Source organism: Microcebus murinus, chromosome 2 (genome assembly GCF_040939455.1).
Source record: "Microcebus murinus isolate Inina chromosome 2, M.murinus_Inina_mat1.0, whole genome shotgun sequence".
NCBI classification, from domain to species: domain Eukaryota; kingdom Metazoa; phylum Chordata; class Mammalia; order Primates; family Cheirogaleidae; genus Microcebus; species Microcebus murinus.
In genome coordinates this window covers 68086650-68158738 of record NC_134105.1, presented here as the reverse complement: position 1 = coordinate 68158738, position 72089 = coordinate 68086650, and the positions used below count along the sequence as shown (strand labels likewise).

At 37.4% G+C, this 72089-nt stretch overlaps 1 protein-coding gene across 2 annotated transcripts; it reads left to right on the top strand.

The window, feature by feature from the left end:
• Positions 1–18458: 18458 nt before the first annotated feature.
• SYDE2 (synapse defective Rho GTPase homolog 2) lies at positions 18459–54002 on the top strand. 2 transcript variants are annotated; one of them, XM_012747609.3, is made up of 8 exons: positions 18459–19927; positions 26411–27106; positions 30792–31894; positions 36624–36750; positions 44905–45086; positions 46474–46705; positions 51139–51186; positions 51750–51873. In XM_012747609.3, exons 1-7 carry the CDS (start codon positions 18595–18597, stop codon positions 51147–51149), a joined length of 3684 nt encoding a protein of 1227 aa, XP_012603063.2. In that variant the 5' UTR covers positions 18459–18594; the 3' UTR covers positions 51150–51186; positions 51750–51873. The 2 variants fall into 2 exon arrangements, with proteins under 2 accessions (XP_012603063.2, XP_012603061.2); XM_012747607.3 differs by lacking the exon at positions 51139–51186 and having other exon boundaries at positions 51750–54002.
• Positions 54003–72089: the final 18087 nt, after the last annotated feature.

Genomic DNA, 72089 nt, shown 5'->3' with positions numbered 1-72089 from the left:
TATGTTCCAGTAACCTTTCTTTCCTTTCACAATGACAGGCTTATTGGTATCTAGTTTTAATAAATATATCCTCTCTTCAGTGACCAGGGATTTTTAAAAGCAAAAAGTATAGACCCAGCAGAATTTCAGGAACATTCTCTGGTCCCAGAGTAAGATGTGTTAGCATCGAGCTCCGGGTCAGGTCAGCTGTACAGTCCAAGCACTGCAGAATGCTAGGCAGCTCTCTTCCTCCTCAGGCTGGAAGCTTTGCTTTGTTATGGGTTGTGGGTAGGGCACTCATTTGACCCCTGACCTCAACGGACCAATTTTGCCTTTCCAGAAGCAATAAAAACCATGCTGATGTCAAAAATGGGATCTGCAATACCCATCCAATAGGGAAATTGTGAAACAGCCATGCTTTTATAGGACTTTCCAACACCCATTGCTGAAAGAGCTGTGGAAATCCTATGTTAGTCTTGTTTCTATGGCTATTGTGACTTATTTTGCTACAATGATGCAACCCGTAAGCAAACAATGGTTGCTTGTGATCAAGATAAGATTCAAACTTTGCATATGACTTATTTTTAAAGAAGCAAAGAATTGTCATCTATCTTTCCTTAACAAAAATCTTACTCAATGGGCTCTCTGTAATGACTGGATATCAGCATTTTCAAATCAGAGAATTTGTTTTGATGTTTTGGAAAATTCCATTCACTCTCCCGCAGCTTCATTATTGACAAGGGCTATCAGGCTTTCCAAGAGGGTCTTATCTGCAAGCTGCAGCAGTTACTGCTGGAGCTGCCAAACAGGTTCAGTGGGATTACACAGCTGCCTGGGAGCTGGAGGCCAGGCTGGGTGAACTCCCTGCTTTCTCCTTTAAAGGCCTGCAGGCTTTGACCTGTAAATAGGTGCCTACACAGAGACTAATCTGTCACACAAATATGTCTTTGCAAAAGTGGTAATGTCCCTCATTACCTGGCATATATTTCGAGAGGTACTTGTATAAATTGCTATACTTGAAGCTATGCCTGGTATTTCTATAAAACCCTTTTAAGAAATGGTCTAATGGCTCAAATAATTTTATTTATAGCAGCCAATGGGAACAAGGCCTAAAATAACAAACCAACATGTGCACTTCACAATGCCCTTTAAGCTAAACTCAAGCGTTCTGTTCTTAGGAAATTGTGTTTTACTCATTTGAGATGACTTTTCCCCTCTCTGTCATGATTTATGATCTTAATGCTTCCATTAATAAGCAGATTTCAATTTTTAGTTTTTCTTGAGAGAGAACTGTTTTCAATTAGTAAAATTTAAAAAAACTCCCCCAAAATGGAGTGATCTTTGACATTCATGGTTGAAAAGCAAATTTCTAGCCAGGATTAGCTCTGTTCTATTTCTAAAATAGAGACAGATTGGGTAAAAACTGAAAGAGCTATTTAAATGTAAGTTATTATTATAAAGGCCATTTGGCAGGTTGCTTGGGGAAATAAGTAATTAGAAGAGAGATTAAGACTTCCAATTATTAAATAATGTAAATATTCTTAATATCTTCAGCAGTTAGCAACAAAAGTCAGAGTGCTTTTGCTATCAGAGAATGCTATCAGAGTAGCATTCTTTTGAAGTGGGGAAGAGTAACAAATGGTCTTTTGGTTCTGCAGTAGCAAGTTGGAGCTTATTATCATGAATGATATAAACTGTTAAAACATTATCTTCCTTATCATGAATTTTATTAATTAACTTATTAATTTCAGTGTTCTGTAAAGCAAAACAGAAATTATGTATAACAATTATTTAAAACATATTTAGCATTTAATATATATGGCAAGGTTCCCTCTCCTTAAGAGAATATTAATAGGCCTGGCCGGTGGCTCACGCCTGTATTCCTAGCACTCTGGGAAGCAAAGGCGGGAGGATTGCTCAAGGTCAGGAGTTCGAAACCATCCTGAGCAAGAGCAAAACCCATCTCTACTATAAATAGAAATAAAGAAATTAATTGGCCAACTAATATAGAGAGAAAAAATTAGCCAGGCATGGTAGTGCGTGCCTGTAGTCCCAGCTACTCAGGAGGCTGAGGCAGCAGGATTGCTTGAGCCCAGGAGTTTGAGGTTGCTGTGAGCTAGGCTGATGCCAGGGCACTCACTCTAGCCTGGGCAACAAAGTGAGACTCTGTCTCAAAAAAAAAAAAAAAAAAAAAAGAGAACATGAATAGAACTGGCTCTGTTGTGGTAGACAATGGTTAAATATCCAATATTAAACAATGATTTATGTACCCCTCTTTTTTTTTAAAGACAGTCTTTTTGAAGATATTATTTAGTAGCATTTATTCAAATTAGAAGAACCTTACAACTTTATTTGCTCCCATGGTTAGCTCTGTGATAGACGGAGGTGGCAAGAATTGCCAAATTTTCAGATTAAAAATATTGCTACAATTTTAACAGTAAGTGAACAACTTTTTTTAAGCAATTTATTTTTTTAACAACCTGAACCAATTGGCACCCTGTTTATCCTATATCAAATAACTACAATGCTTATAAATGATACTATCTTATTGACACCATGGATTGTATGGAGTATCTCAGTTTCAGAAATATTTTTTTTCTCACACACTCAGTCTGATTTATGTGTCTGTGTTAAGATCGCTGCCTTTTGCCTCACTTTTTTTCAATTCATTCATTCATTCATTCCCCAACTACTGACTATGTACCAGGCCCTGAGATCCCAAAGAAAAATATTTGAGCTGACACATGAAGAATAAGTTTGGTTCTACCTGTGCTTGGTCTCTGACCCCATGGAGCTTACATTCTAATAGAGAAGATAGTAAGTAAGCACAATATAGTAATAAAGAAGATAATTACAATTTGTGATATGAATTATGACCAGAAATTCTTAGCTACAGTGACATTTGAGTTAAGACCTGAAGTAGGCGTCCTCAAACTACGGCCCAAAGGCCACATGCAGCCTGCCGAGGACATTTATCCAACGGGCCAGGTGTTTTTGCCGCTGCTGCCTGTCCTGCTTAGCAGCCAATTTGTCCTGGGCCCATGGTGCACATGTGTGGAATGTGCGCCACACTCTCCAACGGCCCTCCAATGCTCTGAGGGACAGTGAACTGGACCCCTGTTTAAAAAGTTTGAGGACCCCTGACCTGAAGGATAAACAAGATCCAGCCATGCATTCTCTGAAAATGGATTCCTGTCCAAAGCACCTGAGCAGGAAATGTTTTGTCAGGTTTGAGAAAAAGAAAGATGATCAGCATGGTTGGAGGGAGAATGGCATGAGGCAAGTGCTGTGGTCTGAATGTTTGTGTCCCCTCCTGCTCCCAGTTTATATGTTGAAATCCTAACTTCCACGGGGATGGTATCAAGAGATGGGACTTTTTCCTAGGCTACACCTGCACAAAAAAAAAAAAAAAAAAAAGAGATGGGACTTTTGAATACGATTAATGCCCTTATAAACAACAAGGCCGAACAAAGATCCCTTGCCCCATGTATGGACATCATGAGATGGCACTATCTATAAACCAGAATGCAGACCTCAAATCTGCTGGCACCTTGATCTTGGACTTCCCAGCCTCCAGACCTGTGAGAAATAAATTTGTGTTGTTTATAAGCCACCCAGTCTATGGTATTTTTTAATAGCAACCAGAACAGACTAAGAAGCTGGAAAGGTAGGCAGAAGCCACTCATGCAGGTCCTTATGGGCTGAGGAAGGGAGATTGGTGTGTATTCTACAAGCAGTAAGACCCTGAAGGGCTTAAGCAGGGGAGGGTCAGGTGAATGTGTAGGGGAGAGCATTCAGGATCAAGTGTGTCACATGCAAAGATGTGCAGAGATAAAAAGTGTGGTAAATTGTTAAAATTCAGGAAAGGGCCCCTCATTTAGAATCTTGTGTGGAAGTAGATAAGATGACTAACTCAAGCAGCTTTCTACACCAAACTTCCGTAGCTAGTCAAAATTAAAATGCCAGCCCCTTAAGTCCAAAGCTTTGGAATATTATACCATGCCAATGAAAGCAAGCCCATATTTTTAAAATGGATTTATCATACTCTGAGGACATATTAAATGAATTAAGTAACTTTGATCCAACTGCTTGTCTTTCAAAGGACACAGAACAGTATCATTCCCTCCTTCCTGTTCTCTGGCCACAAGCAACCAGAAATCACTGGTGATCCTTATTTTTATTGGTTCAGAAATGACTGTCTCTCTAAAGGGTACAGGAAGATTATTTATGGTGAAAATGTCCATTTTCACGTGTCAAAATTACACTAACTGGATGGAATTTTATATTTCTAGGATGTTTAAATGTTTGGAGAGAAATCCATCATGTGGTTCTAAAAAACCTTTCAATAAATTATGAGTTCAATTTCAGCCTTGGCACTTGCTGTTAATTGTCTTGCTAATGTTGATGTATACTATATCTGCTTCACATCTTCCCAAAGGGAAATTTTTGGTGGGTTCTTCCATTGATAGCCTTTCCAGTTGTAACTCATCTTCCTAATTCCTTTTTGCCTTTCTCTCTTGGCCTGTAATTGACCTCGTTCATGCAGTTTCTTTAGCATACCATGCCCTCTGCGTTTCTCCAACAGCAGTTTTGGAATGTTTACACAGAAAATTCGTTTATAGTTTGGCTCATTCTTTTGTTAACATGATGCTATGGAATGAAATCCTTGCTTTCCTTCAGCCTTGACAGGTCTTGGCAGTAACTGCTACTTACTTGGTTGCGGTTTCCATTTGGGGAAAAAGCACCCCTCTTTCATAGACAAGCTCACCTCAGGCATTTCCCTCAATGGGATGTTAAGCCTCTTCTCCCTCTTCCTCTTACCCAGGAATTGACCCCAAATTCTTGTTGAAGCAGATGACTTACTATTCCCAAGCACATCCTGCACTTTCCCACCTCTATGCCTTTGCTCTTGTTGTTCCACTAGCATGGATGCCTTCTTACTCATCTCTGCCGAGCCAACATTTGGGTCCTGCCTCCTTCACCAAGTCTTTCTGGAACCCTTTAATCAGAAGTCTTTGTTTGACTTCTCATTGAGCATTTTTCCTAAGACTATGAAATAACCTGTTCAGATTTTCCAAAGACAGCAGCCAGAACCCAAGATTTAGTAAATAAAAGGTTAAGCCTGTGGCTAGATTGGGGAGAAAAAGAGCCAAGTGTGTGTGGAAGGGGTAGGATATAGAGGGAAAGCTTAAACTTTGGTATCATTTTTTTTAATGTGAATTCTAAAAGTCATCTACCAGTTCTGTGATCCTGGATGAGTTAGTTTTCTTCCCTGAGCCTCAGGTTTCTTATAAGTGAAGTGTGGACAGCAAGTTTTATTTCTCAGAGTTATGAGGATAAATGAGATGATATATGATTTAGTGCTTGGCACAGAGTAGGACCTCCAGAAACATTAGTTCTCCCATTAAGTTCTGTATGGGAAGTAATCAAGGAGGGAAGCCAGCCAGCATCTGTCCAGGGGAATGGAATACTAGGTAGAGTATCAAGTATATGAAGAGCAGGTTTGAGGAAAGCTAAAATCAAGGCAGCCCATAGGAACTAGTTAGAAATTCAAAGCACAGAGGTTAGAAAAGTTGAATATGTGTATCCTTAGCCTTGGTCTCGTGGCTTCCTTTAGCCAGTGGAATGTAGGTAGAAATGACATGGCAGTTCCAAACCTAGGCTTTAGGAGGCAGGCCACAGGTAGCCACTGCTCCTTCAGCCAGGCAGTAGAATGAGGCCTGTGTAGACAAGCAGACCTATAGTCTAATAGCAGAGGTGACCCAACTGATCTGCAGACCTATGAATGAAAAGTAAATATTCATTGTTTTATGCCCTTGAGACTTTGTGCTTATTTGTTATGCAGTATTATTGCAACAATAGCTATCTGATAACCATCTTTCTTATCTGTTAATTTAGTGGCATGAGGAGCCCCAAATTGTCAGGTGGTAGTTTCAGATTACAATTCAATGGAGACATTTTTGTGTCCCTTGATGGACACATTCTTTTCATGGAGACTAAGACCTCGAAACCAACAGAGCTCAAAGTTTCAAGGACAGGAAGCAAAAATTCTGTGAGAGGGTTGTTAGAACAGTGAGAGGAAATTCTCCTCCCCCAATTCTACCCTTTGATTCTAGGACTCCTATATTCTTGCAATTGTATAAACAATATCCCATATTGGTTGCTGATATAAAGCATATGGTACATCTTGTAAGATAGCACATCATCCTTTCACAGGGTGTTGTCTCCCAGTTGGCACCATAACTAAGCCTTTAGTAGGCCATTCCACCATTCTGACAGGTTTCCTGCTTCTGGATGATGGGGTCAGTGTTAAGACTGTGAAATCTGAGCTCATACCCTATGCAATCTATCCTATACATGTCCTTAGCTGTAAAATGAATTCTTTATACAGAATCAAAGTTAAGACAGAAAATAAGGCATTTTGTAAGTCCATGGATGATAGTACTCGCAGATGTGTTGCAGGAAGGAAAGGCAAATTTATATTATTTATATGTTTCTATTCCAAGGAGGACAAATTCCCTCTATGATGGAAGGCATCCAACACAATCAACCTGCCACGAAGGTACTGGACTGTTCTTCACAGGAATGTTGCTGTACTGTAGACTCAGCGTGGACTATAGCAGTGGTCCCCAGACTTTTTGGCACCAGGGGGCTGTTTTCACAGAAGATAATTTTTCCATGGATGGGTGGGTTAGGGGGTGGTTTTGGGATGATTCAAGCACACTACATTTATTGTGCACTTTATTTCTATTATTATTACATTGTAATATATAATGAAGTAATTATACAACTCACCATAGGATGGGCACCCCTGGACTATGTTGATGGGAGATTAGACTCTCAGAAGTTGGTAATCAGATCAGCCTTGTTATGAGGGAAAACATTGCATTTCATTCTACCAAATAATTTCACTGAAGGAGTGAAGAAGGAGCAACAGAAATGGCAAATATCTAGGTAAATATAATAGACTATTCTTTTCCTTTTAACTTCTGCAAAATATAGTTGAAAGCAAAAATTATAACATTGTCTGATGGTGTTTCAAAGTATGTAGATTAAGAGATAAGACAATTATAGTATAAAGGAGAGGAAGCTAAAGGACCTATATATTGGGAGGTTTATATATTCTACTTGAAGTGGTAAAATACTAATTTTAAGTAGGCTGTTTTGTTTTAGCACACAATTGACCTGGTTAGGGTAAGGCTGTAAGTTTCAACTTACCTTCTGTGGGCCGTGGTTCTAATGTTAGCTCAGCTTTTTAAACCTTTGTTTTGCTGTTCAGATCTGTCCCACAAATGGGTCATCTGGTGGTCAGTTTGGGATCTGGGTAGTGATATATATGTTAGTTTAGTTTTCAAAGTCTTTGGTATGTTGATTAGGATTAGACTCATGTATCCATAGCTCAGCACTGAGCCCAAGAGTTCATAAACCATCACCCCAATTTCTATAATCCTTTCCATTTCCCTGGTGCTCCCTGGTCCTCTGTCTACTAAGCTGAGGCTTTGGTTTCCTGGCTCTGCTGCACACATCTCTAATTGTGCTTGCATCCAGAGCCAGGTAGCAGAAGGATAGAGAGAGAGAAAAAGGCAGTGGGGGGTTGCCCCACCCTCTTGGGACCACTGCTCCACCATCCAGAGAGAAAAGTTCCCCTCTCTTAGACTTTTGGCTCCTGTAGGCTCCCACTGTGGTCCCTGCTATCACCCCTGCAAAACTGCTTAGGAGCTGGAACACAAGAGAACAGAGAAAAGAATAAACCCCAGGAATTTCTGCGCTTTCTCTGAGCATTAGGAGTTCCTGTTCAGCTCTGTAAGAGAAAACTTGAGGGCTTCTCCTGGAGCTCTTCCTTTTTGGGCCCAGTGCTCACTTCCAGGCTCAAGATTACTTTGCATTCAGGTCAAGGCATACTGGAAGGAAAAAAAAGGTATACTCACCACCAGTTTGGTGGTCATTTGAACCCTTATCTTCCCCAATCTACTTGCTACTAGTCACTTTTCAGAATCCTCAAATAAGTGCCACATGCATTCTGTCCCTGTTTTACAATTAAGAACGAGAGCACTCAAAACCCAGAATCAGACATACAAAACCCTCGTTTGCTGTTTTGCTTTGTAGTTATTTTATATTGTATTTGTCATGACTGTATTCTGGGGGAAGTATTCAGACCTGTGGGTGTACATTCAGTTTTCCTTAATAAATTTTATCTGAGAAATAATTCTCTTGTTTCTCCCTGCCTGTAGTATGTGAACCAAATATAACTGTGATTCATGTATTAAATACGCATTTACTTAATTTACTCCTGCAGTAAACAGAGACATAAAACTTCTCATACCTTCAGGCAGTCTTGACTTACGCATTGAACTTTGTTAGGCGCTTTGTTCCCTTTGTATTTGAACAATCTTTGGACATGTAATTATGAGGTTGCCGACTGGCGTGCATAGTTAAAAAAAAAAAAAGAAAAAGTTTTGAGATTAGTGAACCTCTTGTGCATTTAAAGAAAAACATTTTTTCCACCAATGAATTTCACAGAGATCTTGGTAGAAATGACATTTCTATTAGGTCATTTGAAATTCTTATTGTAAAATAAGTTTTTAACTTTTTCCTTCCTCAGACATGTTAGATCAAATATACCAGCATGTACCATGCTGATGTTTACAATAAAACATCACACTCTAAGATAATTGTTCTGCATTACCAGAATATTATTTCAGTATTACTAATGATGTTGAAATATTGAAACACATGGTTTCCAAGCAGCAAATATGCTTCATGTGAAGGTGAAAACTGAATTCCTCTTTAATAATTGTGAGTGTAGGGAGGGTTTACATGAGATTTTTCTTTTTGCTTTTCTATATTTGTAAATTATCTATGAGTTTAAAGAAAGCATCACTTTTATCAGATAAAAAGAATACTTTAAAAAAATGATAGGATTTGAACTAGAAGCTTGGGAAACTGGGATTGGGTCCTCCTCGGGCCTAAACAGCCATAATTCAATTGCTTTTTCTTCTAGGTCTCAGCTGCCTCATCTGAATGTGGTTATGATTATCTGTGCTCTACTTATTTACTCCCAAAGTTTTTGGTGAGAATCAGACTAGGAGGTAGAGTAAAAACACTTTATAATTCATAAAATTCTGTGCAAACATGAGGCTCAAGCTGACACTGAGATTATAATGATAAAAAAAATAAGGCAAAGAAGTTTAAGTATTATCAGAGACATTAGCCCTTTGAGTCACGAGGCTAACAGTAGATTATTTAAAATTATGGCATTGATGATTCCATTCTTCTGGAAACAACTTTTGTGTATTATTCGGCAAGCAGCACATATATTTTGTTGACCCACCCAGAATTAGCCTATGTAGAGTTTTTTAAAATGTGAAAATTACTCCCTTCATCAAGGATGAAAAAAAGGAACATGAGACAAGGATGAGGGGATAGTTCTTTGTAGTTCTCCATTCGTTGAGCTGAGAAAGTAGTTATTCCCTTTTACTAAGTCCTGTCTGTTATATCTGGACTTGAACACTCATTGTAAGGTCCTGCCTGGCCCCAGCAGGCATTGAGTTTGGAGTCCTGTTGTAGATGTGTAAGATCAAGTTGTCTTTGCACGAATTCTACCTTAGTTTCTTCCAGAGCAATTTCTGAGTTTTCACAGGGTACTGACCTTCCATTGTTCAATATAGTGTTGCTGATGACTCTGTAGGCATCTATTGTCTCCTAATTAGGAAGCCACTTGTATTTATTTGTTGAATATGTAGAATTGAGAGCTCTATTGAAAAACTAGGATATGGTATGTGAGAGATTTCTGACAGCAATTGCCCAATGAAACATAGCTTTCAAGCTGTTCTTACCTGCATCTCCAGGTGCATCTTAGGAAGCTGTCATACTTCATCTTAAATGAGTCAATGAAGATTGTGATTTTGTTTACTCTGATGACAGAATAGTTGATTCTATTTTTCATCTTGGGTTCACTACTAATATGTGAAACAACTTCATTAACTCTTGGATGTTTAGTAAAATTAGTAAGAAGGTGTATTTTGTGATCAGGGATGTGACTTGAGACTGAGGTCCAGACTTCAAGAGATAGGTAGAGATGTGCAATGTTGGGCCCTGTGGATTCAGAGAATAATACATGATCCAGTATTCATGGAAAGTATAAAAGTGCAGGAAAAAAAATTCTTTGCTAATTATCGCTTTGTCTTGTGATTTACTAGAGGCAGAACTTTTCAGAGCAAAGAAATTGTCCTAACCTCCTGGTGTGATTTTTCATATTTATTCCAAATACACATAAAGGCTTAATTTCTTCAATAATCCTTTGACAACATGTTACTCTAAAAACTCTCCTGTTTCGAAACAATCCACTTGAAATGTGTTTCTTGGGGCCTATCATTTCTACACGGAATGGACATTTCTAGCTTTATATATACCTTATTCTACTTTCTTCAGTGTGCCATAATTGCATCCATGCTCCTCAATCTAAAACAGCAACTGAGATAACATTGAGATTTTTTTCTATAGTAAAAGCATAGAGTTATTAATAGTTATATGTGCTCTTATGAAAATGAGCTTAGGAGCAAAATAACTGATTTTGTATATTAAAAAAGAATCTAGCTTCCTTTTGGACTATCAGAAATAGTTAATACATAACTGCTTACCCATAATCCCTTCTTTATGTACAATGGAATAGTCAGAAGATTATTTTAATGAAGAAAGAAATTATCAGGTAGTTTTGTTTTTTTTAGACAAGGTCTCACTCTGTCGCCTTTGGTAGAGTGCAATAGTATTGTCATCATAGCCCACTGCAGACTCCAATTCCTTGGATCAAGCAATCCTTCTGCCTCAGCCTCATGAGTAGCTGGGACTACGGACATGTGCCACTATGCCCATCCAAGTTTTTCTCTCATCCAAGTACTAACGAGGCCTGACCCTACTTAGCTTCTGAGATCAGGATCATTTGGGGCAGTATGGACTAATTTTTTTTATTTTTAGTAGAGATAGGAGCGGGGCAGGGGGCGTCTCACTTTTGCTCAGGCTGGTCTCAAACTCCTGAGCTCAAGCAGTCCTCCTGCCTCTGCCTACTAGAGTGCTAGGATTACAGGCATGAACCACCACACCCAGCCATCAGGTAGTTTTTGGTTTGTGTTTTTCCCCTTAATTAGTTCTTTGCTATTCTAAAATGTTAGGTAATATGTAGTTCCTTACCCTCTACCTTACAGAAAATCCTCCAGAAAAAGAATACAAAAGGCTAAAGATGTGTTTACTTATCTTTTTCAGTGTAATTATGGTTTTTCTAGGTAGTTTCTGGTTTATACGGGTAATGCTCTTTGGTTTTGTTTACATGAAAGAACTATGAGTTACCAGGAAGAAATGAAAGTAGACTGTTATTTCCAAATACTGAAAAATGCTTTTGTTTTCTTGGTGGGAGGTGAGAGATTGAAGGGTCAGAAAAGTCTTATTTAATTTTGTAAGCTTAGATTTGAATTATTTGGTAGCTGATAGAGAAAAATGAACTTTAAGAAACCACTTGTATTTATTTGTTGAATATACAGTCAGCCCTCCATATCTATGGGTTCTATATCCATGATTTCAACCAACTTTGGATTAAAAATATTCAGAAAAAAATTCCACAAAGTTCCAAAAAGCAAAACTTAAATTTGCTATACATTGAGTACTATATTGAATCCATAGAAACAAATGGATGTGTAGGCATTGTATTAGGTATTTTAAGTAATCTAGAGATTATTGAAAGTATACAGGAGGATGTACATAAGTTATATGCAAATACTACACCATTTTATGTAAAGGACTTGAGCATCTATGGATTTTGGTATCTAAGGTGGGGTAGGGGATTGTGGAACCCATCTCCTGTACATACCAAGGTATGACTATATAGAACTGAAGGCCATATGGAAAAACTAGGATTTGGGATGTGTAAGCATTTCCGACAATGATTGTCCAAGGAAATACCTTTACAAGCTGTTATTTGCATCTCCAACCCTCTCTTAAGTGTTCCCTAAAACATTTTCTTTTTTGTTAAGATTTTCCATGACTATTAGTTGGAATTATAGCTAAAAATCAAAAGGCAAGAAAATAGTCCTCTTTTTAAAATATCAGATATAATTTACATACTATAAAATTCACCATTTTAAAGTCTAGTATTTTTATAAGGTTGTGCAACCATCACCCAAATCTAATTCCAGAACATTTTCGTCACTCTAGAAAGAAACCCTATGCCTTTTAGAAATTACTCATTTCCTCCTTCCCAGAGCTGCTGGTAAACACTAAGCTACTTTCTGTCTCTATGGATTTGCTTATTCTGGCCTCTTTAATTTAGCATAGTGTTTTCAAGGTTCATCTATGTTGACTGTTACCTCCTTCAATCCTCTCAACAACAGACACCCTGTGACACAATGGCAAACCAATTTGACCATAGAGGAAATGGAAAAATATGTTAACTTGCTCTTGGGCACAGAAATCACACTTTCATTCAACAAATCTGTATGGAGCACCTACACCTGCCAGAACTCTTCTACAAGGTTAGGTTATGGCATTTTGGGGGTGGTGATATCACATAAACAAATGAAGAGACATCTAATATAATGTTAAATAGTAATAAGTACAATAAAGAAAAATAAAGCAAAATGATGGATAGGAAGTTTCAGGAATATTACTTTAGATACGGTGGTCTGGGTAGGTATTTCTCTGAGGAGGTAACGTTTGAGGTGAGACCTGAATAGAAGAAGAGAGTAGGTCATGAAGAAATCATTTCAGGCAAATAAACAGCAAATGCAAAGGCCATGAGGCAGGAGTGTTTGGTGAAGAACAAGGAAGATAACAAGAGTGGATGTCAGTGAGGGGAGAGAGATGAGGAGAGAGGCAGTCAAGGTCAGGGGTTTGGCCTCATTTAGGAATGGGGGACATGGTAAGGCATCAGAGTACAGGTAACCCTGGTTGGTAGATCTGGAGAGGGAAGGATGAGGAAGTTCTCTCCTGAGTGCTTTGAGCTTATTTTTAAAAAAATCACAACTAAAATTACAACAGTTCTTCAGTATCATCAAATATCTAGTCAGTGTTCAAATCTTCCTGATTGGCTCATAATTTTTTTTTTTTTTGACAGACATTTGTTCAGATAAAATCCATTCATTGCAGTCAGTTAATATGTTGAAGAAATGGGTCCTTTTTACCTGTAGTTTCCCAAAGGCTGGGTTTTGCTGATTGCATCCCCATGGTGTTATTTAACATGCTCCTTTGTTCTCCGTAATTTCTGAAAATTGGTAATCAGATTTTGTGGTTGATCAGACACTAGTTTCATTTTTGGCAAGAACATTAAAATCGGTAAAAACCGAGGTGGTGGTGTGTACTTGTACTAGGTCATATGTCATGTTGTCTCTCTCTCTCTCTCTCTCTCTCTCTGTGAGGTTAGTAGCCACTGGTGATTTTTACCTAGATCCATTATTAGAACCATTACTTCATTAGGGTGCAAAATGGTGACATTCTATCAATTCGTCTTCATTTATTAGATTGACAACTTTGAAACAGAACAACTCCCCTTCATCAACTGCTTGGTTAGCCTGAGGTCCACATCATTTAGAAAAGGCAGGCTAAACTTTTCCTTTACTTAGCACCTATTCGCTTTTTTTTTTTTTTTTTTTTTTTTTTTGAGACAGAGTCTCGCTTTGTTGTCCAGGCTAGAGTGAGTGCCGTGGCGTCAGCCTAGCTCACAGCAACCTCAATGTCCTGGGCTCAAGGGATCCTTCTGCCTCAGCCTCCCGAGTAGCTGGGACTACAGGCATGAGCCACCATGCCCGGCTAATTTTTTATATATATATCAGTTGGCCAATTAATTTCTTTCTATTTATAGTAGAGACGGGGTCTCGCTCAGGCTGGTTTTGAACTCCTGACCTTGAGCAATCCGCCCGCCTCGGCCTCCCAAGAGCTAGGATTACAGGCGTGAGCCACCGCGCCCGGCCCTATTCGCTTTTGAAAAGGGGCTTATCTGAGAGTTCCTGTGGTTGTAACGGGATGTATATATTTTGCCTTTAAAGTATTTAATTGTAGCTTGTCCTACTATTAAAATTAGACAATGTTTTTAGGATGCAGTTTTGCATTGAGGTTTAATATGAATAGATTTATAGTTAAATAGAAATATAGGATTTAGTTCTAACAGCCTCGAAGGGGACTGCACTGAGCATTCAAATGTTCAACAAGCAGCTTTCCAATGTTCCACTGCATTTCACAAAAGCTCATAAAATATTAAACTCTTTTCTGAAAGGTGATCGACTAAATAATTTATAAAAATGAAGGTTTGAGTGAGTGCAAGGACAATTATGTCAAGTGTCTAGTCTCTTTCTAGTCAAGGAAATGCCACAGGTGTGTAGTGTCTCTGGAATTAGACAGGGATTTGAATTCCCCTTCACTTATTATGGTGAGCTTGAGCAAGTTACTCTATATATCCTAAACATATATTAAGAGAATATGAAATATCAGTGAATACTCTAAGACATTGTGCATTTCTAAGACATTAGAAAATACATGTGCTTTTATTTTTAGCAAGTCTTTTTCTTATTACTTTGGTTGGGCGAGGATGAGGTACGGAATGTTGCAAATTGCCCCATTGTTAATTACGAAACAGTAAAAAACTGCTATATTGAGAACATGCCAGCTTTGATTCTCAGGGCAGTGGTAGTGTTGTCAGCTCTAGGCTGGAGTAGTTTTTACTCAAAACTGATGGAGCTGCACGGCAGACCAGGTAGGTCTCCACCAGAGGATCCCTGTCAGGCAGTTTAGGGAGACAGAACCATGCAAATGTCAGAGCCAAATAAATTTGCCTTTGGTTCTACTAAGACTATGCACAATGGACAACTGAGCACCAGAGAGACAGAAGTGCACTCCAAATTGACTACAAAATAACCATAACACACCCAAACACTTCCCTTCTGTTACTGTTAAACCTAACCCTCTGTCTTAAACTGCCTGCCTTTTTCCTCCTCCCAGACTGAGTCAGTACTACCCCAGTCCTAGTTTGGCTCCCTGCCTTGCTGGAGCTCTATTATCCCACAGTTGTTATATCTTTTGTGACAGTGCCAACACACATAATTGTTAATTCATGGGGCATCAGAATGATTTCCAAGTCACTGAGAAACAAGTACAAACACTGAAAAATGTATTCCCACCCCCTAATTTTCATGGGAATCTGTCAATTAGAAAGATACAGAAATTGTGATAAGTGAAAGAATGGGGTATAAATTATTTAAAGATTTTACAAATTATAGCTTAGGTTCATGTCTTGTCATTATCTTAGTTGTATCATGTATAATGTAAGTTCCACGGGCACTGTCTCCTTAGAATTTCAGTATACATCAGTTTTCTTGATGTGTACTGCGCATACAGAGAAGTGGGGATTTACATTTTTAAGGCCTTTAGTAGTGTCACATGGCCATGACTGCCTTATTAATTTTGTTGTGACCCCAAACATGGTTAAAGTTGTGAAATTTAGGTGATAGAACATTCTCAACTTTAGAGTAGCATTAGGTTCAGTTGTGGTGTGCTGCATCAGACTTAGTTCTGAATAATGCCTAGAACAATGCACAGTATTGTATATTGGTCAACGTGTTTCATAAATCCTGAACAAGTTGACAAGTGGAATTAAAGATGAAATTCAACCTAGACCTCTAAGGTAATTTTTTTTTATTCACATATAAATGTACACACACACATATATATATATAACTTATGGTGTTCTTAGCCACTATGTTAACTACAAAGAGTAAAACGATTTTGCAACAGAGAGTTGGAATGGAAACAATTTCTGAGATAGAGATCAAATTGTGTTTACAGAACCATTATTGGCAGCTTTGCTATCAGTCATTTCCTGTGGGAATATTTCACTGGAAATAATTTTATGCTTTAACTATTCATTAAATAGCCTTGGGTCCATGGAATGAAATATTTTAGAGCTATAAATATTAATATATGTAAATCAGCATAACAGTTCATAGTATTTTCCTAGATAAGAATTAAGATTATTAAACAAACTATGTTTCTTATTCATCATTGAAAGAAATTTAAAACAACACTAACATACTATGGTCTAGTGGAAAGTTAGATAATAGACTGGAAATTAAAGCCATTTTTTCCTCTAAATTACAATTGATATTAATTCAAAAATACTTATGTATAGTATATAAGAGGCAATACTTATACTATGTGGAGAATACATAGGTCAATTATATTAGTAAATAGTCTCTGCCCTGAGGGAGTTTTATGAATTTTCTTGTAAGTGGGATACAGAATATATACAAATTTATTCTATAAAACAATAAATATACTATGAGTGGGTAGGAATAAAGTATTTTAGGAGTTTAAGAGCACTTGAGATACCATCCAGAACTCGCCCGATCTCGTCTGATCTCAGAAGCTAAAAGAACTTGAGGTCATGTCCATCTGGGAGATTAGAAGTGATTTTATAGAGAAGGCAGCTTAGAAGAGTTTTAAAGAATGGGTAAGGGCCGGGTGTGGTGGCTCACGCCTGTAATCCTAGCTCTCTGGGAGGCCAAGGTGGGCGGATTGCTTGAGGTCAGGAGTTCGAAACCAGCCTGAGCAAAAGCGAGACCCCGTCTCTACTATAAATGGAAAGAAATTAATTGGCCAACTAAAAATATATACAAAAAATTAGCCGGGCATAGTGGCGCATGCCTGTAGTCCCAGCTACTCAGGAGGCTGAGGCAGGAGGATCGCTTGAGCCTAGGAGATTGAGGTTGCTGTGAGCTAGGCTGACGCCATGGCACTCACTCTAGCCTGGGCAACAAAGTGAGACTCTGTCTCAAAAAAAAAAAAAAAAAAAAGAATGGGTAAGATTTCTGCAAATACAGAGGCAGGTACAATTATTGCAGGAGAGACTAGGTACTAATAAAAGGCAGTATGGATCAAAGCACATTTAGAGATTGGAGCCTTTTGTGCAAACAACAACAACAAAACAACTGACACAGAAAATATAATATAGTTGGAAATAAGGGAAGTTAAATTATTTTCTTTTATTCAGTAATGCAAGCACTTATTCATCCAACAAATATTTCCTGAGTACTTGAGTACCTACTATATCCAGGTACTTGCTAGGTGTTAGCACATTTAGGCATAACTCAAAGGCCCTTTCTAATATGTAAACACTAAAACATGTAACTTTGAAATCAGGGATAATGGCAAAACTGATTCTTATCAATCACTGATTGATCAATTAATTTGTGGCAACAAGAGGTACTTTAGTTTAAAACTGCTACCTAGAACACAAGATTTAATATTTTGGGGACAGAGTTTGTATTTCCAGATTACATTGTTTCTCAGCTTCAATCCAGTTGCTTTTTAACCCACTGTTTAAATTAATATGAAGCCTGGGTGTGGTGGCTCACGCCTGTAATCCTAGCACTCTGGGAGGCGGAAGCAGGATGGCTCAAGGTCAGAAGTTCGAAACCAGCCTGAGCAAGAGGGAGACCCCCGTCTCTCCTAAAAATAAAAAGAAATTAATTGGCCAACTAAAAATATATAGAAAAAATTAGCCAGGCATGGTGGTGCATGCCTGTAGTCCCAGCTACTTGGGAGGCTGAGGCAGAAGGATTGCTTGAGCCCAGGAGTTTGAGGTTGCTGTGAGCTAGGCTGACACCACAGCACTCTAGCCCAGGCAACAACAGAGTGAGTCTGTCTCAAAATAATAATATGAAGTTTATAACTTTTTTGTATTCAAAACCTGCAAGCGTGTATTTTTATATGGTAGTCTTTGTAGTAGGCCAGGTGATGAGGGACTCTATGATATTCATGGCTCAATTTTACAAATTTTGGTTGATGTAAGGATTAATTTTGTTAGTACACATTCATTGAAAAAAAAAGAAGGAACAATAGACTTAAAAGAGAGACACCGGCAGTGATTTTTTAGATAAAAGCATCCTTCCTTATTGAAGAGGAATTGCTGCAAAGCTCCTTTACACAGCTAGCTCTCCGTGCAATTAAAATGATCGAAACATTTCTGTAACACATGCACTGAGATACACCTGTACTCATGCTTCGTCCGTCAAAACAATCTTTGTTTTCTCTCAAGCTAGGACTCGCTATATCTAAGAGATGCCTCGAGCAGCGGTGGCAACGGGGAGGAGAGTGGTGAAGGTGCTGGGGTGACAGCCTGGAGGGCACTTTCCCTTTCTCCGGCTCCTTAACCAAAATTTCGCAGCCGCTAGCCCAGATTTAATTTTCCCGCTCGTTCTTTTTTTCCCCCCTGCCTCAACTCTCACTGCACCCCTCAGGCTCAATCCCGCTCTAGTCTGTCCACTTCGGCTCACCTGCTGCCCGCCTCCCTCCCCGCGCCCTCCGCCTCTACCCGCGTCGCCCGCCCACCCTGGGAACGCAGCTCTGCGGGCAGCCGGCCGCGAGCCCCGTCGTGGCGCGCCGCTGCGGGGCATGCGCGCTGCGGCGCCACCGCCCTCCCCCACGCCTTCCCGCGGCAGAGTTATGCCAAGTATGTGAGGAGCCGGCGAGGGCCAGCGCCGGTCATGGGGAGCCGCCGCCGCCTGCACGGCTTTCTCTGCAACCCGGCTCCGACCTCTCCGCACGGCGGGGGCGAGCCTAGCCGCTGAGGCAGAGGGGATGGCGGACCCTCTGAGGAGGACGCTGTCTAGGCTCCGGGGAAGGCGGGGTTCCCGCGGCGCCGGGGGGCTCGGGCTCCGGACGGCAGCTGCAGCTACGGTGGCGACTTCTTCGGTGGCTGAGGGAGACGCCTGGGGTGGTCCGGACTCCTCCGGACGCGAGCACAGCGGGGAAGCCCAGCCGAGCCTGACGCAGCCCCCGCCGTCACCTGAGGTGTGGAGCCCCGAGGCGCGGGTCCGCGGAGGGCGCCCGGGGCAGTCGGGGGCGCTCGTGCCGCGGCCGCGCGGCGGGCAGAAGGCCGTCTCTCGGGGCCACGGACCCGTTTGCGCCTCTCCGCACGCCTCGCCGGGCTCCTGGGGCAGCAGAGAGGAGGAGGAGGACTCCGAGGACTACGACGCCGACTACTACGAGAACCTGCCCGGCGGCTCTCCGCCCGCGCCCGAGCCTGAGGGGGCGGAGGCGGAGCGGCGGCCCCCGCCTCTCCCGGCGGCGGGCTCCTCCCCGGGGGCGGAGGGCGGCCGCCTGGAGACAGGCAGGCTGCAGACCCAGTTGCGAGAGGCCTATTATCTGCTGATCCAGGCCATGCACGACCTGCCCCCTGACTCTGGCGCGCGGCGGGGTGGCGGGGGCTTGGCGGATCACGGCTGCCCTGCAGGAGCCCGGGCTCCGGGCCAGCCGCCTTCCCCCAGCGGCGCTGAGGACCGCCTAGCCTGCCCCCGAGCCTGGGAGCGGGGAGGCGGCGACCGCCCTGGGCAGCAGGTGTCCCCGCCCCGGTCGCCTTCGAGGGAGTCGGGGGGAGGCCGGCTGCAGACTCCTCGGATGCGGCTGCCCTGCAGCAGAAGCCTCGAGAGCCTCCGGGTGTGTGCCAAGCCGCCTCCCTTCCAGCGGTGGCCGAGCGACAGCTGGATCAGGTGCGGCGCGCGGCGCGGGGACTGGGACGAGCCCCCGCCACGTGGAGGCAGGATGGACGGCTGGCGCGGGGGCAGTGCCCGGATTGTGGCGCCCGCCGGCCTCCTGCCTCTGGGCTCCGAGGACCCCGGCCGCTCCTCGGGAACCCCTTTCAGGGATCCAGCAGGGTCCTCTGTGTTACGCGGCGGCAAAGGAGACCTCCAGGAGGGGCCCCCCTTCCTCAGGCCGCCTGCGGTGACAGTCAAGAAGTTGCAGAAGTGGATGTACAAAGGACGCCTGCTGTCTCTGGGAATGAAGGGTCGCGCCCGTGGGACGCCCCCCAAACTCACGGGAGCGCAGGCTTCCTCCCCAAATCTGGGCGCTTTGAAAGCGCATGAAAACCGAGTCCTCTCAGTGCCTCCAGACCAAAGAATTACGCTCACAGGTATGATTCTATGCAATCAAAATGCTAACACCGCGAGCCTTAATGTTTACCAACTGGGTTTCTGACTTAAGAGCCAAGAATAAAAGATACGCTTTTACAGACAGGTACGTTACATGTGCCAAAGTAAGTGTCATGTAGAGTGGCAGCTTAAAGCGATTTCAAGGTTACTTAGTATAATGTATTTACTTATTTTGCTTTTTTTTTTAAGACAATGGCATGAAGAATTGGGGTTTTTGTGTTTTCTTCTCTAAAAACCAGTATGCCTCCTCCTTAAGTACAACAGTGAGTAAAGGTTAAGTTCACCTCACATTTTAGAAGGTTTAGGGATGCACGGTGCTACCTTAATTTTTATTCTCTGTAGCTCTAGGCAAATCCATAGACTTTTGTGGAGTTTGTGAATTTGAATTTGAACCAAGATAGATTTTATAGACGTCATAAACTGTCATTTTACTCATTACAACTTTTTTCACTCTTAGGTGCACGCGCACACACACACACACACACACACACACAACCAAAAGCCAAAATAGACCAAACCAAAAAACCTACCATAAGTAAAACTTCTTTTTGTCAGGTATAATTTCACATACTCCTCTCCACCTGCTTCCCCTTCCCCAAGTACTAATCTTTTTATTGTGGAAAATCTAGAACACTGGTATTTTACTCAAAAGAAAAATGTCCTTCATGTGCTTTTGGAAAAAAAAGTGCAGACACTCAAAGTCATTTGTAAACTTAAAGAAACTCTATTTATATTAGAAGTAAATCAGTTTTTTAAAAAAGTATATTCGTCCTTAGTCCTTACAATAGGATTATGCTTCCTTTTTGGTATGTGCATGATTTTTAATTGTCAGGAAGGTTTAGGTTATCAATTCTAGAAATATCTTAATTATGTTGTAAATATCAAAAATTCTTTTCTGAAAGGAGTATAATACCTTCAAAGTGAGCCAAAACATCATGGCTTTTTGAACTACACACTTAAATATAAAGATTTTTTAGTGATCATAAAGACTTAAACGTAAGTAATAATTTTAAAAACATGTAAATGCTGAAATGTAAAAGGTATTTACAGCACTTGGCACTTTCTCTGGTAAGAAGTATAAATCCTGAAGGACTGGATTTATATACACATTAACTTTGTTTAACCAATAAGCACACAACGTTGGGGAGAATTAAAGTTCACAAAACTTCTTATCAAACAATGAGGACAAATCAAATGATTCATTTAAATTGTGTGCCAACTTGAAAAGTTTTTTGGGGGGTTTATAAACCTAATACATACCTGTCAAGTTGTATCCTCAAGTTTAAATACTCCATTTCACTTGAACTAAAGGATAGAATATAAATATTTTGTGAAGAGAGATGTACTTTATTTTACTAAGTTCATATTAACCATATGCATTTCCAGGAGTAAAGTATTTGTAATCCTTTGTTATATTTAATTGCCACAATATCTTTACCTCCCCTGATTTGGGTTCAGTTAACTCTTTGTGTGATAGTTGAATTTCAGCCATAGCACAAACCTGTTTAATAGTCAAAAATTTTTTCCCTTTTGTTGCAAAGGTAAAACATTTACCATTTGATGGCTTTTAATGCCCTCAGAAGTAAACATACAGGAATTTAAAACGTAATAAATGTAGTCCCTCTAAGAATGGGTTTATTTTTCCATAAAGAAACTAATTGAATTGAAGCTGCTAACTTTAAAAGAAATTAAAATGAAACAAATACTAAATGAAAGTGTTTTGGATAATTTTACAAGAAATCTAAGCCAAAGCTTATATTTGGCTTAGAATCTCTGGTTTAAACAACTTTCTCAGATGTTATTTCCTTTCAAATCACTAATTTATCTTTTAGGAAAGATGAAAATAGTTTATGCAATGTTTGCATACCTGGTATAATTTTGGAGAGTTTTTTTTTTTTTTTTTACTGTTTTTCATGAGTTAGTTCTTACTAAGACCATTCTGGATACTTTTGTGGTTCTCATATAATCTTTATTACCTGCCCTCCCACACATACCCCTATTGTGATATGAGAGCTGTCATTTAACAACAGAGGGAACAGAGGGATTAAGTAGTTTGCCCAGGGCTACTCAGCTGGTACCTATAAAATGGATTCAAACTCTTATGTGGATTCAAACTCAGGTCTTCATGATTCCTAAGCCTCTATTTATATAAGGTAAGAGAGACTCTAAAGTTCTTGAGGTTTGATCCAGTTAATTCTGTTAAGTTGCTTAGATTGAGGTGTATGGAATTTCAACAAGGTTTAGAGGGGTGAGTGGCTTACTTCCTCTAAATTGCAAAGAAGGGGGGGAGTCTTAGAACAGGTTTTAAGACATTTTTAAAGTAATCACTGTATCCATTCAAAATTTTTATCTTTAAGTGTTTATTACTTTGAACTGTTACTTGGAGTCTATTAATACTTTTAAGTCATATTTTCTAAAAAGTTATTGGAGCAGTCTAAATAAAGTAGTACATTCCTGGTTGATAAAGATGTTCAATATACTAAAAGGTTTGTATCACATTTTTCTGTACAATATTATTCATGAGGATATTTTCTTTCAAAATAAAATTATACTTAGAATTTATAGTACAGGATAACTATATAATAGGGTAGAGATACCTAATCTACATAGGCATTTTGAAAAGTTTTGAGACTATGACAGATAGAAACCAAAATGATTTTCTATTTTGATTTCTGGCTCCTGTTAAGAACTTTTGATGGTATTATAATGCCAGTAATTTGATGCAGATACAGTATTCACAGATTGGCCAATTTGTTCTTAATTGAGATGATTATTTAAGAAATTTAAAGTCATTACACATAGTAAATATTGTCAAGTTTCTGCAAGCCTTAAGATTAGGAAGGAATCTTAATCTGTTTGCCAACTATACTTCATTATAAATCTATATAAATAAGTTTTAATTAGCATATAGTTCTCAGAAAATCAAAAGCATCAGGTTGATTTATTTCAGCCTTTTATTGTTTTAAAAAATAATTAGCCTACTTTGACCCTGCTTTTTCTGATGCATGATCTCTGAAAGAAAAAATTCAGTCTGTATAACTTGTTAATATTTTGTCTAAAAATTTTAGACATTCCTTTTAAGGTAGTATTAGCTGGTATGATCTTGATTATCTTAAAATGAAGTTGACACTGATTATGATTCCCATCTACGTTTCTTTTCTCAGATATTTGTAGCTCTGATTTCTCATCTGTATGAGCTACATAATTTTTATGAATTTTTCCAGCAAGTTCTTTCTGTACTGGCCTTTTCAAGATTAGTAACAACAGGTATATAGTTTTTGATAGTCTTCTGCCTTTAAATCCCTCTCTGAGAGATTCTGCCATTGTAGCACTAGAAGCAAGTGCAGTTGCTTTTTTATATTTTGGAAAAATGCCATGGAACATTGGAGTTGCTGGTGGCTGGAAAACTTTGAGTATTTCAAATTCAGCAGAAAACAGTGTTGTTGATTTAAAAGTCCTACATTTCTAGATCAATGATTTCCAGGGGATGTCTGGTATTTATTTTTTGAGAATCATGAAGGCTATTTTCTAGACCTTTGCCATTCAAAGTGTAGTTCACTGTTTTGGAGCAGTGCTTTTCAAATTTAATGTGCATGTGAATTCCCTGGAAATCTTGTTCAAATGTGAATTTAATAGGTGTGAGGTGGGACCCGAGATTCTGCATTTTAACAACTTCCCAGTGTAGATGTAGTAAGGTTCTAGAACCCCAAAATTTTAAAAAAGCATTTTGCCTTATTCTGATACTTGATACTTAACGCCTATTAGAGCAAAGCACTTGAGCTCTTTTTGCTTCAGTTTTATATGTATAAATTAATGCTTATTGCTCATATATGTTGACTTTGAGTAGTTCCCTCCACATTGGACTCATTTTGCACCAATAAATATTAGTGATATTTTACAATCTGCAATTCATATTAAGTCTGCAAGAGAGGAGGCCATGTAATATAATGGTTAACAGAATAGAGATTCTGGGTTTCTGGTCAGATTCCACCACTTACCAGGCTTGTGACTTGTATAAGGTACTTAACCTTGTGTAGCCTCAGTCCTCAGGTTGCTATGAGGTTGAAAAAAGATAATCCATTTGGTACTGTGCCGGGTGCTTAGTTAGCTGTTATTATTGAAAGGGAGGCAAGCAGGCTGTGTTAGAGTACTGCTTTGCCCCAGATTATTAGGATTCTGGATAGAGAGTGAAAAGATCAGAGTTGAGGAGTGTTGCCTTGAGGAGCATTGGGAATTGAGCTAGAGTATACCTTTTTAGGGGTACTTATTTATTCTGCTCATCTTTTCTTTTGTGCTTATTTCTCTTGTTCCTCCCCATTACTTTTGTGGAACTGAAAACAGTCTTAAAGTTTTCTTCTCTACTTTCCTGTCTCAAAAGCTAGCACACAGCTTTCTTTCTTAATGGTTCTTATTCTTGCTAGTCGCAAGGGAAGAAAAATAAAAGAGAAAGTGATTCTTTCCTTTTCATTCTACCCCTTTCCACCTTTTAGATTTATCTAGGAAAGATAAAGACTCACACACATACACACACACACAGAAATCTAAGGCTTAAGTTTATTCTAGTCATTTTATCTGGGCTGTCAGGCTTGACTTTGTAAGCAGTGGATGCTTATATATATTTAGATGTAAGATTTTAATAAACAGGGCCGGGCACGGTGGCTCACACCTGTAATCCTAGCACTCTGGGAGGCCGAGGCGGGTGGATTGCTCGAGGTCAGGAGTTCGAAACCAGCCTGAGCAAGAGTGAGACCCTGTCTCTACTATAAATAGAAAGAAATTAATTGGCCAACTAATATATATATAGAAAAAATTAGCCGGGCATGGTGGCACATGCCTGTAGTCCCAGCTGCTCGGGAGGCTGAGGCAGGAGGATCGCTTGAGCCCAGGAGATTGAGGTTGCTGTGAGCTAGGCTGACGCCATGGCACTCACTCTAGCCTGGGCGACAAAGTGAGACTCTGTCTCAAAAAAAAAAAAAGATTTTAATAAACAAAATGTTTAATGTTGTTAAACACATATTTAAATATCTAATATGATGTTCATAAGCATTCTTTTATTTAGTATTTTTAAAGAGAGGTTAAAAGAAGCAACAGTTTGTTTCTGCAGTAGAAATTTTTTCCAACATGAATTTTGGGGGGAAAACCCAAAAAACAACAAAAAAAGAAATTTTAAAAAGACATCTGTTGATACTACACATATTCAGTGAGGGTTCAAATACATACTTTATTAGAAAATTTGCTGATGCTTTTGAGCTGGAGCACTAGTTAAATGTTCAGTAATAGTAAGTCATCTAGATTTATTTTGAAATAATAGTTGAGAAAACAAAATTGGCTTGAGTAGTTCACCACTGCGTGGAATGTTTTTCTGAATGAAAAATTTCTAATTGCTATGTATAGTTACAAGAGAATAAAGAGGTCTCCCACTGGACTTTCTTAAGGGAAAGGACTGTTATTCATTCTTATTTCCCTTCTGCTTAAGTTTATGCCAATAATAATAGCTGTGTTGTGCTCCCTGTAAGGCAGCATATCTGGTTCTAATCTGAATCCTTTTTAAGAGATTTTTATTTTGCCCTAGATATTTAGAACTTAAACCCTACTTAAGGTGCTACTATGCTATATGGTTAGGAAACTAATGTTATGTTGAAATTTTAATGATCAGTAAGGCACATTTTTTTGTTAGGTTATTAAAACAATTTTTGTTTGAAAGGGTAGGAGTATTATTTGTATTTTCTGTAGACTTCTGGTCCTTGTAATAGTTTAAATTTATTCACATTTAATTAAAGCCATACTATATACAAAGAATTCTATATAAGCTTTTTCTAAATTATGTTTTACTTAGGATAAGGCTTTGTTAGCAGTATAGTTTCCTTTTTATTTTATTTATTTATTTATTTATTTTTGGAGACAGAGTCTCACTTTGTTGCCCAGGCTAGAGTGAGTGCCATGGCATCAGCCTAGCTCACAGCAACCTCAATCTCCTGGGCTCAAGCGATCCTACTGCCTCAGCCTCCCGAGTAGCTGGGACTACAGGCATGCGCCACCATGCTCGGCTAATTTTTTCTATATATATTTTTAGTTGGTCAATTAGTTTCTTTGAGACGGGGGTCTTGCTCAGGCTGGTTCGAACTCCCGGCCTTGAGCAATCCACCTGCCTCGGCCTCCCAGAGTGCTAGGATTACAGGCGTGAGCCACCGCGCCTGGCCAGCAGTATAGTTTCTATAAAGACAGTCTCAGAGTTTTTCTTTTAGAATTCTTGGACACTTATACTAGCAGTCTGATTTCTAAATCATGGAAACCATATTTAGATAGAAAATTCAAATTTTTTCTAGTTCAGTTTTAGTCTCTGAATGTAATTAATAATACTTCTCTTTCTTTTTCTTCTTTTTTAAGATTTTAATACCTGAAGTGATATGTCTTTCCTGGTATGCTAGGCTTTATATTCTACCTTCTGTTCTTCTTTGAAACAGATTTATTTGAAAATGTTTATGGGTCTTCAATGAAGAGAAGGGAACTTGAAGATCTAAAGGATAATATTGAATTCAGAGGTCATAAGCCACTTAACAGTATCACTGTTTCAAAGAAACGCAATTGGCTATATCAGAGTACTCTGAGATCTTTTAATCTGGAAGAAGAAAATAAGAAATGCCAAGATAGAAGCCCGTTATCCATCTCACCTGTGTCTCTACCTAAACATCAGCGATCACAGCCTTTCTTCAAATCATCTGAAGAATACTGTACATATATGGTGTGTAATGCTACAAACTCTTCATTATCAAGAAACTGTTCTTTAGACTTTAATGAGGAAAATGATGCAGATGATGAAGGAGAAATATGGTACAACCCCATTCCTGAGGATGATGACCTTGGTTTATCCAGTGCCTTGAGTTTTGGTGAGGTAAACTCTGCTGTTCTGAAGCTTCCTGCTGTTAGTTTGAGCATGTTGCCTGGTAGTGGCCTGATGAAACCAGAGTCCCATACTGAAGACTTGCTGTGCTCTTCTGAACACATAAGTGATATTCAAGCCATGCCATCAAATGTAATGAATCCTATACATTCCATCCATTCCACAGAATTTGTGCAGCAGTACAAGCAAAGGGTAGGACCCAGGACACAAGAAGCTACAATGGTGGAGGATAGTTCCATGTTAAAATCTCCTTTTACAGGTAAAAATGATTATATATTTGCCTTTTCTTTCTTATTTCACTTTTCAATTCTTTGATAGCTCAAACTACAGAAGTCTATTATGTTTATGTACTTTTTCTTACAAAGTGAAGATATTTCATGAAAATAAAAAAAACTCAAAAAGGTTTATAAACATTTTTATATACATGCTGGTTTAATTATTCCTATCACAGATTTGATTTTATAATCTGGTGTGCTTTAGTATGTTGATCCTTTGAGACAGTAATTGCTTTTTTTTTTTTTTTTTTTTGAGACAGAGTCTCACTTTGTTGTCCAGGCTAGAGTGAGTGCCGTGGCGTCAGCCTAGCTCACAGCAACCTCAAACTCCTGGGCTCAAGCGATCCTCCTGCCTCAGCCTCCCGAGTAGCTGGGACTACAGGCATGCGCCACCATGCCCGGCTAATTTTTTATATATATATCAGTTGGCCAATTAATTTCTTTCTATTTATAGTAGAGACGGGGTCTCGCTCTTGCTCAGGCTGGTATTGAACTCCTGACCTTGAGCAATCCGCCCGCCTCGGCCTCCCAAGAGCTAGGATTACAGGCGTGAGCCACAGCGCCCGGCCCAGTAATTGCTTTTCTCTTAGTTGAAAGAATGGAATCATGGGGAGTAGAAGAGAAAGATATCATCTTTAAATCTTATTTTGCTTCATTCATTCATTCATTCGTTCACAGCTGGCCTAGCCTCAGCTGGAAAGTTGTATTTTCAGTGTACCAGTGATCATTAGTTTGTGTTTTTATGCCTAAGTTTCCTTATGAGCTAAGGAAAGGGAGAATAGAAAAAGAAATGAAAAGTAGAAGTAAAGACTTTGCAGATACGGGCTATTATAGTTATGGAACTGAAAAGGGAAATAATTGAAGTTGAACTATATGAAATTGCTGATGTTCAAAAGTTTTTGATCTGCAAAAGAAAGCATTGCATATAGTTCAACTTATGGTTTTATTCTTCCTTGATTGCCTTCAATTTTCTAATGTGTTTCTTTTAGTCTCAGATACACTACCGAGGAAATAGAGCATAGGGCACATTTGGTTGCAAATACCAAATGTAGAATAGGGAGCAATTCTGACTTATATCAAGTTATTTTAATTTATACAAGTTCAAATAATGGAGAATATTTAAAGATTTGGGGTATAGCAGATGCTGTCAGTGCCTTGCCCCACATCCCTTGTGTTTTATTACTTTATTTACCATTTAAATGGGGAAAACCTATTTCCAGCCACCAGTATCTGCATCTCTGCTTGAGGACTCTGAAGTCTTAGGGAATCTCTGTGCAGGGCACCCTTGCACAGAGAAAGAGAGAAAATGAAGTACTATATAAAATAATACTTTGGAATGCAGGTTGTGGTCTGGGCAGAGTGATAGTGAAGGCTGTAGTATCACATGGGTGTGGAATGGTGCGGAGAAGGCAAGAGGGTGTATAAGGATAAGAGCAAAGTTAGAAAGCCAGTGTCTGTTAAGTGACACATATTTTAAGTTACTTTCCTTCAGCTTACTTTTTTATGTTTGTAGCAAATTATAAACCTGGAAAGACATTTAAAAAAAACCAAAACTTAAAAGTGCGGTATGGATGCCATTTATGTTTCCTTTTTTACTGTCATTCTTCTCCAAAACATGTAATTAAAATATAATAAGCACAATCCTAAATTGACCAAGGGAAATATTTAGACAGTTTATTTATATGCCATCTTTTTTTGTTTTATATAGATAGAAAGTTTACCTAAAGTGATATGTTTTTCTTGGCAATATTGGCAGAAAGTTGTTGAGAAGTTGGCAAAAAGAATGATTAAATTTCAAAATAATTTTTTGATTAGAGAACCAGAAAGCTAATTTATAAGTATTTTGAATGTGAACAAAAATTTTAAAAATCATACTAACACAATTACGCCTTATGTTTTGCTTATTAACTTTTCAGTGTATATGTATCTTTTATCTAGTTGTAATCATTAGTGGATTTTTTTGCTATTTTCATTTGATATCTTCATCTTTCATGGTTACATGTGAATATACATTATTGTTTTTCAAACGTTATAGTATAATATTTAATTGGACTGATGTGTGCCCTAATCTATTTGACCTGTTTCCCTAATGTTGGGTGTTAATAAATTGTTTCCAGTGCTATTGCAGTGATCTTCATCATGTTATTTTTTGTTTCGTTAGGCTCAATTACTAGTATCATTACTTGGTCTTTATGGCTGGTAACTATTATTGGGAGTTCCTATATCGTAGTTTCTAAAAGGTTTACCAATTTACACTTGGTTGGTTGATTAATTCATTTATTTACTAAATATTGTATTCCTGCTGTCAGTTACTGTTCTAGGTGGTGAAGGAGCATGCCAGTTTCACTTGACTCTAGCCTCGTTCATAAGTTGTTATTTAAAGATTTTCATTTTGTGCTTTCTTCTTAAAGCTAGTGTACGATTTGATTAGTATAGTTGTAGTTTAATTTTAAGTGATTATGGCATTTGTTAATATTTCAGCTCTTGGATTTTATAAAAACAAAGCATTTTTGTTTTAATACATTCATTCTTGTCTGCAGTAGAAGTTGCTATTATGTACAGTATTTCATTTTAATAATTAGTTAAGGACTTCAGTAGGAATTATTTACTGACAATGTATAAATAGAGTCAGAATGTTAAAGTCAATAATTTCATAAAATCTAGAGCCATTTAATATATAGGATAGCTTTTCTAGGTTAGGGAAAAATAGATTAATGGTTGTAGACTAAACAGTACCCTGATTACTATACAATGTTTAGTAAGCCAGTGGAATTATACTATGATTAGCAGTACAAGGGGATGCTTTGTCCATTTTATTAAATATTCTATTTTTTATTAGCTGCTTACCAGAAAAGCCCAGTAAACATACTTAAAATAGTCCTCTCTCTGTAAAGAAACTGCTTCTTTGTCATTAGGACACATGGAAAGGGTATGGAGGGAGAATATTAATACTTTAAAGAAAGGTTATTTCATCTATCGATTTTTTTTTTTTTGAGACAGAGTCTCGCTTTGTTGTCCAGGCTAGAGTGAGTGCTGTGGCATCAGCCTAGCTCACAGCAACCTCAAACTCCTGGGCTCAAGCAATCCTACTGCCTCAGCCTCCCGAGCAGCTGGGACTACAGGCATGTGCCACCATGCCCGGCTAATATTTTTCTATATATTAGTTGGCCAATTAATTTCTTTCTATTTATAGTAGAGACGGAGTCTCGCTCTTGGTCAGGATGGTTTCGAACTCCTGACCTCGAGCAATCCGCCCGCCTCAGCCTCCCAGAGTGCTAGGATTACAGGCGTGAGCCACCTCGCCTGGCTCCATCTATCGATTTTTTTAAATGAATAAATATTTTTTTCTCATTTTACTTGTGAAATGCCATGTTACATAGATTAGCTTCTGCTGTGATGGTTATTAGATCTTCCTCTATAAGGAATGGTTAAATGAAGTATGAAAAATGAATTTAAATTTTACATAATTGGGATAATATTGTATTCTCCTTCAACACAGTCATGGAGTTTGACCTGAACATCTATCTAAATCTCCCCATTGAGGTGAAATAAGGGAATAATTTCTGTCCATGTGAGAGCTTATTTAGTTGATGGTTTATAAAATAGCAATAAAAGTAGAAATCAAAACATACCACCTTACAATATCTTTTTTTTTCTTGTTTTTTAAAGGTCCTGGGATCCTAGCTTCTACAAGTAGGACTGAATTGGGAGTTACAGAACCATCTTCTCCAAATCCTAGCCCTGTGAAAAAAGGCAGTTCAATTAATTGGTCTTTGCCAGATAAAATAAAATCTCCACGAACTGTGAGGAAACTTTCCATGAAAATGAAAAGATTGCCAGAATTTAGCCGAAAACTGAGTGTTAAGGGAACCCTGAATTACATAAACAGTACAGATAATACTCCTTCTTTGTCTAAATGTAACTATCAAGAAATTCATCATACTGTTATTCTACCTTCTGGGAACACAACCACAGCTGCTAAGAGGAATGTTATAAGTCGATACCATCTTGATACCAGTGTATCTTCTCAGCACAGCTACCAGAAGAAAACCTCTGTGAGTTCTAAGTATTCCTGCAAAGGAGGTTACCTCAGTGATGGAGACTCACCTGAACTTATAACTAAATCTGGCAAACATGGATCTGAAAACAAATTTGGAAAAGGAAAAGAAATAGTTTCTAATAGTTGTAGCAAGAATGAAATAGATATTGATGCTTTTAGACATTATAGCTTTTCTGATCAACCTAAATGTTCACAGTATATATCTGGGCTCATGAGTGTGCATTTCTATGGTGCTGAGGATTTAAAACCACCCCGCATAGATTCAAAAGATGTCTTTTGTGCAATTCAGGTAGATTCAGTAAACAAAGCAAGAACAGCTTTGCTCACCTGTCGGACAACATTTTTAGACATGGATCATACTTTCAACATAGAAATTGAAAATGCACAACATTTGAAACTAGTAGTATTTAGTTGGGAACCCACACCAAGAAAAAATAGAGTTTGTTGTCATGGAACTGTTGTTCTCCCCACATTATTCAGAGTGACAAAGACACATCAGTTGGCTGTCAAACTTGAACCCAGAGGTCTTATTTATGTGAAAGTGACTCTTATGGAACAGTGGGAGAATTCTCTTCATGGGCTAGATATCAATCGAGAACCAGTAATATTTGGAGTTGATATTCGAAGAGTTGTGGAGAAAGAAAATATAGGATTGATGGTGCCACTCCTGATACAGAAATGTATTATGGAAATTGAAAAGAGAGGCTGTCAGGTATTATTATTTCACTAATGTTTCTCTACTACCTCCTTTATTCACTGATTGATTGATTGTAAGTCTTAGGAGAAGGAATTCAAAGTAAGGTAAAAAAAAAATCTAATTTAGACATTTTCCCATTCCTATTCTTTATTTTTATTCTATTACTGTTTAGGGTATAATTCATACCTATGTTGTCAATGATTGAGAGCATGCTAGATGATTCCACAATATAAGTTGTGAAAAAGCATTACATGGGTCTTAGAATTAGAGGTCAGGATTGCTTTCTAATTGCACTTCTAGGAAATGCCAGAGCTGATAACATAGGTAAAGGCTAATTTACTTATGAAATGTTTCTTCATGTTTTGACATTCCTTTGAGAGATAGTTCTAACAGTGAATCATACAGCCTTGCTTCACTCCCAAAATTAACTTGCTGCCCTTATTCCCTACATTCTCTTAGTCCCACTCTTTAGAAGACACAAAATTATCTGTCTCTTTACTTTGAGATAGCATGGAGGATGAGGTCCTGCTAACAGGAACACATCTCATTCTCTTTTAAATATGAAGGCAAAGGCAATCCATTAAAACAAATAAGAAATCTGATGTTATTCGTAATAAGATATGTAAATGTTAATTAATAGACCTTATCTTTCTTTATTTTTGTTAATACTTGTGGACTATAACAATGAGAAATGGCATATCACTGAGGATATTATTCTGAGGTATAAGTATTAATATAGTTTATGCTAGTTTTCATGATACCTATTAAAACTAAAAATCATTATATTCTAAGTTATTTCTGCTTTAGTGCTATCAGAATTTACAACATTGGTTAAAAAGATAAAAGACAATGAGGGTAAATATTACAAAATCTGAAATATGATTTCTTTATTTAATAAACTCACCTTGAACTTAACATGGAAACTATAGAAACAGCACAGGTTAGTGAAGTTTTGCATTAAGATGCAGAAGACCTGGATTCTGGTTTCTCCTCCATTATTATTTAGCTATGTGACCTTGGGCAAGTCACTTAATCTTTGTGGGTCTTATTTGCTTATATCTATAAAAATAGATACAGTAGTTTCCTGAGGCTAAGAGGAAACATCTGAACTTTTGAAACTTCTTCTAACTCAGATGCATGATTCTATCTCTAGATAGAATCTTTTAAAGTCATCTGAACTTTTGGAACTTCTTCTAACTCAGATACATCATTCTATCTCTAGTTTATTTTGGCTATGTAGGAGTGAGGCCTTTACTTTCCAATCCAACTTTTGGTCAATTATTTTTCTTTCTTAAGGTTCTCTGTTTTTTCCTTCACTTTTTTCTTTTTTCAGGCAGTGTGTAGAGAGTTCAGAGATTAGGTAGACTTTAAAGCTAATTATTAAACAGAAACTTTTATAGTTGAATATTAAAATAAGTAACTCAAATGGCACTGTACTTTTATAGTCTATTTTCTGAAATATTTATAAAGAGCAGGTGTATAAAGACTGCTAACACTTAAGTGCCAAAAGAACATTTTTAGTAATGCTTTTTATTTTTATACTTAAAGTTTAGAGAGATTTATTTTAATAAAGATTTCCTGTGAACTAAAAAGTAAGTTTTACTGTTGTGCATTTGTACTTTTTAAAGACCTTTTTTGTTTCATTTCCTTTGCTTCTTCCTTTCCCTACCTACACACACACACACACACACACACACACACACACACACACACGCGCACATATACACACGCACACACACACACATACACATAGAGGCTTATTATGCCTATATTTTACAGGCTGGCATACTACTTAAATTTTGAGTACCAGCCAGGCATAGTGGCTCATGCCTGTAATCCCAGCACTCTGGGAGCTGGAGGCAGGAGGATTGCTTGAGGCCAGGAGTTTGAGAACAGCTGGGGCAACAGAGCAAGACCCTATCTCTACAAAAAAATAGAAAAATTAACCAGGTGTGGTGGTATGCATCTGTAGTTCCAGCTACTCTGGAGACTGAGGCAGGAGGATTGCTTGAGGCCAGGAGTTTGAGGTTGCAGTGAGCTATGATTGTGCTACTGTACTCCAGTCTGGGTGACAGAGTGAGACCCTGTCTTAATTAAAAACAAAAAAAAGAAATTTTAAATATATTTTTATTCACTTAATTATCATTTGTTCACCATGTAAATAGGTTTTTTTTTTTTTTTTTGAGACAGAGTCTCGCTTTGTTGCACAGGCTAGAGTGAGTGCCGTGGCGTCAGCCTAGCTCACAGCAACCTCAAACTCCTGGGCTCAAGCAATCCTTCTGCCTCAGCCTCCCGAGTAGCTGGGACTACAGGCATGTGCCACCACGCCCGGCTAATTTTTTTTTATATATATATATATTAGTTGGCCAATTAATTTCTTTCTATTTATAGTAGAGACGGGGGTCTCGCTCTTGCTCAGGCTGGTTTCGAACTCCTGACCTCGAGCAATCCGCCCGCCTCGGCCTCCCAGAGTGCTAGGATTACAGGCTTGAGCCACCGCGCCCGGCCTGTAAATAGGTTTTGATAGTCATACAAAAATAGTTGGTAGCATGGGTCTTTGTATCTTCCAAAGGCTTTGAATGCTACTACTGCCCATCTCCTGCTTCCTTTGGAAAAATTACTGCAGTAATCACACTCACGGTCCACTCAGGACAGATTCTGTCTCTGATAGAGGCATTGAGTATGTACTTCAAGGGTTTGATTCAAGAAGTCAGCATCTGAAGTTAGGGATATATCCTTACATATCCTTTCCTTGAAATACCTATGTTACATCTTCCTTTATTCATCTTCTTAAAAAATTATATTTGTAGTTTTAGCTTTTTAGGATAAAATGTTCCATTAATTTACTGCCTACTATTTAAGTAGTACTTCCTTTAATTTGTTCTTGGTGCATCTCCTTCTTAAGTTCAAGGGAATACATCCTTATTATGGGATTTTATGACAGTTAAATGTGCCCACACCAAAAGGGCTATAATCAACTTAGTTTTTTTTATTGTGGTAATATTTTTTTGATCCCATTTAATATTTTAGTTTCATTCTCTTGGCCATCTACACTTTTACCATGTCTTTCCTGAGATGATGTAACCAGCATAACATACTGTTCTCAATGTGAATGTATCATGAATGTGGGTAAGAGTAGGAAATTTGAATTTTCTTCTTAGTATAATCTTTGGTTCTTCATATTATGCTGATACTTTTGAATGTAGCAGCATAATACACATTACTGTCTTTTAGAAATAGTTTTAGGTTCTTTACTAGTTTTCAATTAATACTTATATCTTATTATCTCATATATTTTGGATAACATTTCCCTCTGTCCATTGACAGGTTTCCATATTGAGACCTACCTTCTGTAGTATATTCTATCAGTTCTTTAATGAATCAGAAGAAATTAGTGTCATAAGTACACCTGGAAATTTCATTTGTATTCTCCTTCCTCTGGATCATTTATAACAGTTTACAGTGATTCCTAGTTCAAATCCTTGAGGATTGTTTTTACTTTATTTCTGTATTGAAGTAATGTCTTTTTCCATAACTTTTCCTTCAATTCAAGGTGCTTGAGCTTCCTAAACAGTCTTTGATGTGGAAGTGTAGGTTACTACCACTCATTCTTCTTAATTTTTTGGAAGGTTTATTCTTTCAAAGAACTGTAATAGCTTAATCAGGCATGTTTTGTCTTTATAGATACCATGTTGATTTCCTTGCAGTGAATTTATAGGGAATATCTTGATGCTTCATATTTTAGAATGTATATGGACTAACAGTGTTTAAAAACCACATCTTTTCAATGCAGGTTGATGGGATGGTAGTGTCTGCATCTTATATAAATTTTGAACTAGAGGTTTTTAATATATCTTTAATATATTATTTTAAATTTCCTTCATCGCTTTTTTTTTTTTTTTTGAGACAGAGTCTCACTTTGTTGCCCAGGCTAGAGTGAGTGCCCTGGCGTCAGCCTGGCTCACAGCAACCTCAATCTCCGGGGCTCAGCGATCCTACTGCCTCAGCCTGCCGAGTAGCTGGGACTACAGGCATGCGCCACCATGCCTGGCTAATTTTTTGTATATATATTTTTAGTTGGTCAATTAATTTATTTCTATTTTTGGTAGAGACGGGGTCTTGCTCAGGCTGGTTTCGAACTCCGGACCTTGAGCAATCCGCCCGCCTCGGCCTCCCAAAGTGCTAGGATTACAGGCGTGAGCCACCACGCCCGGCCTTCCTTCATCCCTTTTTATAATCAGTTACTTTGACAAGTTAAAAAAAAACCCTAGGCTTGCTTTTATTTCTTCCTAAGAATCTTTTTTTTTTCTTAAAAAGCTTTACATAAGTAGTATACTAGAACCTTATTTCAATCATGTACTAATTTTAAAGATACAGAAACTGAGTTTTAAAGAGATTAAATAACTTGCCCAAATTCACCAAGGAAAGAGTGAAAGAATGGGGCAAAATCATTGTTCAGCCTCTGTGCTATATTACTTCAGTGTCGAACAGAGATGTGAAAGGGTACATTCTTAGAGCATGGAAATATTGATTGAGCATGTAAAAGCTAAGGAGAAGGGATTGTATCTTTGCTTCATAATGATAGCCAACACTACAGAAATCACAGTGTATTGTTTGAATTTAAATGAAAGAATAGGATATTTTTATTAAACTAATCATTGCCAAGTTCATGTGATTTTATACTGTACTATTATATTTTCCCTTTATCAAATTTACCATAATGTGGCCATAATTTTATTTCTAGGTAGTAGGCCTGTATCGATTATGTGGTTCGGCAGCAGTCAAGAAAGAACTTCGAGAGGCTTTTGAGAGGGATAGCAAAGCTGTTGGTCTGTGTGAAAACCAGTACCCAGATATAAATGTAATAACAGGTAATAAATAGATTTTATTTTATGTATTCATTCTGGAAAGACTACATTTGCAAGAAAGAGAATTGAAATACTATTAGTAGCCTAAACTTTATTTGGTTTTATTATGAAGTCTTTTCTTTCATCACAAACACTACTTACTGTGTTATTTTCTGTGGAGCAATATTAAGCTATTGTCCCTTACCCTCAAATAGTCAACAGATGGTGGGGGAAATAAGACCTACTTTAAATTAGCTATAGTAACGAGCAGAAAGGAAAAGGTATTTTCACAGAGGAATAAATAAAATACCATGGCAGTTGAGTTTGACTGGAGCTTAGGGCATTGACTATCTGGTTAGTGAATTTAGATTTATTTACTAGCCAGAGGGGATCCATTAAAAAGATTTTTGAGTAGAGGGATAAAATTATTAGAGATTGTTTTCGGGAATATTAATCTGGCAACTCTGTGATGGATTGATTTCAGAAGAGGCCAGAGGCAAGAAATCAGTTAGAAAGCCTTGGCAGTAGTCTCAGAAAAGAGGTGATAAGAGCTAAGGGAGGCTTGTAGCAGGAGAAATAGGAATGAGTAGAATCAAAAGGATGTGAAGAAAGCGAGGGCCCAAACAAACATGATTTTGAGGTCTAGTTGATTGGGTACAATTAGAATTGAGACTTCAAGGAGAGCCACTGCTCTTGGTGGGGAAATGTTTATGGGTGGGGAAAGATTGTGGGGAAAGATTATGGTTATGGTGGGGAAAGATTATGAATTGGGTTTTGGATATATTGAATTTGAAGTATTGGTAGGAGATCCAAATGGATATATCAAAGTTGAAAGTGCTCATCTGCAGCTAATGAGAGAATGCAATAGAATTTGAGGGGTCTTTTGTTTGCCCAAGTGGTGATTATAATCCAGTATATAGCATTGGAAATGTACTTCTGGTACCGCTGAGAGATGGGGCTGGGGTGCGGGGGATGGCAGTTTGAGGGTTACTGGCATATAGGTGTAATTAAAGCCTTGAGATTGTCCATAAAGTTGAAAAGACAAAAACTTTAAGGATCTCCAAACTTTCAAGGCAGGCAAAGAAAGAAGAAAAACCTGAAGAGATTGAGAAGAAAGGAGTCAAGTTTGGAAAATAAGAGACAACAGAGTTTAAGGAAAGGTATAATGCAGTGTCATTCTGTAGAGAGATTATATAAAATGTGAATAGAAAAAAGGCCTTTAATTTGGCCATTAGGAGATTGTTCATTACCTTATTGATAATCTTCAGGGCTACTGTGTTTGCTTTTGTTGTTATTTTACTTTTTTAGTATCAAAGTTTTCAAGAGGGAAAGTAGAATAAATGATAAAAGCCCTTTGTCACCTGGTTTCCATAATATCAACATATAACCAAACTTATCTCATTCCTACCCCTGCCATTTTATCCTCCCCAGCCCTAGATTATTTTGAAGCAAATCCCAGACATCATATCCTTTCACCTATAGATGTTTCAGTATGTATCTCTAGATCTTCTGTGTATTTTGATAGTTCTCTTCTTCCTACTATCAACTGCCAAGTTTTTTTCTTGTTGTAATGGTGTTTGTTTATCTCTTCTAATTTGCATTCTTATTTTATACACAATTAATTGTCTGGGTGAGAATTTAAAGAAGGTTCACCTTGCACATATTAAAGAGATATTTTTGGTTGAAATCCTTAAAGCTTATTTTTAGGATTGAGGCTTTCTAAATAGTTGAGATTCCCACTCTCTGAATGCTGAATGACTATATTTTCATAGAGTATTAAATATATACTCTATACTCTTGGATAACCAAAGCATTTAATATTAAATACTAAGAGAAAACAAACCAAGGCGCTTTTTCTTTCTTATATATTTTAGCAAATCAGAAATAACAGGTTTGTTTTTTTTAATAGGGGAAGAGGCTTATTTCTACCCAAAAATGGGATGTCTTAAAAAATAGAATGTTCTTTCCTTGTTAATATATCATTTAAAAAATCAACAAAGGAACTATTTTATGAATTCATGAAAGAGAAATTTTATAAATACCAATTTCCAGAAAAGTACATACTATAAGTAAAAGTAGATTTTGTCTTGGGAAAGACTTCTCTTAGAAATAAAAATTATGTTAAACATATATAATTTAAAAAGATGAAATGAAAAGAGGGTCCTTAGTTTTGGAAATTTACAGCATATGCAGAACATACGAACAATTGGTCAATGCATGTTAGATTTATAGCATTCTTTTCTAAAATTGTGAGTTTCTGTAATTTGTAAGTTGAGTATTTCTTGGCTCCATTCCTTGTACTATTCCTTTTCAGTAAAGCTGTTTTTCAGAAGAATTTATAGCTATTTTCTTTCTTGATAAAAAGCCAATGAAGTGATTTAAGATTTGTCCGAGAAATATCATTGGAATTGCATGACACAAAGTCACTGTGGCTCAAAATAAAGGATATTGTTGATTTGGGGACTTGGCTGGTAGTGGTGTTGCCCCATGTGTTTGTTCCACATGAACTCACATTTCTGAGCAAACTTTGAAATATAATTAATAGTTCAGTAGGTCTAAAAAATGAGAAATTAATGAAGTGAGTGATAGAATTTGTTCACAGTTTAATGTGTTTTTTAGTAGTTTGGTTTGTCTGGAACACAGAATGAAATACTCCAGACAAACCAGGTTTTTTTCATCAAGTACAGAATTTAAGGTATGAAGCCTACTCATTTATGGGGCTTATGTACCAACGATAACAAGAGAATTTAGAAAAGTCAAAATACTTATTATTTAGTGATTATTAAAAAAAATTGAGTCTTCTGAGGAGGAAATTTATTTATTTATTTATTTTTATATTTTTATTTTTTAAATTTATATTTTTATCTTTCTTTTTTTTCTGCCAGTGACTGCAAGTGGGATGAGGAGGAAATTCAATTTAAATGTGTTTGCTCACAGTAAAATAGATTTCATGTCAGTGCAACACAATCAGTATCTAGGTTTAGTACTTAAAAATTCATTTGGCCATGCCTTTTTTTGATTTAATCCTACTTTAATTATTTTTATCCTATCTGCCTTCAAAGGAAAATGTGATCAGAAATAAGCGAGAAATTATCTTTTGAACATTAATATTTTTCTGCCTTTTTACATATTAAATATACATTTTTCTATCATACATATTATATTTTCTCTGACCTCTGGCATATTAGCTTCCAAATTACTTCTGTTTTCCTTTAACTAGATTAAACATAGATGCTAAAACTGTAGAAAACACCAAGGAATGTGAAAAGTTAAGATATGGTCATATATTTATCAACCTATATGTCCTGAGGTTGTTTATGAGAGCCATTTGGTCTGAGTAACATGTATAGAGTATAACTAAAGTAAATGATAAGGTCAGAAAGAGTAAGTGAGGTAGAATAGGGTAGGTTAGGTTAATGGATTTTAAAAATTAATTTGTAGTTCTAACTTCAGAAAATGTCAGCAATTCAACATTCAAATCAACCTACTCTAATGTATCTTTTTACTGTGTATGTAAGTTTTACCTGCAAAAGAATGATGTTCATGAGTGCAATTATACATTTTCAGTGTTCTGAATCCAGTGTGTTAATTTTTTGTCATGCTAGATGCCTGTAGAGGATAAGGTCACTTTCCTAGGAGACAGAGTCTCACTTGAAGAATGAGGTTATTTAACATACTAATCTTCATAGTCCTGCAGTTGCTGTAGGAAGAGGATATCCATCTATCCAGTCAGTATATATTGAGTGTTTACAATATGCAAGGTATTTTGCTAAGGCATTTAGACCACAGTGATGCATAAGAGGTCGTGTCCACCTCCAAGAGTATTAGTCTCAAGGGAAAGACAGACTCAGAAACAGCTAATTATAAAATGTAAGAAGGAGCACCTAACTTATCCTGGGAAAATTAGGGTAGACTTCCTGGAAGAGGTGATTTCTCAGCTAACTAATGAAGCGTGAGCTGACTTAGCCAGGCAAAGGTGGAAGGAGGGCAATCTACTGGCAAACACTTGGAGATGAGAAACTACATGAAATAGACTTGCTAAAGAGTAAAGTACCAGGCAGGTGAGATGGTGAGCTATAGCTAGAATGCTTTCTCAGATGGGAACTCAGGACTGACAGGCTTATTTGGGAAAAAGAGGGCTAGAATATGATCATTTTTATATTTTTTCTTTTTTCTGGAAAGTTAATTGGGTAAGTTTCCATGTAGTAGGTGATAGACTAGCATGAGCTGTGAGACATACAGGTAGCTAGGAGGACTGAAAGAATGGTAAGGAGATGGTGATGTGCCTACTCTTTGAAGTGAATGTTTGTAATTCTGTGATTTTTTTTTTTGTATTCCTGTGTATTTGGTTAGAAAAAAAGCTTTAAAAAATTATCCACTTATGTTGTAGTGCTAAAAAATATTTGTTTGGGTTTTTTTCCTCCAAATCAGAACTGGTATTTTTAACCCTAGCACTATATATTCCTGGGGTCATAGCATGATGGTGGTAGTAGGAATCAAAGTAGGAATCATCTCACAGGAAAAGGGGAGTCTGTACATAGTAATGAGTAGAGTCTACTTAATCGCTTACCCCTGCCTATCTGGAAATTAATTAATTTGTTTATTTACTAAATGTTTATTGAACACTTACTATATGCCAGGCATTCTTCTAGGCACCAGGGACAAGTAAAGAAGATGAAGAATGTCTCAATCCTCATGTATGCATTCTAATAGTAAGATATACTAGCTTACCAGTGATAAGTAGGACAATGAGAATGATACTGATAGGTACTAGTGGACAGCTTGGTGACCTCTGTAGGTAGGGTAATCAGAGAAGACAGTCTCTGAGAAGTACCTTTTAAGCTGAGATCTGTATGATATGCAGCCAACCACTGGAAGATCTGGAGGTCAGAGTTCCAGGCAGAGAGAAAGTAATTGCAAAGGCTCTGAAAATGGAAATAAGCTTGGCATATTCAAGGGATAGAAAGAAAGCAAGTATGACTAGGTCATAATGGATGACATAGAGAATGGTGGAAGATGAAGCTGGAAAAGTAGGCAGGGGCCCAGTGATTCGGAGTCTTTTATGTCATCATGAGGATGTGGATTTTATTCTGTACATATTGGGATTCTTAGAAAAAGGAGTTACTTTCTCTAATAAAACCGTGCAAAGTACTGATCTTTGTGCAAAGGATTTCACCATTTTTAACATGGTGGTGTTAGTGATAATTATAGTGATAATGATGCTTGTTTTGGTCCTTACTAAGCCATCTTATACCCAGGCTTTCAAAGCAGTTTTTCCCAAAATGCAAATCTCATCATTTCACCTATGCTTAAAAATTTTCAGTGATTCTCTTTCATCTTTAGAATAAGATCTAAATCTTTCACTATGACATAAGGCTTTTCACCATTTGACCCCTCCACATTTCTTCAGATTCATCTCCTGTCTTCACAAGCTGTTGTTCTCTAGCTATACCAGAGCTATTTACAATTCCGTGGACATATCTTGGTTTTTCATGCAAATGTACGCTCATGCTGCTGAATGGCTGAAATACTCTGCTTTGTCAAAGATTACCTCTCTTGTCCTTGAGAACATATTGCTCAGGTTAGTAGAATCTCCTCTTAAAATACATGATACAGGCTGGCTCATTCTGAATCCTTCTCTCCCTCCCCAGACTGATATCATTAAGTATAAAGGCTCTTATTTAGCTCTATATCTCAGCACCTACTTAAGTGCTGGGCATATAGTAGATGCTCAACCATGCTTATAGAAAGATGAATGCCTGATTGCATCATTTTAAAATCAGTGATTACGGGAAAGTCTTATTCCATAAAACCTCATGGGAATTTTTAATAATAAATAAGTGGTTGCATATCATATTTCTAGAATGTAGGGTAGAGAGAGAAAATACACACACATACATACACACACATGCTATAGAAGAGCAAAGATATTTTGAATTCCAAGGAAGAGAGTGTCATATACATACCAAGATGATTCTTTCTGCTTCTAAACTACTGCATTTAATCCGGTAAAGTTTGTGTTTGCTGTGTGGTTTTAGGATGGTTTTGATATTAGCATTCAGGATAATTGGTTTGTTTCAGAATAGGAGAGAAACCTGGTAATTGTTAATTGTTGTCAAGATGAAAGCAGTAATAAAGCTGCCATTTTTCTCTTTCCCCACAATGTAAATAGTACAATACTTCAGTTACATTGAATAAGCAGTTGCTGGACAGAGATCAAATAATACAAAAGTTGTACATGAATATTTGCAGGTTAAATATTGTGATTGAGAATTAGCAAAATACAGATACTATACTATATACTGAAAAAGCAAGAAACAAAGCAGGATAGGCCTGGCGCGGTGGCTCAGGCTTGTAATCCTAGTACTTTGGGAGACCGAGGCGGGAGGATCATTTGATCTCAGGAGTTTGAGACCAACCTGAGCAAGAACGAGACCCTGTCTCTACTAAAAATAGAAAGAAATTATTTGGACAGATAAAAATATATAGAAAAAATTAGCTGGGCATGTTGGCACATATCTGTAGTCCCAGCTACTCAGGAGGCTGAGGCAGAAGGATTGCTTGAGCCCAGGAGTTTGAGGTTGCTGTGAGCTAGGCTGACACCATGGCACTCTAGCCCAGGCAACAGAGGGAGATTGTGTCTCAAAAAAAAAAAAAACAAAAAAACAAAAAAACCCACCAGGATGTACAGGTTGAGTATCCCTTATCTGAAAAGCTTGGGACGAGAAGGGTTTGGGATTTCAAATTTTTTGGATTTTGGAATATTTGCATTATAATTATTAGTTTAGTATCCCTAATTCAAAAATCCAACATCCAGAATGCTCCAAAATCTAAAACTTTTTGAGAACCAACATGATTCTCAAAGGAAATATTCACTAAAGCATTTCAGATGTTGGATTTTTGGATTAAGGATATTAACCTGTGCATGTTATTTTTTGTGTAATAAAGGGAGACAAATAATATTTATATTTGCATAAAAACCACTAGAAGGATGCATAAGAAACTAATGAACCATGTTACTATTTAATTTTTAAAAATTATCAGATGGGAAGCTTCCTACCTAATCATGTTTAAGTTCCAGCTAAGCTTTTCAAACTAGGTTCTTGGATAAACTGAGAACATGTTCTGAATCAATATTGTATATATTTAGGTTTTTGGTGTCATGAATACCTCTCATTTCCCTTGTGATCACATTCCAGCCTTTAGCTAATATCTTATTTATAGTGACAAGTCTGATGTTTTCTGTTCTTGGCTTTTGGTTTCATTTGTTTGGTTTTAGAAATGATTTTTTCTTTTATATGATAGTGTAGCAATAGAGATTATCCAACTATCTAGTATATCTATTTAAGACACATCTCCAGTATTAAAGAGGAAATATGTTTATATTATTTGCAAGGGCTTTGGACCATTGGTGCTCTTTCACTATCAATTAAAAATCTAAAAATTCAAAATTCATGTAATTGGAATAATTTACAATTAATATAAGTATGCCTTGCTTTCTTAACTTCTATTTATTTTACATACATTTAGAGGAGCTTTTTTTTTTTTTTTTTTTTGAGACAGAGTCTCTTTTTGTTGCCCAGGCTAGAGTGAGTGCCATGGGCTCAAGCAATCCTGCTGCCTCAGTCTCCCAAGTAGCTGGGACTTACAGGCATGCGCCACCATGCCTGGCTAATTTTTTCTATATATATTAGTTGGCCAATTAATTTCTTTCTATTTATAGTAGAGACGGGGTCTCGCTCTTGCTCAGGCTGCTTTTGAACTCTTGATCTCGAGCAATCCGCCCACCTCAGCCTCCTAGAGTGCTAGGATTACAGGCGTGAGCCACCGTGCCCGGCCTAGAGGAGCTTTTTTTATAGGCAGGCAAGATCATTAAGGGTATTTGTATCAAGAATAGCTTATTTTATGTTTAACAAACCTAATATGTATGGTAACTGTATATTATTATGTGTATTTTTAGCATGCCTTCAAAACAAAAGGTCAGTTACACAGGCAACTTAAAAGAATACAAAATGCTAATGTTTTGTTCTGATACTTTCTTTTTACATTGTTGCTTTTATTGTTTTCAAAATATTAAAAGTTGGCTATAATAATAATTAAATTTAAAAAATTCACCATGGTTCTTTATATCATTCTGAAGTTCAGCTACCAACTGTCTGATTTGTTTGTTGTCTAAAGGTGTTCTTAAGGATTATTTAAGAGAACTTCCTTCTCCTCTGATAACAAAACAGCTTTATGAGGCTGTATTAGATGCAATGGCAAAAAGTCCTTTGAAAATGTCATCAAATGGTTGTGAGAATGACCCAAGTGATTCCAAGTTTGCTGTTGACCTGCTAGATTGTCTGCCTGAGATTGAGAAGGTAAGCATAATTGGTATACATTTTTTCTGAAAGCCAGCTAATGATGTATAAACTTAGCTCTATAGCTACAAATAATCTTTTAGGTACTTGACATTTGTGGCATTTATGGATTTAGCTTCTGCCTTTACTGTTTTTAAATAGTATAAATCTAGACATGCTTCTTAATTAGAATAAATCTAGAAAAGTTTCATCTTTTCTGTTTATGATTTTAGCTAGGCATGAATAAATACTCCCTATAAGTTTTTAAAGTATATTATTATTGTATTATTACAATAATATATGTTCATTATAGAAAAACTGGGATATGTAGAAAAGAAGAATGTAAAATTACAATTATCAGTATATAAAGGCAATATAATTAACATTTTAGTGTGTTTCCTTTTAGTATGTTTTAGATGTGGTAACTTTTTGTGTACATGGCTTAGCCTTAAGACTCAAGCAATACCACCATCCCTTGTTTTTTTCCTCCTTACCTTCTTCCCATTTGCTCCCTCCCCCAAATCTAAATCTTGGGACCAGCACCCTCAGGTATTGTTATAGGAGAGAAATAGGAGGATGGCTGTGTCTGCAGAACCAGCCTTAGCTGACTTTAGCTATTATTCCTTAGAACAGAAGGGGAAATAAGAGAAAGACATGGGCTTGTCCAGATGAGGCCAACCTTGCCTCATTTCTTACCATGTGGGGGCAGAAAGTGCAAGAATGAGTGGGTAGAAACTTTAAGCCCAGTAACTTTATTCACTAGTTTACTGTGGTTTCCTGAATGTGCTCTAGTTTCTTTAAGGATTAAAAAAATATATTTTTTTTCAATAAAATTTTCTTTCATTTCCAACTGTATTATTCTTCCCGTTGCTAAGGTTCATCTACTTAAAATATTTATTAGTTAAGACGCAAGTTGGCCTTTCAAAAATGTCTTGTATCTGGATCATTATAGAACCTGACCCTGTTCTGAAAGGGTTAAGCTCCTAGATTTAAGTGTGATAGCCCCTACTTACAAATACAGGACTTATCTGTACTTAAAAATGAACCCTCTTACCCTAATCACCTTTCCCATCACAACCTTTGCTCTTGCCATTTTAGAAGAGAGAAGAGAAGAAATGGTTGATGCATTTTAACTCCAGCTGAAATTTGGAACACATTCATAAGCATTTTATAAAGAATGAATACTTTAACCATTTAATGGATTAAATTAAGTTGTTGGAACATAATTTAGGCCCTGTGCGTTGTTACAAGAAAATATGTTTCAGGTTCCAAATATCCAACTTATAAGCAAACCTTTGTGAAAACCCTTTTAAAAGCGATAGGATGCTCATCTATATTTTCTGCTATAAATTGTGTTCTTGAATTTGTCATGGTATGACTGTATCAAGTGAAATTTAATTTAATTTAGGAAACCCTGAAGATGTTGTTGGATCATTTGAAATTGGTGGCTTCTTACCATGAAGTAAATAAGATGACCTGCCAGAATTTGGCTGTGTGCTTTGGACCAGTATTATTAAGTCAAAGGCAAGAGACTTCCACCCATAACAACAGAGTCTTTACTGATTCAGAAGAACTTGCAAGTGCTTTGGATTTTAAAAAACATATAGAAGTTCTTCATTATTTACTCCAACTCTGGCCAGGTAAATGATTCTATGAAAATATTTTTGTCTTTCAATGATAGGGTATTTGATTTAGCTAATCATTAAATATGTCCATATATGATTGAATAAAATCTTCTCTAGATTTCACTTTTCCAAATAGTTATGAATGAATACCTTAAATTTTTTCATTTAAATTTTCTGCATTTGCTAATAACATTGTAGACATATAGATCAATGTACACATTTAGGTTTGGTCAGATCTGGTTTTGAATCCTGCTTGTGCCACTTATTAGCAGTATGACCTTGGACAAGTTCTTTAACATCTTAGAGCCTCATTATCATTTTTTTTGGTCATATGGATTTAATAATATATTTCTAGACTTTATATGAGGATTAAATAAAAATTATGTATGTAAGGTGCTCAGCACAGCTCTTGACACATGATAGATACTCAGTAAATACTAACTTCTTTACTCTTCTCATTTTTAGTTCAACCAGTATGAAGTAGAATTCATTTTTTTTCTTGAATCAGTTCTTTCTGACACATCTTTGCTGTATTTGTGGTCATTCTTCGAATTATCCCAGCTTGAACTGGCAATTATCCTTGACCTTTCCATCTTTTTTATCTGTTCCTTATTTCAGTCAGCAACCTAAGACTGAACAGTTATTTTCCCAATATATCTCTTACATAGTTTCAGAACTAAAAGAAATATGTATATAATTACATGTTCTATAAAGAATCCTGTATTTAAGTTCCAAAATTTTGTTATCCTATAGTAACCTCCACTGCCCTTGCTCCACACTGCATAAGACCAGGTGTGAAGGTACTTCGGGCCTTAGTATAGAGCACAGTGGTAAAAGTGCTTGGCGCTAGAGTCAAGCTTGGCTTTACTGGGGCACTTGCCAGTAGTGTGGGCTCAGGCAAAGACTAACTTCTTCAAGCCTCAGTTTGCTTCTCTGTAAATAGTACCTACCTCAGGGTTGTTGTGAAGATTGAGATGCATCCAAGGCAGTGAGCAAAGTATTTAGCACAAAGTAAGCCCTCAGTAAACGTTCTCTGTTACTCACTTATTGATACATATGAGAAGGAAGGTCCAAAGTACAAAGAAATGCTTGATTTAGTCTTTTAAAATAAATCTGATTAATTTAAAAAAGTGAATTAAAAAACAAATGTTCAATTTTTAAATTTGGAAAGTTAAAATTTTTACTTTGTTTTAAATACAGGCTTAAAAATTATTCTAATTTATATTTTAACTGAATTAGAATGTATTTTGTTTTTTGAGACAGAATCTCTATTGCCTGGGCTAGAGTGCTGTGGCAGCAGCCTAGCTCACAGCAACCTCAATCTCCTGGGCTCAAGCAAATCCTTCTGCTTGAACCTCTCCTGAGTAGCTGGAACTACAGGCATGTGCCACCATGCCTGGCTAATTTTTTTATATATTTTTAGTTGGCCAATTAATTTCTTTCTATTTTTAGTAAAGACAGGGTCTCGCTCTTGCTCAGGCTGGTCTCAAACTCCCGAACTCAAATGATCCACCTGCCTCAGCCTCACAGAGTGTTAGGATTACAGGCGCGCCCAGCCTAGAATGTATTTTAATTATTTAAAAATCCCGAGTCAGGATTCTCAGGGTAATTGAGATGATTTCAGCATTTGATGCCTAACATAAGGGATCTCTCAGAGTTTTAAGTATGTGTTTCCTTTGTCTAGAACAGCCTTAATTCTAATAAACATCAGGAATTTGGGAGGATTACAATTTCATTGTAATCACAAATGAAAACTTGCTTCCCTGGAGACACCATTAAGTTTACTATCAGTAAACTTAGTTCTTTGTCATTAATTCTGTATCAGAGTTTAATGTCATTTTATCATTTTGTAATAGCTACGTTAGTTTTGGGTTTGGGAGCAGAAACTTAATTTATATCCTGTGTTATAGAAAAAGCAGGTTTAGATTTCATATTCACTATATTTTAATGACAACCTTAATCAACTGTCTCCTAGTGTATAGCACCTTATTCCAAAGGTTCGTGTTGTTGGTCTTAAAAATAACTGCTCCTTTTTCTATAACCTGTTATTTTTCTTTAATTGTAGTACCTTAGACAAAGGACAGACCAGGGCAGAAGGATGAGAGGAAGCAACGGTTAGTTTTGCCCTCTAAATCACCTGCTTTTAGATTCAGGAAAATGCAGGAAGCAAGTTGATGTGTGGCCTGAGAAAATTGATGGTAACATAGAGAATGTGGCAAGGACTGGGCCATAGCATATTAATTCAGTGAATGCTCATCTCCATGCATTCTATAGAACGTTTTGACTTTCCTTGCTGTGCATATCTTATTTTTCCAATTGGAAATTCTTCAACTCCAGAGTTAAAAGGAGTTGCCCCTACCCCTGCTTCCTTTTTACTTTCTAAACTTTTTGTTTTGTTTTTTAATTTTGGGCAAGAAGATAATTTGAGTTGAGATTTCTATTTGAAAAATCATGTCTTCAGATTAATTAGTTAGAACCCTAACATATCAGCACTAGATGGTAAAAAATTATCCTGCCAATAGTTTTTCAGATTATCTTCCACTAAGCTCTTAGGTTCTTTGGAAGTGGCTTTCGGCCAGGTTGGCAGGTGGGGGAGAGCAAAATGGAATCATATTTCAGATAAAAAGAAGATTGTTCTTTTTATCTATCTTATGTATTGAGTTTTTATAAAAGTTTTTCTTTTAAAAATGAGTTTGCTGTTTTAAGAATGCTGAAAATTATTTATAGGCTACCCTGTCACTTTAGAGATGGGGAAATAGATTTAGAGAGAGTATAAAACTCCTAGATCTTTGCTATACTGCATTTTCTATGATGAGTAAATTTGGGGCAAGTTTTTTGGAAATAGTACCAATTGTTCTCTAATTCTTTTTCATTTTTCTTACAAAATTGTAAGTTTTGTGAGGTCAGGGATTATGTTTTTGTTTAACCTTATATTCCCAGGTCTTAGAGTACTCGGCACTAACTAGACATGCAATATATTTCTGTTAAATAAGATATAATTATACTGTAGCTAAAAGGCTAATAAAGTGGTAATTAGAAACAAATCTATTAGTAAGATAAGGAAAAATTAAGTTTCTTAGTAGTTATCATTACATTTTGAAATTTTTTCAGCAACATTATAGACCACATTTTTTATTTTATTCTGTTGAAGGTGGGTAGTCAACAGTGATGAGAAAACCAGGACTTTTCTTTTGAAGTTAAAATTAGCCATTTTCTCTGCATATTTAGTGGAAAACCATTCCAGCATCGGTAGTATTAAAAGCCAGTGATGTTGATTTTCCAGAAATTGAATTTTTAGTCTAAAAGATATTAAAATATCAATTTAGTTGCTTTCTTAAAATATTTTCTAAGATAATATGTAAAAATAATATTTAAATAGAGTCTTAGACAACTTCAAGCTACTGGCAACAAAATGAATCTGGATTTTGCAGGCAAATGTTAGACAATGCAGTCACAATAAGACAAGTTTAAGACACAGAGTCAAAAGATACAGGGATTAGATTAGACTAGATCGCAGGGTTAGCAGAGTACTGTAATTGGTTGGTAAAAACAACAGGCATGACAGTTAAGCACTAAGAAGAGTAGGAATAACAGAATGAGAGGAGAAAAGCAAGATGGTGGCAGTAAGCCGCTAGAGGAGAAAAAAGAATTGCATAATTAAATAGTGGAACAATTCAGATGTCCATTCTGCAATTATATCAGTTTATTGCATGGAATATTCTATATTCTATATTAAGTGACAGTAAAGATCAATTTAAAGTAAATATCTGACCTTTATTTTCTAAGAAATTTTAAATCAAGAACTTGATTTAAAATCAAGCTATCTACAATGATATATAATCTACAATGATATATAATAACCATCATAAAAATGTGATGGTAGAAATGTTAAAAACATACCTATATAATAGTTATCAAATATTCCAGTGAAATCTAAGTGAAAAAATTTATGTGGTCTCTGAAAAATTTTATGAATATCACTGACAGTCTGAAAAACTAGAACCATATACATGTTTGTATAGTTTTTCAGTTGTATTTTGTACAACAGGAAACAAGTGTTCGTTATATGTTGGAGAGTATAAAATTGATGTTATCACTGATTTATGTTCCCTTTATCTTAGTTAAGGGAAATATAAATGGAGAGACACTTATTAACAGGGAATAAACAAGCAGAAAGAGAAAGGTATTATGGATAATCTTTAACAGCTATGTCTCAGCATTTTAAATTAAGTCCATTTTGTATACAGAAGAGCCTAAGATATTTTGTCCAATATACACAAATGAGTAAGCAGCAAAACCTTGGTTTGTAATGAAATAATGTGTGTCTCTGTGATAATCTTCTATATGGCGAGCTCTCAGAAGACCTTAGTCTTAATATGGGGAGTGTTATTTGGGATTGTTAAATACCTAACCAGAATGGGAAAATAAAATATCTGTGCTATTTCCAGGCAATAAATGAAGACTATTAGTAGATAATGCTGTATAATCAAACTCAGGTAACAGTAGCCAAATCTGGTATTCATGCATTTTATAAAAGTGAAATTTGGACTGCTTAGTAAAGTAAATTATGACACTGCTGCTAATAGAATTGCAAAAATGCCCACAAAGGTCAGAACTTTTAGAGTGATCACTTTAAATGCCTTTGCCTCATTTAGATGTTTGCAAATAAAGGAATATTTTATGTTTTGTTTGTATACCAACATGTGTTGCTTGCCTGCTTTTTGCTGTAGCTTTTAATTTAGGAGAAGCTTCCAGCTTAGCTACTGTTTGAATTATAGCTGGATAATAATTAACGTGCACAGAACATTGGAAATTTGTTTTGGGATGTTATGATATAGCATGAATTAGCACCACTGAACATTCTACTAGCTTTTCTATCCCTAATCTCGATTATGTCTGGTGATAGAAAAAATAATTATGGAATGCTTTCTTTGGATAGTATGCATGTTTTTGTTTTAATGCATGTTTGTAGTTGATTATTAAATGGCTTATCTTTAGCTCTGTTTTTTAAGGTCAGTTGGCTTACTGTCACTAAAGCAAAGTTATTGTTCATTTTTAGTGCAACGTTTAACTGTCAAAGAATCAACAGACAATTTGTTTCCAGAGCAGAAGTCTTCTGTGAATTGTTTGAGGCGGAAGAAAGAACGACCTTACATGTTAGATTTGAGTAGTACTGATTCATCTGGAGTGCTTAGGCCAAGACAAACCAGATTAGACAGTCCACTTAGCAATCGTTATGCAGGAGACTGGAGCAGCTGTGGAGAAAACTACTTTTTAAATACAAAAGAAAATTTAAATGATGTGGATTATGATAATGTCCCTTCAGAAGATAGAGAAAATGGAGAAAATTATAGCAAAATGGATGGACCAGAAATAATGATCGAACAGCCAATTCCCACATCCAAAGAGTGCACATTTCAGACATACTTGACAATGCAGACAATTGAATCTACAGTAGATAGAAAAGTCAATCTCAAAGATCTACAAGAAAGTATTGATACTTTGATTGGAAATCTGGAACGTGAGCTCAACAAAAATAAGCTTAATATGAGTATTTGAGATTGAGGGTTTTTATTTGGTTTTTCATAATGCCTTAAAGTTTCAAATCTGTCTTTCTCACTTTCTTTTCTTATACCTCCAACAGTGATGTTTTTATTTTTTTACTCTTGAAAATTTCAGTTAATTTCTAATAGTCTGTGATTTAATTAAAAATACTATTCACTAATACAATTTTGACTTATTAGAAAACTTTTCTGGGGGTAAAGATAACTTGGACTTCTTGGGATATTTTAATAAATCTTGCCAACTCTATGGAAATAACTTTCATATGCATTTAGAAGGTTCAGATAAGTTATTAGCCCCCCAAGGTTTTGGTACTTCATAGGAACTGCTCTGCTGAGACAGATGTTTCTTTAGAGAAATGTCACCACTCAGTCTGATTTGCAGTATGAGTCCTGGTACAATGCAACATCATTTGGTCACACTTCATTTGTAATGTAAATGCTGCTATAAGAAAACCATTTTATAAATAAAAGTAAAATTATACTAATATTAATGTATTCTGTATTAACATTCAGTAATTATTTAAGCTTAAAGAAATTAAATATTTTTATAATACTGAAATTGTATATATTTATAAATGCATATATATGTAAGTATTAGAATCGAGGGAGTGGTGGCCTTTAGAATCACATGTATTTTTAAAGCATATATGTCATGAGGCCAAAATTATTAGCTTACAAATATCTTTTTCAGGAAAAGGACATGTAAGTTACAGGAGTTACATAAAAACACTTGAACAAAAACACTCTAGAAGCATCTGAATAGAAATAATTGACTTTCTTTTTTGATTCACAGAAAGTCACAATATCCCTTGTGAAAAGTCATCTTTGAAATCTTCTAACTCCTTGAGTGATTAAGTGCCCTGATTTCTGCATTGGTGACTTAGATTAAAAAAATCCTTACCTATTTTACGCATTTTTGTATTCTGCTTTAAGTATTTATTTGTAGCAGTACATTTATAACACTGACTTTATAATTACACTGATTTGTTTCTAAGGAAATTATCTTGCCAGCATATTACATGTTATTTTTAAAAATTAACTTATTTTAGCTAAGTATATCTAAAAGGTAGTCATTATGGCAATCATAGCAGTGTTTGAAAATGTAAATTTAGAAGCTTTTTTATTAAATCAAGATGTATTTTTTTAACTTTTATACCTAAAGAATATATAATTTTAAAATTATAAATAAAATTTAAATTACCAACTTTTAAGATATAGCAGCCATTAAAAAAACTGAATTCCTGATGTTTTTTCCCTAAATATTATTTAATCATTTCTATGCAATATACATTGGTAAACAGGAAACCTTTGTTATTTAATTTGAAAATCCATTGTTAAAAAAATAGATAACTATTTTTATATGAAATTTTCTTTTTTTCAGCTTTGTGTAACAATTCAGAAGAATACCAAAAGAACATGTGTATTGAGTAAACAACCAAAAAAAGTACTTTTAAATGTTTTGTAGGAAGACTGCCATAGTTTTCTTCCTTTTATTTGCTATTTATGTATATTGTATGAATTGAATAAGTTCCAGAAATGTAAAACTTTTATTAAAATATTATAACCATGGAGTCATGCTGTTAATTATCATAATGATTTTAAGGATCACTTATTTCAATATTCTTTTTAAACAAAGGTGTTAAAGTATTGGACCATCATGTATTATATATAAATATATGTAATAACGTTTATTTGTCTAGAATTTAATTCTCCAGGGTCTGAAATACTTAAGGGCCATGCTTATATTACTATATTATTATATTATTTTGGATGGGAATAGTTTTAAAGTTAATCTCTGCCATCTTAATTAGAGAATTCTAAACATTGTCTAATCCCTGAGTCATAACTATAAACCTCTCTTGTTGACTGTTGTTCTAGAAGTGTTGAATAAGTTTAAATGACTTTATTTTAAATCGCCTTTTATTTCAAATATTTTTTGAGTTTTTATATCTGCCTGTTTTTGTTTTTTTTTTTTTTTGAGACAGAGTCTCACTCTTTTGCCTGGGCTAGATAGATTGCCATGGCATCGCCTAGCTCATGGCAACCTCAAACTCCTGGGCTCAAGCGATCCTCCTGCCTCAGCCTCCTGAGTGGCTGGGACTACAGGCATGCGCCACCATGCCCAGTTAATTTTTTCCATATATTTTTAGTTGGCCAGCTAATTTCTTTCTATTTTTTTAGTAGAGATGGGGTCTGGCTCTTGTTCAGGTTGGTCTCGAACTCCTGAGCTCAAATGATCCACCCACCTCGGCCTCTCAAAGCCCTAGGATTGTAGGCGTGAGCCACCACGCCCGGCCTATATCTGCTTTTTATAATTTCCTGAGATCTTTCTACACTGTCAGCTGTCATTCCTTTATGAGCCTGCCAGCTCTCATGTCTTTTAGAATTAAAAACAATTTTAATTTTCTAGCAGGTACCTGAATAAAAATTTTATTTAAACAATTCAAATGGATAGAAAATAAAAAGTATTTTTCCCTGCCATCCACATCAGTTTCACTTCTCAGAGGTAACAGCATGTTTATTGCTGTTGTTTCTTAATTTATCATTTAAGAAGAATCTGTTGATTGTTATAAATGATATGCAATTTATCTCACTCCATTCCTTTTTACCATTTTTGTTATATTTTTAGTTCTTCATTTGTTTTCCTTCATAACTTAATTAATAATCTTTATTTTTCTGATCCATTGATTTTTAAACAGTCTCCCTTGACTCCCTACCATTGAGGAAATGACCAACACTGTACTTCCCCTCCCACTCATTATTGCCCTTACCTCCTAAGTTCTGTATACTTCTAGTTTATATAATCAATGTTCATAGATATATATTACTTTGGGGAACTATATTTATGTTTTCCGTTTATATAGTATATTGATTGTAAAATTACAAATCAATAACTAGCAGTCATACTAGATTATACGAAAGTATTCACAGATAAACAAGGTGATTTGTTTCTTTCTACATATCTAATCTTATATACTTATATCTGTGCTGATTTAAGTAGACTGTTCCAAGCAGAAGTCAAATGGATTCTTTTTTCTCATAACCATCAACTTCTCCAAATCATACCATGTGTCACTTGCTTCGTAATTAGGTCATGGGTTTTACAGATTATTATTTTTCTTGGAGTATGTAATTGCTTTTTTTCTTGACAGAAGAAAAATGCTTCCTTTACTGTCTCTCCTTTTAATCATACTATTGAATTACCAAATTTGTTCAGAGTGCTTTTAGCTCCCATCCTGGGATTCCTGAAGTATATTCTTGATTTTATTTATTTTTCTTCTTATATCTTCTTCAATATAACCCTCACATCATTTTATGCTTCCTAATCAACTTTATCAAATTTGGACAATGTAATTTTTAGCTATCATCCTGAGATGTACTTTCTTTGTACTCCTATGTTAGTTCTTTTTTTGGATCCCAGTCTTTCTTGAATTTGTTTTTCTGTTTGCTGAAGTATATAAATAAGATGCCTTTTTATCCCCAGGAACAGTACCTGGGAGATAAACTCTAAGTCCCTGCATATTTGACAAGACCTTTAGTTTTTCCTCACACTTTATTTTTATTGGCTCTGCAACTTGATGTTTAAATCCATTTTTCTTTAGAACTTTGAATGCATTTCACTATTATTTTCAAGCATCCAGTTTTGCAGTAATTTAGGCTAGAAAGAGGATAGTTCAGACCAGGATAGAAAAAAATAGAGATGGTGAGAAATGGTTGGATTCTGGATATACTTTGAAGTAGGAGCTAAAACAATCTACCAGTGGACTAGGAAAGGAGTAGGGCCTGAGCAGGTAGCTGAAGGATGGAGTTGCCATCAAGCAAGAATGAAATGATTCCATATTTTTTGAGTTCCTTGTATTGGATGTGGGTATTATTAATATAGTAGTTATTAAAATGCCCGGTAACAGGCTGTTAACTATTAGTATTAATGCTTCTGTACCTGGTGGTGATGCTCATAGAATCACTGCTAGAATAAGAAAGCAAGAAGAATTCATATATATCTAAGAAAAATCCCACATAATAGCTGTCTTTGGAAAATTTCAGGTTGTGTGGCTTAGTATCTCGGACCCTAAAGAGAAAGGGTTGAATACTGATATGGTTCCTGAAAGGAATTTAGTTTCCAGACCACAGATTGACTTTGACAGTTAGGATTTGATAAATTAAAAACCAATTTTTAGGTACTGGTTATGAAAACATTATGTTTAATAATCACAAGTCCTAATTTGAGTTTTACTGACCTGAGGACTTTGGTACAAAGAGAAATGCTCTTTGCTCTTTTCCCTGACCAGTTTTCATTTCAAATTCAATAAGGCTCATATCTGATAAACATCGAAGTTCCACAGGTCAGAGTTTTGGTTGTATTCTGCCTCAGCCAAAAACTAGCTAACCCCAGCAGACATTGAATTTACTGAAAAAATAATGTATCAGAGGGAAGGCTATTTGGGGGTGCTGAAAATCTTATCTCTTGATCTAAGTGGTGGTTTCACAGGTATTTACATCAAGTTTCATACTTAAGATTTGTGCTCTTTCTATAAATCATGCCTACATTTTTTAAAGTAAATTTTTAAAAAAATGGGCAAGCTGGAGAAATAGACTTGGAAAATTAGCAGAAACTAAGAGAGGCTAGGTTGTCAGAATGACAACGATCAAGGCCATGCCTGGTTATGGTGCTGCTGTTGCTGCCCCTGCCACTAAACAGCCCAAGTACACCACTGGAATTAATTGTAAGACGTCCCTCCTCTGCATCATTGCTGATTCACACAGTTCCTGACAAAAGCATCAGATTGCACCGTAGCTTCCAGGAGTTAGAGAGAAATTGGCTTGCATCCTTTCCCCAAAACTTATAAATTCTTTGACTACAAGGAAGAGAATTTGGAAGCTGAGCAGGCAAAACAGTGACAAATGTACAAATACCTAATCTTCATCAGAATGCTGTTGCCCCCAAATTGGAGTCTTTCTTACCCTCCCCAACATGTCCTAGCCATCAGTAGGTCTGAGTGTTATATGTCCTGAAACTGTGATAAACTTAAGTTTATCACTGCTAACACCCTACTCCAAGCCACCATCATCCCTTAATCTCTTCGTATTTCACCTCTGCTATCACACTTTTCTCTCCACATCCACAATCCAGTCTATTCACAGAAGCTAGTCATAAAAAGATAAACCACCTCATTTCCTAGACCTTCTCCCTTGTTCCTTGTGCTCTTGCAACTGTGACCGCATTCCTGTCTGAGGATCTTTGCACTTGCCATTCCCTCTGTCTGGAAAGCTCTTTAGAGCTCTAAGACCTTACTTAGGTAGTTCTTTTTTGTCATTCACTTCTTTGCTCAAATATCACTTCGAAGAGGCTGCCTCTGGAAAGCCTGCTTCAAGAATTGGGGGAATAAAGAGATGGAGATTTCTGTTTCCTGTAACAAATGCTAAATAGTTATGGTACTATTTGGTTAAACTGTAGACATTTATAACTTTGGTAAATGTTTACATTTAAACCAAATGCAAGAAGAAAAACTTTTAAAAACTATATGCACAGTGTCACTGTCATATCACCCTGGCTTATTTTCATCAGGCATTTATTACTATCTGAAATTATTTATTTGCATATTTATTTGTTTATTATCTGTGTCCACCTTTCTAGATTGTAATGTCTATGGCAGTAGGGACCTTATATATCTAGTGCATTGCCATATGCCTAGGGACTATAACATACAAGATGTTCAATTAATTGTTAATAAATTAATGACTTTAAAGGGATACTTGGAGAATGGTTGTCTTTGTCAGAAAAAGATTAAGGACTATACAATGCATTGTCTATGTAATTTCAAAAGTATATACTCCTGAGCAATAAATTTTACTGGTTAAGAAAGTAATGTTATCATTTTGTAAAAAAAATGATCTCTTTTTCTTTTGGAATTAGAGTGGTCTTGGGAAAAGAAGTTACTACAAGTTAGTGGGTTCATAAATTTGGGGTAATTTTTTGTAGTAATTTTGCTGCAGAGTACAGTATAAAAATTAAATAACATGTATAAAAGTTAAAGTTAATAAAAGTTAAATAACTTGTGTATAAATGTTAAAGTTAATAAAATTTAAGTAACATATATATAAAAAGGTACATCTCACCCTAAGAAAGGAAGGTTAAAAAATTTGTTAAAATCTTACTTCTTTACAGAAATTATAAGTAAAGTATGTCCTCTTAATTTTGGCCTGATTCACTTTAGTATGTACTTTTTCTAGAAGTGGAAAAAGCTATTTTTCATTTAATTAGAATATTTTAATGAACTTGAATGATGCCTATACATATAGCTCTTCCTTATTAAAAGAATAGCAGAGAAACCACTTTGGGGGACAGGCACTACATTTACCGTTTTTATTTTTCTCAATGTCAAGCATTTGTTGTAAGCAAATGAGAAAAATGCCTAACTATTGCTCTTGGGTTGGGTTAGCTTCACCCTTATTTGTTTGATAAGGCCACTTGACATGTTTTTAAGTCATTTCGGTTAATCTTGCTTTTATGCTTACTCAAGGTATAGATGTAGTGAAAACTTGGTGTTGCCCTGTATAATCCATATGCTTCTTTGACTGGAAATTCTACTCTTCAAAATACTCTTACATGGAGAGTTTAAAATTCCAACTTTAGAAAAGTGCAATGGATGTTAAATCAAGAAAAGGGAAAGCCCCTGGCATTCAAGATGTCTCTTGTGAAAGTGATGCGACAGCATGCCTGGAGCTCACTTTTTTTTTTTCACAGCTGCAGGTATTGAACAGTGACCCCTTGTTCTTGACCTTTGTTTGAGAAATGAAATGCAGGTCGCTGGCGTGTTTGCGCCCGTTCTTGCCTAACTTTGTTCCCCCTGTAGCCATTGTAAAACCCACTCTTTAACCTAAGAGCAAGTTTGAATCATTACGTAAGTGAAAACTGCTTGTCTAAACTGGTAGATAAGAAATGTCAAAGCAGTGCCGTCGTCTAAGGTTATGAATCTGGGTTTGATCTGTACTGTATATCAAAACTCACCTGAAAAGCCAAGCAAATATACATGAAAGAAGCCACATTTAGTGTCTTTTCCCACAGCATTTTTAAACGCTTTCAAATATAAAGTTTATAAAGTGAACACCCATGGATCTATCATCTAGATTCTATAATTGTAAATTTTTTGCTATATTTGCTTGATCACATATCCATTCTATTATCTGTCATAATTTTTTGGTGCATTTCAAAGTTGCGAGTATGAGTACACTTTTCACAGTGAGTGTCATTTTGGAAGCCAAAAATATAGACTTGGGGGCCAGGCGCAGTGGCTCACGCCTGTAATCCTAGCTCTCGGGGAGGCCGAGGCGGGCGGATTGCTCGAGGTCAGGAGTTCAAAACCAGCCTGAGCAAGAGTGAGACCCCGTCTCTACTATAAATACAAAGAAATTAATTGGCCAACTGATATATATATATATAAAATTAGCCAGGCATGGTGGCACATGCCTGTAGTCCCAGCTACTCGGGAGGCTGAGGCAGGAGGATTGCTTGAGCCAGGAGTTTGAGGTTGTTGTGAGCTAGGCTGACACCACGGCACTCACTCTAGCCTGGACAACAAAGCGAGACTCTGTCTCAAAAAAAAAAAAAAAAAATTAGACTTGGGGATGAACTTTGTGTGATTATAATTAACCTCTAAAATCTTAGGATTCATCACTGTTAGAAAGATCCAACATTCCTATTAATATCCTCTATAAAATAATGAATATTTTGAGTATCATCTGATCCTTTCCACATTACTTTTAGCTATTCTAGTCTTCCATCATTCACAGACAACCTTCACAGTTTCTACCATAGTCAAGTACCACATATGATATTATTTTTTTATTTTCTCTAAAAATCTTATTAGTTAAATATGGGTAAAACTTCATATCGGTGCCATAAATGGAAAACCAGTATCACTTGTCATAAACAAATTGAGTAGTTGTTTTTCTGTAGACTAAATGGATTCATAGCTATTAATATAATCAAGATGTGTATTCTACATACAGTTATGCATACCACACATTGGAAAATATTGAGTTATAGTCTCTGCTATGGTTTGAGTATGGTTTGTTACTCCCCACCAAATCTCATGTGAAATTTAATCCCCAGTGTGGCTGTGTTGTGAGGTGGGGCCTAGTGGGAGATATTTGGGTCATGAGGGCAGATTCCTCATCGATAGATTAATGCTCTCCCTGCTGGGAAGTGGGGTGAGTGAGTTCTCACTCTATTAGTTCTGGTAGAGCTGGTTGTTAAAAAGAGCCTAACACCTCCCACTTCTTGCTTCCTCTCTTGCCATGTGTTCTCTGCACAAACCAGCTTCCCTTCACCTTCTGCCATGAGTGGAAGCAGCCTTCGGTCCTCACCAGATGCCCAATCTTGAACTTTCCAGTTTTCAAATGTGAACCAAATAAACCTTTTTTTGTTTATAAATTACTCAGCCTCAGATAATCCTTTAAAGCAACACAAAATGGATTAAGACAGTCTCCATCCTTCCTATCACAAATATTGGGGCATAAGAAAAGTCAAAGCTGCATTGAAAGTTACACACATAGATAACATCAGGCACTTCTCTTTTTAAGGGACAAAAGCATCTTGTTCAGGTAAAACACTTAGCTAAGCCCCCTCTGGAGCTGATGATGGAGAGAGGGGAAGGATCTCCTACAGCAAGGTTAGGGAGGGTCTATTTGCAGCCTGTCTGGGGTCATGTCCCAAGAGGGGCCCATTCTTCACAAGCCCTGGAGGCCTCACACTGGGAGGAACAGAGCTGAGGCTTATCCTTGCAGCCTGAATTTCTGCTTTGAGGACTTTTCAGTGCTGTTGCCCTAACCACATTTTTTTTCCTTTCACACTTTTAACCCTCTCCTAGCAGCATAGTTTCCCTGGACTCCATCCACTATATTAACATAGGGGTGGTAGAAGGCCAACAACTATCTCCTGCTCCTAAGATTAGAGCCAGGACATAGGAGCCAGACATATGGAAATCAAAGTACCAAATTTACTACAGATAAAGGTAATATGGAGAATATGGTTTGGGTCTATGGCCAAGTATGCTTCTTCATACATGCCCTGTGATCTGATCATTCCCACACAGTCACTGACAGAGTCAGTGAAAACAGGCCTTTCTGGGACAGTGCCTGTCAGCACTATAAAAAACATATTACCCACAGGCTGGTGTGCGGTGAGAGAATGCAGAAGGCACCCAGCCAAACATGCTCAAGTCCTTTTCAATTCACCACTCAGATGAGTCATTCCTTGTGATGTGGGGAACAGTAAACGAGGGGCAGAGAGAAGCTGGAAGTGCTCCTCCCATACTCTTCCCTCTTGAGAAGTGGAGAAGTTCCCTCCCTTTTATGGAAACAGGAGAAGTACAGGATGTTATGCCCTAACAATTACCTCCTATTGTTTCCTCCTATAGTGATCAAATGTCACAATATGAACTTTGGGACCCTTCTACAAATGGAGCAGGAAGAGAAATGCTGCACTGCGTATTGGCAGCCAAAACCAATACAGAAACGTTTTCCAGTTAATCGCTAGGCAAATTGCTGCTATGGGGGTCCCCAGTTAATTTGCAAAGTGGCCAAAACTGGGCATATTCTCACCTATCTCAATACACCTTTCCCCCTGAGGACCCCGTGGGCATGTGCCCACTCTGGCTGCCCTGAGCCTTAGATATCCCAGTCAGTCTTGCCTTTTCTTTCTGTGCCCAACAGAATCTGCCTCCTCCTTCTCCATCTCCAGGGAAAACTTGCTTTCCCTACAGACTTACCTAGAAGAATACGGCCTCATCACCTGATTAAAATACTAGAGTATTAATGATGGATAGGGTTTATTTGCATTTTATTTTAAAATGAGAGCTTATTAAATCCTCTTTAAAGGCTATTCCTAAGAAAGTATCAGAGGAACTCCTTAGTGTCTCTTGGTTCTTTCTATCAACTGTGGGTTCCCTCCATGTTGCTGTTATAGTTCCATGTTGTGTTCACTTCTGAAAGACTGTTGGCTTTTGTATTACCCATCTGGACTTCCCATATCTACTTATAGCTTCAGTCATCAAAAAACAGTACTTAAGCCATTATCATCTATATCCTTAATGTATTTACATAGGGCCCAGGTCACAAAGGAGTTTTTGGGCTTTTAACAAATCGCTTAGTGGACATTTTATGAAAGTCAGAATTGCACATGTAAATTAAAATAAATACACATATGAAGTACTAATCAAAACAACTTTGAAAAAGACAAAATTGGAGGACCAAGCCTATCTGATTTTAAAATGATTTATAAAGTGACAGTAATCAAGATAATATGGTATTGGCATAAAGATAGAGAAATCAATAGAACAAAATAGTTCAGAAATAGACTCATATTTATATGGACAACAATTTTTGACAAAGGCAATTCAGTAGAGAAAGGATAGTCTTTCCAACAAATGGTTCTTCAACAACTGGAAATTCATAGCAAAACGAACTTTGATCCATATATCATACTGTATATGTAAAAATTAGCTCAAAATGGATCATAGACCTAAATGTAAAGCCTAAAAATATAAAACTTCTAGGAGAAAACCTTGGGTTATGCACAGATTTCTCAGATAGGTAACCAAAAACATGATTCATTAAAACAATTGATAAACTAAACTTTATCAAACTTAAAAACTCTGCCCTTTGGAAAATACTGTTAAGAGAATGAGAATATAAACCACAGATGGGTAGTAAAGGTTTGCATATATCTGATAAGGACGTGTATCTAGGATATATAAAGAACTCTCAAATCTCTATAATAATAAACAACCCCCCACAATGAGCAAAATATATCAACAAACACTTCATGAAAGAGGATATATAAATGGCAAATAGACACATGAAAATAAACTCAACATCACCAGCCATTAGAAAAAAGCAAATTAAAACCACAAAGAGATACCACCACACATCAATTAGAATGGCTAAATGTGGAGGAGCCGGAACGCTCATATACTGCAGGTGGGAATTGAAAACGGCACAATCACTTGGGAGAACATTTGGCAACATCTTTAAAAGTTAAATATATACACACCATAGGATCATACATTCTACTCCTAGATTTTTATCCAAAATAAGTGAAAGCAGATGTCCATTAAAAAAACATGTACAGAAATTATTGTAGCAGACTAATTTGTAATAGCACCACACTGGAAACAGCTCAAATGCTCACTAAACAAATTGTGATATATCCATGCAATGGCACACTACTCAGCAATAAAAAGTATTGATTGATACTACATTGATACACACAGCAACATGAATGGACCTCAAAAGTAAAAGAAGACAGACAAAAATGCGTTCATACCATATGATTCCAGTTATGTAAAATTCTACAAAACACAAGTGTTCTGACGTGACAGAAAGCAGATCATTGATTGCCTGGGAATTGGGGCCGGCAGGGGTTGGGGGAAGGAAGCACAGGAAGGACCTAGGAAAAGGGGGCATGAGGAAACTTCTGGGAGTGATGGATATGTTTATGTCCTGGTTTTGGTGATACTTTCATGTGTATACATATGTCAACTTACCCAGTTGTGTACTTTAAATATATATAGTGGTCTGGCTATGTGGCTCATGCCTGTAATCCTAGCACTCTGGGAGGCCGAGGCAGGAGGATTGCTCAAGGTCAGGAGTTCGAAACCAGCCTGAGGAAGAGTGAGACCCCTGTGTCTACTAAAAATCGAAAGAAATTAATTGGCCAACTAAAAATATACAGAAAAAATTAGCTGGGCATGGTGGTACGTGCCTGTAGTCTCAGCTACTCAGGAGGCTGAGGCAGGAGGATTGCTTGAACCCAGGAGATTGAGGTTGCTGTGAGCTAGGCTGACTCCATGATACTCACTCTAGCCGGGGCAACAGAGTGAGACTTTGTCTCAAAAAAAAAGAAAAAAGAAAAAAATATATATATATATATTGTATTTTATATAAATCACACTTCAGTAACATTATTAAAAGTGTGTGTGTGTATATGTGTGTGTATGTGTGTATTATACATGTGAGATTTATGTAGGAGCATAATATTGCAGGTGAGAACATGGACTCTGGAGCCAGACAGCCTTGGTTTGTGCCCTGCTGTGTCACTTAATGGCATTATAATCTTGGGCAAGTAACTTAATTTTTTATGCCTCAGTTTTCTTACCTGAAAATGAGGATAACCATAGTACCCACAACCTGATAGAATTGTTGAGGAGATTAAATGAGTTCACACATTCAAAGCATTTAGAATAGTGCCTGACACTATAGTAAGGACTCATGAAATGTCAGCTCTTGCTATCAGTAGTGTGGCGTTTGTTAAGTTTTCGGCAGTAAACACGAACACTGTCAAGTCATAAAGGCCTATTATATCCCCTCCGATTCCAGCCCCTGAAGTAAACATAATTAACATTTTGATGGCTACACTTCTAGGTTTTTCTATAAATCTACAGAGAAATATGAATATCTGCATATTGGTACAAATACGTGTACACATTTTGCATAACTGGGGGCATATTATACATATTATTGTACAACTTTGATTTTTCTCTTGATAATTTGTGGACTTTCTTGTTGAAATGAACAAATGTGTATTTTCCCTCATCACAGCTGAAGAATAGTATTTTTTCTGATGAACATAATGTACTTTGCCATTTCCTATTGGTGGGCATTTAGATTCCTTTCACATATCACAATTTTAATCTGGCTAATGTTTTCTCTTTTTAGTACCAGAAGCCAACACTGTCAATTTCTCCATTAGCACTCCCCACCCACTGCTTCCTTGAATGCTCTAAAAACCAAAGCATTCCTTATTCTACGAGCCTGACCTTTACAAGCCAAAGAAAGGAAAAGGAAAAAAGAGAGAGAGAAAAATAACAATAAAAGTGAATTCCTGCTAGTGTTATGTTTAAATCACTGTGCAAAGTGCTTTTGCTGTCCTTAGAAAGTATGTCTAAGGGACATGTTTTCAAGTTGCTCTTTTAATCCACAAACTCAAATATTTTTTTTTCTTTTTTCTAAGTCACACTTTTTATTATTTCTTTGGAGGCAGACCTTTTTTGTGTCCCTTTATTTATGTTTTATCCTTTGTTTCACATACAGAAAATAGTAAACTAATAGGTAAAGTCTTTGCTGGATTTGCCCTCCAGTTTTGGAATCTTTTTGTGTATTTGTCATAGGCTGAATAATGCCCCCAAAGATACCCATACCCTAATCCCTGGAGTTTATGAATGTTACCCCATATGGTAAAAAGGATTTCATAGATATAATTAAAGATTTTGAGCTGGAGAGGTTTTCCTGGACTATCCAGATGGAGCCTAAATGTAAATCACAGGTGTTCCTACTAAAGGGAGACAAAGGGAGATTTGACTATCGCAGAGGAAAAAGGGGATGTGCAGGTGCAAGCAGAGGTGAGAGTGATGCAGCCAGAGGCCAAGGAGTACCAGCCGGCCCGGAAGCAGAAGTGGGAGGAGGTGAGGAAGCCATTCTTCAGTGGAGCGCCAGAGGAATCAGCCCTGCTGGTTTCAGACTTTTGCTCTCTAGAACTTTAAGTGAACAAATTTCTGTTGTTTTAAGCTACTGAATTCATGGTAATTTGTTAGGAAACTAATACAGAGCTCTATTCACAATGTTCTATAATTAATTTAGCTATTTTTTTCAATTTGCTACTTGTGATTGTTCTTGTTAATTGCTTTTCTTTCAATGAGTGCTTTGCAGACATTGGGACAAAATTATATATTTTAAACCAGTGATAAAAATGAGTTTATAATGGCCTTTCATGGTATAAACAGGGGCTTGTTAACCCCCTATGCTCACCTGTTTCTTGCCTTCCCCGTCCCTACTGTAGCTGCCCCAAACTACCAGGGCCTTGCTTTGATATGGTCCTACATCTTTGCACTCCCACACATCAGAGGTTTCCACTATTTATAGTCTAATATTTACCTTTATCATTCAGTACTTATTTCATTCTGTTTTCTGTTATAGTTATTTGACTTCATGGCTTATTGTCTCTACTTGATTATATATATTAAAGGCAGGGATTTGCTATACACTATACTCTTTTATAATCCTTCCTAGAACAAAATAGAGATAGAAATAAATAAACATACTATTTGGGGCTTATTTCCAGTTATTAACACATTCTAGGTAACTAATCTTTACTGAGGATTACTATTTTTTGGACACTCTACTAGGAATTGTATATATTCTATCTCATTTAATCCTCACAAGAGCCATATGAGGTGGTTTTTCTATTTCCCTATTTTCTATTTCTCCAGCTATCTATTGCTACATAACAAAATACCAAAACTTAGTGGTTTAAAATAATGACAGCATTTACTTTTTGGACAAATCTGAGTTTAGGCAGGTCTAGGCAGGGCTAGCTCATCTCTGCTCCACTGACCATCAGCTAGGGTAGCTCAAAGATGAAAGGCTCAGGTCTGGAGTCATCTGAAGGCTCATTTACTCACATGTCTGGTGCTTGACACTAGCTCTTGGCTGAAACCTTAGTGACAGCTGTCGACCAGGACACCTACGTGTGCCCTCTCCATGGGCTGCCACATAATAGTGGCTGGGTTCCCAGGGCAAGTGGCCAGTGAGGGCAAGCCAGGTGGAAGTAGTGCGGTCCTGTAGGACCTGGCCTCAGAAGCGATTCAGTGCCATTCCCACTGCATTCTATTTGTTGAGGCAACCACAGAGCCCTTCCCAATTTCCAGGGGAGGGGAAATAGAGTCTATCTCTTGATGGGGGTGTGGCAATAGCATGTGGGGCAGGGAATATTTTCCTGGCCTTTCTTTTTATTTTCATGTGACCTTTGTAGAGAAGTAATGCTTTGGCCATTTTTTAGAAATCCTCCTGCCACAGTAGCAGCTCGTCATGGTTAAATTATTAAAGCTTGTAAGTAAGTGGCTGAGTGTTCCGAATTCTGACTCCAAAGCCCTATGATCCACATATTTTCTTTACGACTTTTAAAGTGATCAATATCACATTATTGATTCCTTTTATAATCTCTAAACAAATTCTTATGAGCACTGTTCATTCACCATCTGAAGACTATATATGAATTATTTTTCAAAGGTTCATAGATACTATTGTGCTGTATAAGATACTAATTTGTTTTATAGCATTTTTTAATTCTTGGTAGCTTTTTATTCATGGAAAGGGAATAGCATTTTCAAGGAAATAGAGGTGAGAGTACAGCATGTGTGGAGAATAGCATGGAGTGAAACCGCTGGAGAAAGGAGAGCAAAACCATAAGAGATGAGAACACAAAGCAAGCAGGGCCAGATACAGCAAAGGACTTCGACCCAGGGGGAAGGAGGAACCACTGAAACATGTAATCAGGGAAGTGATGGAGTTCAGATTTGATATTTAAACGACCACTTTGGCTTCAGTGTTGAGTATTTAAGAGCATGGGATTTGGAGTGGTATGTAAATCCCAATTCACCCACTTACTGCATGGTTTGGAGTTTTCTTAGAATATTACATATTCTTTTAACCTGTAGACTCAGGTAATTTTCAATTTAGAGAAGCTTTTTATTCATTTTGATATCTTGGTCCCCGCCCCCCCCCCCGTGTCGTATTAACTGTGCATAGATTTAAGTCCAATTCCTGGGTTCAAAATGATAGTTGTGCACGTCTGTTCTAAAGAGACAGAGTAGTTCTCTAATCTACTTGAATTCGTCAGAATGTTAATCAAACACTATCAGGAATTACAATGTAATAAAAATATACTACAATAAACTTTCTTTGATGATTCAAAAGTCACCTCAGAATCCCAAAGTAGTTCAGCACTTTGGCAAAAATATTACTCCATATTTTTTTATAACACCTAGATTTCACAAAGTACTTTCATATATTTTATCTTATTTAATTTTTACAATTCTGGGCAGTGGGAATTATTAGCCCCATTTGGTGGATGAAGAAATGAAGGCTCAGAGAGGTTATTTGCCCCACATTGCAACGCCTGAGTGTGAACTCTTCTTGGCTGTCTCTGTACTGATCAGTAATTACTGTCCAGTCCTGCAGATGTGAGTATCTGGCTGACACTTTTTATATTTTAGATTTGACTTAGTGTTATTTTCTAGAGTTTTTTTTTTTCCAAAGATAAACTATTCTTTAAAATATGGTTCCTAAAAGGGCTGGAAAATGTATCTCTAATTGACAGGGAAGAATGTAAGATCTTCTATTTCACATCATCCTTCCTTCTCCTCTTGGAGAAGAATAAAAACATCTCAGAATATCCAACATACAGGTGAGTTAGAGAAACTTTATTTTCTGTCGTTTTAAGTTTGGAGCATTGCGTATATTTTGTGTATCATATTTATTAACAAGGAAGCATTTGAAAACAATTACACAATTTAAATAAATCCATCGTTTCTCCATAAACTTCCAACGTTGGTTTTGTTGGTGTGTGGGATTCCACTCTGACCGGGTGGCAGTTGTTTCACATAAGCCTGTGTGACCCCCACACAACTCATCGCCATAGAAGGAGTGAATTTGTCACGCAGGGTTTCATCTGCCCTTTTTATTTAATTTCCGTTGTGAGGACCTTGCTCAGTTACACAAGATCTGCTCTGGCAATGGCAACCTAGCAACTGGGTGGAATGCCACCCACCCTGGGCAGCCTCCGGGGTAGAAGGGCACAGGGAGATGTTAATTATTTACAGTGGTGGATTAGTGAGGCTACAAAGAGCACCTGGGCCACCGTCCACTGGAGCTAATTGCCTTTTTGTCTGAAGTGCACACAGACAATGTGTTTATCTGAGGACCCCAAAATATGCTGTTTTAATTACACATTTCTTGGTGGGTAAAAAGCAATTTGTAAAGCTGAATGACAATTAAATTTAATCTAAATAAATCAAATATTATTAGAATGATTAATTTTCTGAGTGACATTTTAAGTTTTGTAAAAAAGAAAGCCGTTCATATTTTAAGTATTATGCCCACCATTCGTGGTCTCATATTAAAATGGTCAAAGGCTAGTACTAAACCAGGCATGCTTAGTCCCTGCTTAAGTCGCTTTTGAGTCTAGGAGACATTCCTGTTATTAGTAGTAACAAAAATATTAAAAGCAGAGATTACTACCTAGAACAAAGAGGAAGCTACGGCTTCTCTGGTGTGTGCACACCTGCACCTGAGAAAAGCAAGAAAAGGAAATAACATTCATGAAGCATCAACTATGTGCCAGGTACTTACATACACTGTCCCTGTATGAGGCAGGGTAGGTATAATTACTGTCCCTATTTTACAGATGAGATAACTAAGACTAAAATGGGGATGGCAATTACACCTATGCTACCTGGGGCAAGTGCAGGCGGGGAAGCGTTGGAGCTTTGGGGATTGGAAGGGGGCACCCAGTCAGCCCGTGTCCACTCATGCCTGGCGTCCCTGCACCTCCAGCTAGGGTTGGTGAGCGCCCCAGCTTGAGCCTCAGCTGCATTATTTATGCAGCATGTGCGGCCTTGTCCCCTGAATGGAGGGTCTGAGCCAGACCAGAGGACATTCACTTGAGCGGCTGGAGACCCTTAGAGAGAACTCGCCCCTGGGGAGGAGGCGGCGGCACCGTGAGTCCACCCGAATTTCTAGGTGAGGGTGACATAGGGAAGTATAACATATAGCTCGGCCACGCTGCGTGGCCGGAGCCTCCTCCCAGCCCGCCTCGGTCCTTTCCTCTTTCCTTCCACGGGCACCAGACCTGCGTGGAGGGCTGAAGGCTCTCCAGACTCCTGCTCTCGCCCCAGTAAATCTCTCACTCGTCCACTCCTGCCTTGGTGTTTGCTGCTTGCTGGGTTTGAGCTGACACAGAAGCATTGTCCCAGCACCTTCTCCATGGTACAGGCCACCAGGCAGCTCTAGCGTTTTGAGAGCAGGGAGCCTTGAGTGCCTGGCGGGTGTGGGCTTGTTTTCGAATACGTGTGATTCCACCTTCGTCCCAGGGGTTACTGGACACACCTGGAGGCACTTGGCAGAAGGCTGGGACACCTGGTCAGCAGGTGGGGCGAGAGCCCAAGGAACTTGGGCTACAGCTACTTCTCTGAGCCCTCGGTGGCCATGGGCTGGTGAAGGTGACAAGACCTGGAAAAGCTGACCTTGTAAACATACAGTGAAAAGATCATCCTGAACTGATAATAATAACTGCTCGCATAAGCAGGAGGAACTGCATGTTTAGTTTTTACAACAAGAATGTTAAAATAATTTTGTGTTTGTAAATTAGGCAAAATAATAGCAAAATGTATTTACTGCTTGCTGTTATCTACCAGTCACTGTACTAAGCTCTTTTTTTTTTTTTAGACAGAGTCTCACTTTGTTGCCCAGGCTAGAGTGAGTGCCATGTCATCAGCCTAGCTCACAGCAACCTCAATCTCCTGGGCTCAAGTGCTCCTACTGCCTCAGCCTCCCCAGTAGCTGGGACTACAGGCATGCGCCACCATGCCCGGCTAATTTTTTGTATATATAGTTTTAGTTGGTCAATTAGTTTCTTTCTATTTTTAGTAGAGACAAGGTCTCCCTCTTGCTCAGGCTGGTTTTGAACTCCTGACCTTGAGCAATCCGCCCGCCTTGGCCTCCCAGAGGGCTAGGATTACAGGCATGAGCCACGGCACCCGGCCCATACTAAGCTCTTTATTTGATAATCCTAAAACAGACACTTATTCAATATCCATTGTTCTTGTCTCCTATGCTAACCAAGCCCTGCTTTTGATTGAGACAGCAATGTGCCCACCCCAGGTAATGGCTTATGTCACACAGTCATGATGCCCCTGCTCTCTGCAGTCCCAGCTTCTTTTGCACTGAGGGTGGGCACTGGGTCACGGCGCACAATTTCTAGAAGACTGCAGCGGGAAATCCCTCGCACCTTTCAGGTCTTTGCTCAAATTTTGCTTCCCTGACAACCTTGTCTAAAATGGTAGAGCCTGGCGCATAGTGGGCACTCGGCACATTTTTTAAAGTGAACTCACGAAAATAAAATAAGATCTCTGGAGAAAGTGCAAAACAGCAAGCACCCAAATGGCAGGAAGACACCAGGCACGTTTGGTGAACAGGAGGCCAGCGTGACTGGGTGGGGCTGAGGCAGGGGAGGGGTGAGGGACATGACGGGAGATAGCGGACAGCCTGCCTGCACCAGGGTTTGCAGGCCACAGGGAAGCCTTTCATTTCTATTTCCACATTAAGCTTTAGTACAGGGCATCCTAATCCTCTACCTTGAACTACTGCTTCCTAATAGGATTTCCTGCTGTGACTCTCTGCACTTTAATCCATTTCTTATCTTCCTCAAAATAAAGCTGATCATGTCACCTGCCTGCTTAGCCCTTCTATTAATTCTCTCCACAAATTATAATCCGGCTTCCCGAACTTAGTTTATGGGAACCTTCACAGTATGACTCCAAGATCTGCCACTCAGAGAGGCTCACATGCCGTTGTTGCCTTTTTGTGCCTACACTGGTCAAGCCCCTGTGTTGACCAGAAGACCTGATGGTGAGCCCTGTGTCTTGTTCTGTGTGTGGAAAGAAAGTTTTCAACTTTGCACAATTAAGTATGATGTTTATCGTAGGATTGTTTTACATGCCCTTCGTCAGATTAAGGGAATTCTCTTCTTTCTGTAGTTGCTAAGAATTTCTTTTTCATTTTTTTTATTTTATTATTTTGGCATATTATGGGGGTACAGATTTTAAGGTTTCAATAAATGCCCATTCCCCTCCACCCCCCCACAAGTCTTAGTCTCCAGCGTGACCATCCCCCAGATGGTGCACATCTCACTCATTATGTATGTATACACCCGCCCCCCTCCCCCCTGCCCAATACCCTATTACTGTAGTTCCTATGTGTCCACTTAGGTGCTGCTCAGT

Coding starts and splice junctions, on each gene's coding strand:
- SYDE2 (XM_012747607.3), top strand. CDS start 18,595: ATGGCGGACCCTCTGAGGAGGACGCTGTCTAGGCTCCGGGGAAGGCGG. Junction 19,928..26,410: donor CCAAAGAATTACGCTCACAG/GTATGATTCTAT, acceptor TCTTTGAAACAG/ATTTATTTGAAAATGTTTAT. Junction 46,706..51,749: donor TTTACTCCAACTCTGGCCAG/GTAAATGATTCT, acceptor GTTCATTTTTAG/TGCAACGTTTAACTGTCAAA.